This window comes from Haliotis asinina, chromosome 15, assembly GCF_037392515.1.
Source record: "Haliotis asinina isolate JCU_RB_2024 chromosome 15, JCU_Hal_asi_v2, whole genome shotgun sequence".
Classification (NCBI taxonomy): domain Eukaryota; kingdom Metazoa; phylum Mollusca; class Gastropoda; order Lepetellida; family Haliotidae; genus Haliotis; species Haliotis asinina.
In genome coordinates, this window is record NC_090294.1 from 42,240,760 (window position 1) to 42,311,620 (window position 70,861).

At 39.2% G+C, this 70,861-nt stretch overlaps 3 protein-coding genes across 3 annotated transcripts in view; all 3 read left to right on the plus strand.

Annotated features, from left to right (window-relative positions):
- The window catches only part of LOC137265026 (uncharacterized), a 3,459-nt gene extending 1,272 nt beyond the window's left edge, over window positions 1–2,187 (plus strand). The window contains exons 3-4 of the mRNA XM_067800353.1: window positions 713–1,100; window positions 1,770–2,187. Coding sequence (XP_067656454.1) covers window positions 713–1,100; window positions 1,770–2,187 — 806 coding nt within the window. The remainder of the gene's footprint in view (window positions 1–712; window positions 1,101–1,769) is intronic.
- Window positions 2,188–30,486: 28,299 nt separating this feature from the next.
- On the plus strand, window positions 30,487–35,212 carry LOC137265027 (C-type lectin lectoxin-Lio3-like). Its single transcript, XM_067800354.1, has 3 exons — window positions 30,487–30,734; window positions 33,773–33,969; window positions 35,004–35,212. Exons 1-3 carry the CDS (start codon window positions 30,487–30,489, stop codon window positions 35,210–35,212), a joined length of 654 nt encoding a protein of 217 aa, XP_067656455.1.
- Window positions 35,213–49,753: 14,541 nt separating this feature from the next.
- LOC137265846 (uncharacterized) lies at window positions 49,754–59,563 on the plus strand. The gene is made up of 5 exons (XM_067801307.1): window positions 49,754–50,023; window positions 52,734–52,761; window positions 54,614–54,814; window positions 55,600–55,721; window positions 59,085–59,563. The coding sequence occupies exons 1-5, from the start codon at window positions 49,832–49,834 to the stop codon at window positions 59,211–59,213; spliced, it is 672 nt and encodes a 223-aa protein (XP_067657408.1). The 5' UTR covers window positions 49,754–49,831; the 3' UTR covers window positions 59,214–59,563.
- Window positions 59,564–70,861: the final 11,298 nt, after the last annotated feature.

Below are 70,861 nucleotides of genomic sequence, written 5' to 3' on the forward strand. Positions count from 1 at the left end.
AAGTTGACTTCAGAAGCAAGCCTTCTAATCCACTTTTCTGCAAGCCGCGTTTTAAGAGAACTCTCAATACACTGCAAAGGACACAGTGCAGTGGTCATTCAGACAGCCTGTGCTGATTTCATGCTTGGTTGTTAATATAAACCTCTATATTACCCGAGTGTGAGGTTTCAATACAGATTCTTGTACCATTGTCAAGCAGGATTTTAAACATCCACATTGATACTGAGATCGTGACCAGCGTTCATGGTTCGTTTAAGGAACGTTGTAACTGATATGTTTATCAGCTGAAGTACATGTACACTATGTAACTACAGTGGGTTCCGATGATCGTGGTGTACAGTCAGGCAGGTTAATTTCATGCTTACTTACTCCTTTGCCACGCTCTGTGCACGCAGGCCAAACGGTAAACAAGATTTCTCCAAAACCATGCTGCTTTTGAGAACTAAAGAAGACCTTTCAGACAATAACGTTCAACCGATAACAGTGTGCAAGTAAATTTGTACATCTCTATTCGAGGATCATCCAACTGTTTCCATCACTGTCATCTTTTATGCAATTTGTTTTCACCTTTAACATCTATTTATAACATAAAAATATGTTTCAAGGAATAATTAAAAATTTATATTCTCTCCTATCATTGCTAACAGATGCAATTTGTGTCCATGTATATACATTCAATGTATCATAATAAATGTAACTGGTATTTTGGCAGAATTCAGCGATCGTCGCTTCTCCGGTTACTTTACGGATGATGATCTGTATGATATATCTGGCATAGCCCTGAGTTTATCTTTCGATGATCTTCTATACGCCGCTAACGACAAGTCCTCTTCCTCTAACCTCAACGACTTTTATGTGGTCAACGTCACCACCGGTGAAGTTCTTAACACGATAGAAGTAACAGGTGCCACAAACCATGACTGGGAAGACATGGCAGTTGCTCCCTGTAGTAGTGCAGGGTCCAAGCCATACTGCATCTACATTGGTGATATTGGTGAGGGTAAAGACGGACGTACTGCCAACAACATCTACAAGATTGCTGAGCCAGACGACCCCTTGACCGTCAAGTCTGTAGATCCTCAGGAAATCATTTCCTTCACGTAAGTAACCTTTCATAATTTGTCATAGTGATATGGCAACGTCAGTTGACTTGAGCGTTGCAAAGACATGTCTGGGTTCGATTCTAAATATGGTTAAACTAGATAAGCAAATTTATTGCGTCCTACACAAAGATACTGCTGAAATATTGCAAAAGGTTGCTAAAGCTATGCTCGCTCATGCACTCACTACGGCATTGAAACCAGTACTAGTTATGATACTGTTTCAAGGTACGGAATATCCAACATTCTTTGGCAATAGTACACCAAAGTCAAAATGAATGGGTGGAAATATTGCGGGGCGGTGTCCTTGTGGGTCGTTCTAGTGTTTTCTTTTCCTGGTCTTCTTTTCAACGTTTCCTCACTGGTGCTTGGGAGCGAGTGAGTTATAAGTTAAAATCACATCGACAGTATTTCAGCATATCGTGAATAAATCAAGTTATAGATTTATGATAAATATGAATGACACTAGACAACTGGACCATCACAGATATAGATATAGAACTAGTATGAAGATCGAAAACCGTTAGAACACAACAAATTATAACCGGACAATATTTTGCGAACAACTGAAGGAAGATCACCATACCAGAGACCATGGTGAGTTAAGTACATTGCTTCCTCTATGGACTCAAGCTGGAAAATGACTGATAACCAGTGTTATTGTTCCAGTGGCGTCTCTGACGACATGGAAACGCTGATGGTGAGTCCAGAGAACGACATATACGTCATACCTGAAGGCGATGATGAAGTTAAGCTCTACAAGATTGAAGAAGGCAAGGCCAACTACAAATGCGAGGTTACTGTCGAATCAAAGTACTCGGGTCCAACAAGTGGCGATATTTCATCTTGCGGTACGATGATACTACTGAAAGCTAATGAATACGTCTACTTGTTCTCCGTGTCCAACGGAGATTATGAAGCTGCATTATGTAACCCGACTCCGACGGTCCATCGTCTTCAATACACCCAAGAGAGGGAAAACCAGGCCATCGCGTTCAACAAAGGTGGACTGGCGTATTACACAGTTCAAGAGGAGGAGTTTTCACCTATTTGGAGATATGACAGACTCAGGGAGGACGAGGTCTGATTTCTACAACAATGAAAGCATAATGAGGCCAATAAATTGTAACCTTAATGCGACCAATAAAGTGTAACTGCAGTGAGATTGTCGTCGACTTTTTACCATGAAAAAGATCAAGTTCTCAGTGCTGGAAACTTTTCCTGACAAACATCCTCCATCTCTGTTTCTGCTTCGTCCACCAATTCTATCTATATTTACGTCTACTTTACCTCTACGTCAGCCTATACTAAAGAATGGTCGAGTGGGTTATTTAAAGTTCTTTTCCATGTAGAAGGTCAGAATCATTTCTCTCTAGGCACAATACCTGAAGCTTCCTTTCTGGTGTCTCCGATCTAATATTGCTCAAGGCCAATATCTCTCCTATCATTACATACATTTCTGTTTCTAATTATAACTGATTTCCAACCTTATCATTACCCATAGTTCTAACTCTAACTATATTTTTACCAATCTTTACAAGTAATCTACTTTCAGCTGACTGTCCTGCTTACGTTCTTCCCTCGCATTGACATCTGTAGTAATTCTACTTATCCCGACACTTCTGTCTACTTCTGCAACTCCTTCTTTATTCTCCTCAACCATCAGTCTATTCTAAAAGTTTCTCCTACTTGCATTTACATGGAAACAATCTAAGGGCAGCCTGGCATTTGGCAATGAGATTTGAAACACCTGTATCCCAAGCCCATGTCATTACAGAGATCGGAACATGAGCTCTCTTGCAGGGGTTACTCATTTTCGATATTCATGTTGCTAATCTCAGCCTCTCTCACTTAGTTGATATATGTCGTATCCAAGTGCGCAGATTGATGTCAGTCACTAGAATGTCTGGTCCAGGCTGAATTATTTACAGCCCGCCGTCATATAGCGGAATACTGTTGAGTAAGGCGTTAAGTAACAAATAAACGAACACATTCCATATTCCACAATAATCAAAGCACTTTAGAGAAATAACCATCGGATTCATGGACGTGTTATCTACGAGACTGTGGGGTTGCGAGATATGGGGTTGCGAGATATCATAGACGGTTGCAACTGTAAACCATTGCCTACAAATAACTGTTATGGTCCCAACATGGCTTTTTGTGACGAGATCGTCGATAAAAACCACCACTGGGCTTGACAACCCGGTCAAATGCTCGCATGCCCTTGCCCAGATGATGTTTGTCACCGCCATACAATATCTCTTGGTTTCAAGAATCCATTTCAGTGGGTTTCAATTCATTCACATACAGACTGGCGCTTCGCAAAGTTCACACGTATTTGAATGAATCATCTTTTTTCGAAAATATTCTTTCTGAAGGCTAAACTCACACAAGAGGCGCAGGCTTGTGATGTCCTTCTGAGGTATATTCTACCATTCTCATTTTAATGATTCTGGTGAAATGGGTCAGTCCACTTTCTGTACTAACTGGTCTTCAGGGCGTTCTCTTCGATCTCTGCCATAAGGTGTTCGGTCGCGTTTTTGTCAGTGTTACCTGGTCAGGTCAGTAGAGTGTGGTTATAGACATCTCGAACAATGATCGGCACAAGCTGCTGACGTCTTCAGCTGTCACTCACCACATACCGTGAAAAGTCGCAAAAGTAACTCAACCTCGTGACGTTGCCAACGTGAGGAAAACGCCTGCGTTCTAATTATGTCCTACGTTCCCGATTGGAGATCCAGATGAGATTTGGTCTTCTGCAGTCAGTGCTTATGGGAAGTAGCCTCTAGGTGTCCGTGGTCAGGCTCCTTGTCATCGTATCTAAATTGTGCAGATAGATGCTCATGATGTCAATCACCAGATTATTATACAACAACAAACAGGATACAAAATGCTCAGTGACTTGATGCGACATGACTAGCTTTGTTTTGATAAGCATGGGCAAATACATACTAAGCAATTCCATGACCTAAAGCTCGCCAATCTCGAAGCATGGGCTCCGTAATACATGCTTGGTATGTGTATTCACTTTGTTGTTAGTTTCGTCATATCAGCGTATATCTTAGCCAATTTGAAACTGAACGACAATGGGAGGTAATATACTGTGGAAAACGTCGCCATTCAGGTAAAATAACCTTGTTTGCAGTTGTTGTCGCCAACATGTGACAAAACATTGAAATTCAATTCATTTGTTTCTATATTCTTGTTTATGTTAATACCCCATATTTCCATATTTCAGAAACGAACTGCAAACTTGGTTTAATTTTTCTATATAAACAGTTTCAATGATGCATGGATCGGTAATTCTTTATATTTTCATATGGATTTCCTTATGACATGTAGGGTTCATTCAGCTTGCATAGATAATGTTCCACAGGCCCGGGAAATATATTTCTACAGGAGAATATACAGTCTAAATATTTGTAATATGATACCACCTCCAATTTTGGGCCATTAAGGGACCATTTTTAACTATTATAGATTTTACCCCATATTTAAAATACATTACTTGAGTTTTACTGATTTTAACCTGAAGGTCTCATTTTAAACAATATTCATTTAGAGTAAATACATATCTTGTATTGTAAGTGAAGAACAGAATTGGTAAGAATAACGACATCATCTGCAATTAGCAATTGTGCAAGATCTCTGATATATTCGTTAATAAATAGGTCTCCGATATCACTTGATAACGTTTACTTAACCAGTTCTTCAACATACAACAGGACAAGTACAAGTGATAGCATGCAAGCTTGCCTCATCCCGGCATATGTGTAAAATATATTACTTATTTAAAATGTATTGGTTACACATTGGTGCAAAACTTACGTTAGAGACGTTTGAGTTTGCAATGGATTTCTGACTGCAGTAGGACATAGTACTCTTACCTAGTGTGACCCCTAATTTCCCTTACACCCGTCAATTATCAACGCAAAATGATGGATGGTGGAAAACTGGAAAAGAAATCAGGAGTATATTTGAGAACTGTCAAACATGTCCTGCTTGACTGCATTGATTTTTTTCATCACAGGGGCCTTTTCAGAAGGTAATTTTTTTTTATTTGAAAAAAATAGAATTATTAGAGACATATTGAACAGTATGTTTTGTACATTAGTATATTTCATTTTATAAATGGTGGTATTAATTAGCAGCTCTGATTGTTAGTGGCTGTATCCTCGAAGGATGTTGACGTATCGTAAAATTATTGTTCTCCTGAGAGAGTACGTTTGTCCAAAACATTCATAATGAAATAAGCTCAACCATGCTTTTCAAAACGTAGAATGTTTGATAATTTACGCTATGGATAAGTTCCCCTACTATCAACAGCGGCTGAGGGGATGGCGTAAATCCACCTATAGTCTCTTTACAGTGAAAACGTACTGACGAACAAACAAGTCACTCGAATAAAATGAAATTATGATTTTTACGAATCGTGATATTTCAACCTTGCCAATTTTATTCAACTTAGGGTGAAAGTTGTTTAACAAACGGTCATAGTTGAAAATCGCTGTTATTGGTTTGTATTACAAGGGAGTTTGCACATTAAATGAAACACCGAGAACAAGTTGGGTTGGTGTAAGTTAACGCTCATCACATACCGCATGTGCATGTGTTTCACTGAAACTGTTTCACTGTATTCACGTTTCTAAATATTTCTATACTGGTGAATAACAATTACAATCTTCTCCAAGACTATGTCTCCTTAAAGGCACTATGTCAAACCGCATTTTTGTAAAAATATTGAGTGAGCCATTCAAAAGTCACTTTGGCAATATTTCAGCCATATCGTGACTAAAACAATATATAGATTAACAATAATGAAAGATTGATTATATAATCCTGTCAGCAAAGGACAGTAAAATGACTAGAATATCACAGATATACAAGTAAAACTAGTAATGAATTCTAAAATATTTAGCGGTAGGGATAGCACAATATAAAAATAGGCTATAGATCGCCAACAACGGAAGGTAGATCACCACAATAGGAACCAAGGGGACTTACAGCACCTTTGCTACCTGCATGGACTCTAGCTGGATTTACACCATCCCTTCAGCTGATGGCGTTTGTAGGAAATGAAAATAACAAGAATACTACATTTAAAAATCCTGGTATGTTTTCACTGACTTTGAACGATTTGGGACTTACGTACCCTCTCAGGAGGACAATAATTTTACAATACTACAACCCCCTTTGCGGGTACAGCCACTAACAGCTCAACTTCCTTGTCTAAACTACCAAACATTAAAATACATCTGTCTACAGAACATATTATTCAGAATTCAAATAATAAATCAATTTCCTTTAAAAATAATTAAATGAGAACTGTGTTAAAAAGATCTTTAACTGTTTTAACAGTAAAATATTTCTCCCTTGTGATGGAGAATTCAACACAGTCAAGCAGTATATGTTTGACCGTGACTCATCACAAGGGATACAGAACGGAGGATCTTCACCTTTTAACAAGTATTTGTAAGTGTATCTGGTATGGCCAATGCGACATCGTTGCATGGTGACCTCTTCAGATCTGGACTGACAAACCAAGTAGGTGTAACCAATGTAGAGTTTTATTTCATGTAATTTATTGATACCTACTTGAGTGTCCCTCCTCTTCTGCATCAGATCACGGATGTAAGTTCCAATGCTAGCTTTGTAATCCGAGTAAGGAACAGGAAGTGTTGTCACAGATTTGCTGAGTGCTGCCTTGGCAGCAAGATCGGCCATTGTGTTACCAGAAATGCCTACGTGGCTGGGTAACCAACAAAAGACGATGTCGTATTGGTCAGTAGCAAGAACATTATATAGTTCAATAATTTCTATTAAAAGTGGATGTTTACACGATAAGTTTTTAATAGCCTGAAGGCAAGAAAGAGAGTTTGAATAAATTATATACTGTTTATGTTTAGGGTGTCTTTCAATATGTTCAAGAGCCGTTAATATGGCATTTGCTTCAACTGTGAAAATAGAGCCATTGTCTGGTATTCTAGACGATATTGTTGTAGAACCAATGACAGTGACACAGATCACAGCGCCACCGTTCGTGGACCCGTCTGTGAACAAGGATTTGTAATTGCTATATTTACTTTTTAACTGATTATATCCTTGTTTGTATTGTAATTCATTTGTTTCGGATTTCTTAAACATTGTCAGGGTGAGGTCAACCTTTGGCCTAACAAGTTGCCCAGGAGGAGAAGAAAGAAGACGGGAAGGAGCTATATTTTGTAGCTTAATGCCAGCAGCAGAAAGGAAAGGTTTAATTCGTATTCCAAGAGGCGGAGTAAGAGAAGGTTTTTTTCCCATACAAATCCTCGTAGAGAGGATTAAAAACGCAGTTGTATGCAGGGTTGGGTTCATTAGAAAACAGTTTTGTAACATACTGCAAAGAGAGCTTAATACGCCGATGGTTCAAAGAAGGCTCATCGGCTTCAACATAAAGACTGTCAACGGGAGAAGTTCGAAAGGATCCAAGACAATGTCTTAGACCGTGGTGATGGATAGAATCTAAAAGTTTCAGGTTGCTTTTGCAGGCTCCACCATATGCAACGGAGCCTTAATCAAGTTTGGATTGTAAAAGAGCTAGGTATAGTTGGAGGAGGGTTTTCTGGTCTGCACTGCACTTTGTATTAGATACAACCTTCAGCAAATCTATGGCCTTCAGGCATTTATTTCTTAAATATTTAATATGTGGTCGAAATGTTAAATGTTCACAAAAAATATACCCAAGAATTTTGCTTCTTTAACAACTGTAATAGGTGTGTTATCTAGATATAGTTCGGGGTCTTTATGAGGTTTATACTTTCATAAGTAAGGATGCAATTAGTTTTGGATTTTGAAAATTTAAATCCATTTTCCATACACCATTTATCAATCTTATTTAAGCAAAGCTGTAGTTGTCTTTCAATTGTGTGCATGTTTTTCCCACGACAAGAAATATTAAAATCATCCACGAAAAGGGATCCATCAATTGAGTCATTAAAAACCTTTGCTAAACTGTTGACTTTAATGCTAAATAAAGTGACAGACAAAATACTGCCTTGTGGGACACCCTTAACTTGAGTATAAAAATCAGACAAGGTAGAACCCACGCGGACGTGAAATTGCCTGTCAGCTAAACATTAGGATATAAATTGAGGCATACAGCCTTGCAATCCAAAGTCATGAATATATTTTAAAATACCGTGCTTCTAAGTAGTGTCATGAGCCTTTTCTAAATCGAAACAAATCAACACTGCAGCTCCTGTAGCAGTATTATGAGCTTGGATAGAGCTTGGACAGAAAAAAGTTCGTTATAAACTTCCCCGTTGTCCGAATGAAAATTGATGGGTTTCTTCTCCTGTTGTTCTTGGTATTTTTTAAATTTTGGAACAAAATTGGACGAGGAACAATGTTTGGCAAGCGTTTCACCCAGTTTATTTCCGATATCGGATCGGTCAGTTAACAGTTATCAGATGGTGGATGCTTGATTTGGTCCGCTTACCTTTAATTTTCTGGATCCTGTTCCAAACCTTTGACATTGGCGTTCGTGAAGTTATCCTTGACACATAATTTTGCCAAGACTTTACTTTGTTTAAAAATACGCCGGGCTTTAGCATTTAGTATTTTATATTTATTTAAGTCATGGACCATGGGATGGCGACGGAAGTAATGTTCAGCCTTCTTCCGTACCTTCCTAGCAATCAGCTGTAAACTATAGTTTACGTATGTGAGCATTTGGGGAGGATTTTGGAATACAATCTTCAGCTATTTTGAGAAGTTCAGCATAGAAACATTCTATAGGATCTGCAGCATCTGTAAAAGTATCAGGTGTTAGTTTACTAATACAAATTCCAGTCAGTCTTAGTGAAATTCTATCTGGATGATGGAGGAACATCAGATGGACACACAGCTGTTAGAACAGTAGGGAAATGGTCACTTCAGCACAGGTCATCGTGAACTGACCACTCCAATTCACCCAGTAAATTGGAATCCACTATTGTCCACTAAGTCCAGAGAAGAGTAAGTGCCAGTTCCAGGATGAAGATAAGTGTAAGAACTATCATTAACAATACAAAAATCATCAACTCCTCTAAGATTTTACCGTTTGTATTGGTGTTAGTACTACCCCAAAGAGGGTTATGACCATTTAAATCTCCCAGGATGACACAGGGCTTCGGTAGCTGGTCATATAATGCTTGAAGATCAACCTGTTGGAGACACAACGAAGGTGGAATATATACAGAACAAAGAGAAAAAACAATATTCAGGGTTACGCGCACAGCGACAGCCTGGAGAGGGGTATTAAGAGGAACAGGGCTGTGAATGACACCCTGCCTCATCATAACAGAAGATCCTCCAGTAGCTTTATAACCTGGAGGAGAAAAATTATGGTAAGCAGTATAAGATCTCAAGTCAAAATTATCTGTAGTTTTAAGGAAAGATTCCTGTAAGCAAAAGGCTGATGGTTTTAGATCTTGTATTAATAGCTGAAGATCATTAAAATTATTACGAAGTCCTCTACAATTCCATTGAAATAAAGTAGTGGAAGAAGTCATGGTGGTTCAACTGGAGATCGAGTACATGGAGAAGGTCTTCGCTGATCTGATAACGATGGCGTGACCTTCATGTCCAGAGGTTCAAAAGTGTTGTGAACCTCTACAGGAACAGTTAAAGGAAGAGGCACTTCTGTGTGCTTAAGTGCCCTAGTTTCTTTCTTTTAGAGTTGTTTCTGTTGTTTGTTCGTAAGACGTTTAGGTTTCTTTACCGATGCTGGCTGTACTTCAGGGTCTGAAAGAACTTCAGGTACTGGCGATGTAGTGGTGGTTAAAGGTGTCGGAGACATTGCTGGAAGCATATGGTCAGCTTCAGTCTCTGTCTGAGTGGCAGCCCCATTTCTGGGACCAGAAACACTGTACGAAACAGTTTGGTCGTCTGAGACCCAGGTGATTGCAGTTTGACAGCCCTGATCAACCTTTGGACAAGGAGTAGAACTAGCTACTGTGTACGTTTTTGCAGACGACATGTGACTTGTAACTGGTAAAAGTTTCTTTGCTTCATTGAAGGATATATTGTTGGTGTGCTTCAATTTCAAAATTTGTGTTTGTCGTTCATATGCTGGACATGATTTGGAAAATGACATATGGTTACCATTGCAGTTCGCACATTTGATTTCATTTGTGGAGTTGACATTTTCATGTTTCCCACTACAACGGGAGCAAACTGGGGAGCTGTGACATGAGTTAGCTCCATGCCCACACTGTTGACATTTGAAACATCGACGCGGATTTGGAATATACACTTCCACTTCAATGTTAAAATATCCAGCTTTTATTGATTTTGGTAATGACGTGAGACAGAAAGTAAACAGGTATGTATTCGTCCAAATGATATCATCGCCTATTTTCCTAGTGAATCTCATGAGAGAAGTGACACCCTGGGACTTCAGTTCAGAAGCAATTTCGCCTTCTGACATGTCAGCAAGACATTTTGCTCGATCATAAGAGTTTTATGAACTGAAACAGTAATCCCAGTATTCGCAAATTAACAGATTGTTGTCTCTTCGCACATTCAACTAACAGAGAACCTGTCCTTAGACGTTACATTTCTCACTTTACCACATATTCCAGCAATGGCTTTTGATATGGCAAAGGGGTTAAGCTTCAAGGGTTGTCCATCAATTCCGTCCACAACTAAAAAGCTGTAGAATCATCATCAGAAGATGATAAACCATCTGTTTCAACATGTTTTCGCCTTTTAGATTTTGATCGAGAACCAGTTAGATTGGGGGTAGCCATGATGAAGAAAGGATATTCGACAACCCTGCTCCCCACCCACCATGGAGTGTCAACAAGGACGGTGTCGAAGTGGAAAGCGACTCCAAAACACCAGGGTTACAGGGTTCTTATACTCTAGCAGTACAGACACAGGTAGCTAAAATTGTCACAAAAAAGTCAGGCTGGTTCCTCCCATGGCTATTATGTGAAGACACATAGAACCCGGAGATCAGTATTGCCAGATTGGCCCATAAGCCACCGCCTTCTGGCATAGGACTCCAGGCATAGTAACAGTTTTCAAACGTGAGAGTATCACAAAAATATTTCGTGGAAAAGATACAAAGATATACATAATCCACATTTGATGTTGACCATGCACAGGGCATGACATGACCAGCAGATTGGTACAACCGGGCCAGTTTTACCTCCCATCTAGGTGAAGTCAGGGCCAAAGTGGTGTGTTGGGCACCTATTGCCCTCAACCACCAACATCCCTTCCTCCACCGACACAGGGCCGCAACCCACGGCAAATGGGTTGGTGGACCAAATATCCCCCCGGGTCCACAACGGGGGTGAATGGCTCTCAGCGTTACCCAGCACCCACCACGAGGAGGTGGTCGTTCACGGGTGCCTTGTAAAAATACATAATTCATTATCTCAATGATACAACCAATCAACCAATCAACCTTGAGGGAAACTACCACCATTTACCCAACAATGACGCGTTTAGATTACAATAATTGATTAGAAAGTTCAAATGAATCAATGCAATGTTGAATTTTAAAATCCTATACCAGACGAACCCTATACCAGCCGAACATTATTCCAGTTTTGTCCCTTGGAGCGTTCTTTATGAATATCCTACGCACAACGTCCAGTTCGGCAAACACCAACAACACTGCGTGTGACAGTTTCGATGTACGGAGCAATAAGGTTACATTCGGTATGTGGCAAATATTTTTATTTGGAAGCTTTTCTTCTCGAAATTTACCATTTCAGGCAAGTCGTAAGGGATAATAAGTCTTTCATTGCTACGATAGGAAGCTAAACTGAGAGCATATGCCGATAATATATAAAATATGGGCAAACGTATTAAAAGCGTGACATTATGCCTTCAAAGTTATTCATGCCAAAGCGATCACAAGCGCATTGTTGGAGGTGTTTAGTCATGAAACCAGAACTATTGGTTTGTGAATTTTACAGCATCTTTTCTCCATCTGGAACAGTTCTCTGTCCAATCTTTGCAGCTTTCTAATATTCACATAATTATTAAATTAAAGGTTTCCGTCCTTGAAGTCAGTGAAAAGATTAATGTGTTTTCTGAAGACACTTGAGCTGATATGCATTAAGTTTTCATCTGATCAGTAAGTGTCAAATGTCGTTTCCTGTCTCTGAAATGCCTCAAGAGATTTCTTTTCCCATGGAGGCGCATTACATTATGACAATATTAAACTGTATTGTTTATGAACAGTTTATTGTTTATGGACAGTGTAGTTTAAGTTTCGGTCGATACACCTTATGTTCATCAATATCTGAGATGCATTTTTCTGTATTTGAAGTGCCTCGATAGGCTTCTGAGGCGGTATTCTAAAATTTTCAATAGCCTCGAGCTTGCGGGCCAATGGTTTTTTCGCACACGGTTTCAGTCAAACATTTTTCAGACAAAAACCTGTTAACCATACATTATCTATATTGTTTGAATTCAGAAGATTTGACACTATGTGATAATTGTTTACAGTTTTTGACAGACAAATGTTGTATAGCGGATTCATGATATTGATAACGTATTCCTGACGGGCATACACTGAAATGACATGGGAATACTCCAGTTTGCAATGTGTGTCATCAACTCTCCACGGATAACATGCATGCCTTATTAGTGTCATCTTACCTGAGAGAATCACTGGTTCTTGGTTCTGCCTCATAAAGTATGTAGCTCTTGGTGTTATGCTATGCATAGTGTTGCAAATTATCACATAGATTGTGTGCCTCGCGCAAAAACATCTCAATGGATCAAAGTCGATAAACACGAACAACCAATATATAGATGACACTACTTTACGTTCCAAACGGACAATATGCAATAAGAATTGGTCAGTTGTTATTGAAACGTAGATATATGTCGCATGATGTCATATCGGCCATATCGTGAATATAAGGGTTTTGTATATGAAAAGCGTAGACGGGCTGAGCATCGCCAGCAACTGAAGGTTGATCACTATACTGGGAACCATGGGGATAGTAGTTTTGCTGCCTGCATGGGCCCTTGCTGGACCATGTCCGATAACCCGTATCGAACGTTTCACTAAGGCCTTGAATTCCGTGCCCCCGATTTAGCAACTTTATAATATTCCTAAGATCATTTTCGACTGTACCTGCGAGACGTAAACAGACAAAAGGACTGGGACCGGCGGGATATTGCTAGAATGTCAAGGGAGAGACGACTATAGTCTGGCATGAAATGCATATGGACCCGTTTTTTTTAAATAAATCTTCATCCAATGATCCATTCAGTCTCAAACTTTGCAAGTGGATGTTTTGTCAGACAACCTTGTCACATTGTAAATCACCGATTTCATACATTTGAAGAAAGAATCTGTCTATGTCATCGTCAAGAAAATAAACAGCAGAACGCTACAATGACCTGTAACAGCAGCAGTGTTGGGTCAGAAAGGTAAATGCACGTGCAGGCCAAGATAGTTACCTGTTCACTGCAAAGTGATAGACCGTTTGGATCATTCACATTGACTACTTCTAGCTGTCATCATGAAAGCTTATTCAAATGATGCTAAACGTTTAATTAGAAAGGTGTTTATTTTTTTTAAAAAAGAGAGCAAACGTAGCAAACCGATCTATAAGGTGTCGGATTACATGAACTTTTGCTCTGGGCATGAAAAAGAACATCGTGGAAAAAAATGTGAAAAATAAATCAACAACAATTAAAGAAAACCTTGTACGAAAGGGTAGGCATACAAAGTTAGATTCTTTTGACATCAGGATCATCCGAGATCTCATTCGCCGGACCGGTCTAAACTGGATTACGATTCCATTGTCTAAGGTGGAGCCTGTAAACGCAACCTCAAAATACTTGATTCTATCCATCATCAAGGGCTAAGACTTTGTCTCGGATCATTCCGAACTGCCCCTGTTGACAGTCGGTCGTTGAAGCAGATGATCAACGCCGTATTAAATTATCGTTGCAGTATCTCGCTAAACTGTATTCAAATAAGTCCAACCCTGCATATTATTGTGTCTTCAATATCCCGTATGGGGATGTATACAATAAAAAGCCTTCTCTTGTTCCGCCTCTTTGGCTAAGAGTGAAACCTTTTCTCTCAGCTGCTGGCATTGAACTAGAAAATATAGCTCCTTCTCGGTTGTTTTCTTCACCTCCTTGGCAACTGGTGACACCACAAGTTGACCTTACATTAAGTAAATATAAAAAGAAGTAATGAATTACAATATAAACAAGCATACAATCAATTAAAAAGTAACTATTGTACGTATAAATCCTTATTTACAGATGGGTCCAAGGATGGTGGCGCAGTTGCTTGTGCCACTGTCATTGGATCCAGAACAATATCTTCCAGATTACCAGACAGCAGTTCCATTTTTACAGCAGAAGCACATGCCATATTAACAGCCCTAAAATATATTATAAAACACCCTAACTATAAACAGTGTATCATTTATTCAAACTCTCTTTCATGCCTTCAGGCTATTAAAAATGTATTTTCTGAACATCCACTTTTAACTGATATTGCTGAATTGTATAATAATCTTGCTACTGGCCAATACGACATCGTCATTTGTTGGTTACCAAGCCATGTTGGAATCTCTGGTAACACAATGGCTGATCTTGCTGCAAAGGCAGCACTCAACAAATCTGCAACACCTCTTCTAATTCCACATTCTGATTATAAAGCTGTTATTAGATCTTATATCTGTGATCTGATGCAAAAGAATTGGGACACCCAAGTAGGTATCAATAAATTACACCAAATCAAGCCAACAATCGGTTATACTTACTTGGGTTGTCAGTCCAGATTTGAAGAGGTCATTATGCAACGATGTCGTATTGGTCATACTAGGTACACTCATGAGTATTTGTTAAAAGGCGAAGATCCCCCATTTTGTATCCCTTGTGATGAAGGAATCACTGTCAAGCATGTCTTGCTTGACTGTATTGATTTTGTCATCACAAGGGATAAATATTTCAATATCAAATCGATTAAGGATCTTTATAATAAAGTAAATTATCATTTAATAATTGTTTTTTTAAAAGAAATAGACTTGTTGGATAAATTTAATATGAATAATATGTTTTGTATATAGAAAAAAAGTTATTTTATTAATGGTAGTCTCAATTAGCAACTGCGATTGTTAGTGGGTGTGCCTTCAAAGGGGGTAAAAGTATTGTAAAATTACTGTCCCCCTGAGGGGGTACGTAAGTCCCAGAACTTCCAAAGTAAAATTGTCACATACCAAGTTTTTAATCATAGCATTTTTGTTATTTTAAATTTTGGCTAAATTGCCTTAGAATCGCCAGTGGTTGAGGGGATGGTGTAAATCCAGCTGGGATCCATGCAGGTAGCAAGAGTATTGTAAGTCCCCATGGTCCCTAGTAAGGTGATATAACCTCAGTTGATGGTGATTTATAGCCCGTGTTTTATATTGTATTGTCTTCTCTCATTACAGTGTTTTAGTTTTACATGCTAGTTGTATGTTCATACCTGTGATAGTCTAGTACTTTTACTGTCCATTGTCGACAGGTTTTACTCTTCCAGACCTTTTCATTTTATTAAGTGAATTGTTCTCGTCACGATATGGCTGCAATATTGCCGATGTGACGTTAAATATCAACTCACTCACTCACTCACTCACTCATTCGCCGGCTATTTGCTAGAAATGAACACCTGTCCACAAGAAAGTAAAAACACGTCATTGCAGAGGATCACGACATTAATGTGTCTAGGTTTATGCTAAGCAAACTACTGCTCAAATTTGGATACAAGTACAAGAAGGTAGCAAACCAGAAACTTGTAATGTGTGACAGATCTGACATTGTGAAAATAAGGTGTTACTATCTCAGAGAAATTAAGCAGGCAAGAGAGGATCGGTTCGAACCTATATATCTGTATGAGACCTTGGTCAATGCAACCTGCTGCCAGACAATGGCTACCCACAGATGCTAGTGATGGTAGGAAAATACCAACAGGCAAAAGTGAACGTTTAATCGTTCTTCATGCTGGTTCCCACCGTGGATTCCTACCTGGGTGTGATCTGGTATTTAGGTCAAAGAGCACAGATCGTTGGGACTATCATACATATATGAACTCAACGGTTTTCACACAGTATGTTGAGGAACAATTGTTGCCAGCTCTGCCTGACAAAAAGTCTAGTTGTCATGGACAATGCGCCCTATCACAGTGTTCGAGATCCAAACAATAGGTGCCCAACTTCCAATACAAAGAAGTCAGAAATGCAGCAATGGCTAACAAATAACAATATACAATTTTCAATTAAGGCCACTAAACGACAGTTGTACTCTTTGATTAAAGCTAACACACTTCCACCCACATATATATCATTGACAACAATGGTATGCCAACACGGCCATAAAGGCTTGAGATTACCACAGTACCACTGTGATCTCAACCCACTCGAACTTATCTGGGGTGACCTTAAAAGTACAGTGGCCCTGATAATTCAATCATTCAAGTTGACTGATGTCAAGCACATTGTCAACACTGCTATATGTGACATTGACATTGCACGGTGGCATGTATGTGTTGAACATGTCAAGAAGGTGGAGAATGAGCACTGGCTCAAAGATGGCTTGAAGGATCAAGAAGTTAATCCAATTGTCATCCGTATGGACACTGATGACTCCTCTGTGGAAGAATGGAGTGAACTTGATGAATTTTAATTCTGTTATTGTATTTACAGATAATAACAGTATCCGGCCAGATATGCTCAAGGAAATGTAAATTCTTTTTAACAATGACAGCACTAATTCCAGCGACTTATGTAACATGAAACAGTCATTTCACATAACATTATCATGAAAATATAAATATTAACTATCTATAAGCTTAACGCTATTAGAAATGCATTGCTTAATTTGGAATATGAACGACATCAAAACATAACACTTTTTTTGCGTCCGAGGGAACGGGGATTTAAACGTTGTTGAGTTCTAACCATAGATGGTCCGATTACTGATTTAGTGTCAATACACTTTCTGTGTTCTTCAAATGCATTTCCACTTTGGTACTGCATAAACAAAATATTACATTAATATCACAAATTTAAAGATTTTAGTCTAAAGGATAATTCTCACTAACAAGATTTGTGGTTCATGTTGAACAAATCAGAGGAACAAACTCCGCATGATGGTTAACAGTTAGCACTCGCCTTACCCTATTCACGACCTGTGACACCTCCGCATGCCTGTCACGTGCAGAGCTGACCTACATTGACAAACGTTAACCTTTCTGACCCAACATTGCAGTTGTTACATGTCATTGTAGCGCTTTGCTGTTTATTTTGTTGACGATTACGTAGACAGATTCTTTTATACAAATGCATAAAATCGGTGATTTACATTGTGAATTGGCTGTCTGACAAAACATCCACTTGCAAAGTTTGAGATCGATTGGATCATTGGATGAAGATTTATTTACAAAAAACCCGGGTCCATATGCATTTCAAGCCAAACTATAAGTAGGCGCTGAAATCCCTTATGCTGATCCTCTGTGTCTCCCGTATATACAGAATAAAATATGACACACCGGTGGATTTATTTTGTTTTTATTCATTTCATTTTTAAATTCTATGTTTACAAAATGACTGTGATTCATTTTATTTTACTTCATTTTATTTTTAAATTCTTTTTTTTTTTAAAAATGAATGCGATTCATTTAATTTTTAAAACTTTCATTCCATATAATTTTCTAAATTTCATTTCATTTTTTAAATTATATTTTATCTATTTCTTACAAAAATCAACTATAAACTTTTTCAGGTATGAATACAATCATAATGTTTTTTAGGAAGTGGTAAAATGTAACGTATGTTATATTTGGGAAAAGATTTTCTCAGACACAGGAGTATTATGAACAGTATATTTGTCAGGTTACACACTGAATATACATGTCACAATATATACATAATGATCTAAAAACTCACAAACTTTGTTAGGCACTCAACCATATGTAAATAAAAAGTGACTAAAGATAGGATTTCTTCGGGTTTGTACATGATCAGATTAACTTTGAGGATGAACAACTTCTTCATCTTAACAATGGCGACGTGTGTTATATATATATATCCCCGTTCCCTCGGACGCAAATATATATATGTGTGTGTGTGTGTGTGTGTGTGTGTGTGTATATATATATTGTTATATAGTGTTAAGATGAAGAAGTTGTTCATCCTTAAAGTTAATCTGTTTATGTACAATACGTTACGTATGATGATCTATTAAAACGAAGCTTTTATCAAATATTTGTCATTTAAATACCAATATGATTTAAATTTCAATATGATGCATGCATGCAGTGGGTGGGTGAGTGACTGAGTTTAGCATAACCGCACTTAGCAATATTCCATCTATTTGGCGGCGGTCTACAAATAATGGAGTCAGGACCAGACAATCCAGTGGTATCACGGCTGACAGATTTTATCCTGCCAGGTAGTTCGTTACCATAGGTGATCTTTGAGTGAGTGGAACAAGGCAGGTTGATTGGTTGTTTTACGTCGCACTCAGCAATATTCCAGCCATATGGCGGCAGTCTCTTAATGTTCGAGTACGGACCAAACAAACCAGTGATCAACATCATGAGCAACGATGTACGCAATTGGATTTGATGACATGTGTCAAGCAAGTCAGCGAACCTGACCTCCTGATTCCTTTAGTCGCCTCTTACGACAGGCATTGGTTACTGAAGGCCAATATTCTAACCCGGGAATGGGCCTCAGGGTGTCCCCGTGTGAAGAATCGGAAATTGTAAAATTAATATGATATAGTCAAAAATAGTCTAATATCCTACCCGATGCCGCGCCATAATTGATAGAAATTATGGCTAGAAAGCCGATGAGAAACCACCAAGTAATCTCGTTCATGACAGATGTCTTCGTTCGAGAGACCTTCCAGCACCACCATCTACCAACCCATGTCATGGGCGTAATGGCCCAAGAGAAATCGATGGCAAGCGCTTGCATACACAAACTGCAGCCAATAATTTGAACACATAGCTTTCCTTGATCATCGATTTTCTATGCGTGTAACATATTTGATGTACTGAAACCTAAAGTCGTCAACATGATTAAGTTTCCTGATCTTCGTACACATAGTAGAGCGTATTTACAATAACATGTAACATATGTCTCCAGCAGACAAGCTACGTGTGTTGTATGCATCACTAACATTGACCAGAAACATTAATTGGGCAAAATGCATCACGAATGAATATTTGTTGAGGGAAAGCATTTTGTTGAACAGTCTTTGTCCATGAACGCCAGCCATGAGATAGTATGTTCAGTCAAATGTATCTGGTATGTTCACAGAACAGTAATACATACTTCCATGTTTAATTGGGTGTAGATTAATGAACGCTAATGAACTTCGATTCTTGTGATTCTATTGTGCTACGGTGTTAGCAGGTATTCTGGGTGTTAAAAAAAAGAACGTCAGTTGCACGTTAGGCAACTTGTAAAGAGACCGCATCAAGGAAGACGTAAATATGCTATATATCGGGAGTCTGTCCTAGCATGTTGCTAGGTAAAGCGTTAGAGAGGTTGCCTAGGACCACAATTATTTTCCTTCTTTGCTATCTACAGTGACATGCCAATCCACCATAATTAATACCATTCATAGGTTGTTCTGTTGAATGCTGACCACCCTGCCTCTTGTCGCTTAACCAGCAAAATATCACCCTGGGTTGATCAGCGAGATTTTGTTGTATCCAGTGTCAACAATGGTCACCGGAAGTTTCGAGCCGGTAGACGTTAAAAAGCCTTGAACTTGGAATCACATCACGAAAGTCTTGAGTCAACATCATGTGCAGACTGGGGGCCAAAAAAATCGGCAATAAAGTGCAATGTCTGACCTTTCATTTAAGCTATCTCAAGTCATCCAGGAAACAATATTAATAGCATAGACAGAACAGCCCATTGTCTGAGGTCCGGTTAAAATACAACTCACTAAAAAAACAAACGAGTATCACAGTCTTGCTGCCAACACTGGTCGCATTACGAATGCCTAAAATCAAGTCGAGTCCGCAATAGTATATACCCAGAATAAATGGTCTAGATGATAGAGAGATACAAGCATTTGTTTTCAAAGCAATAGCGTCTAGAGGTGCATCGATATCACCTTTGTCTTTATTTTAAGTGGAGATGTTACATGTATAGAATGTATTTTAATTGAAAACCAGCAAGTCAAGATTAATTTCATGTCTTTGTGAGTGACTTTTGGTCATATTCCAACAATATCAAGGTGGGGAATATTTGAAGTGGGACTGCATATTGTACCAACGTGGGAAATCAAATCCGGGTCTTCAGCGTGACGCGCAAACGCTTTAATCACTTCGCTACACCAACCTCCCTTCACTGCCAGAATGATCTTAACTGAATGAAATTAGAGACTATCTTTGGATAACTTATTATGGACTTTCTTTAAATGATTTTTTTCCTCCTGAAAACATCTTCAAGTTGGAGGTGAAATGATTCCCAGAAGTAGATCGTAGTACAAATCTTACTAGGCACATCTTAACAAAACGAAATGAAAATAAAAATAATTTGGTGACTTCTTGTGCATCATTTATTCACTCTGTATTAGAGGAGTTACACAGGGCGAAGTTACATTCATTTCACCATATACATGAGCCCTTTTGTCTCTGAGTGCCCAAAGTTTCCAGAGATGAATCCTCTCGGAGTAATATGTGTCCATCCATATATGGATATTTGTATTTTTAGTATTTATTTTTTATCAGTGTGTAAATGAATAAATAGATCATTTTTAATAATTTCAAAATTTACATTTATCTCCCACTATTTTGTCCAGTATACTAATTATCACTACTCAACCACATATCCTTATAACTCGTGAAGATGGGGGGGTAGAATAGATTTTCAGCACCCAATGCTTCCACAAAAGGCGAATGTGCTTGTCGTAAGAGGCGATTAAGGGAATCGGGTCGTCAGGTTAACTTGGTTGGCACATATCATCGGTTGCCAAATGCGCAGATCGACGCTCATGCTGCTCATCACTGGATTGTCCGATCCAGACTCGATTATTTACAAAATGCCGCCATATAGCTAAAATATTTCTGACAGCGCCGTAAAAATAAACTCACTCACTACGTCTCCTTATAACAACAGTCGATCAAGATTAGTATGACCAGTGAGTCAGGTTCATCATAAGCGTATGGAGCTGCATTTTCTAATCCCTTTAAGTCTACATTGTGTTTGTATGCCATATGGATCAGAGGCGAATTGAGATGTAGGCGAAAACCGGACATATGCTACATACATGATAACAATATAAGAAATTTGAGTAATAATTTGAATGTATAGACCAATTACATATTCTTAGAAATGCCTCCGTTAGCGCGCTCGACATGACCAGCGATGATAAACAATACCGAAGAGACAATGTATCACTGTTCAAAGTTACAATACCCAAGATAATGTGACTGCCTCGTTGAAACAAGGATTTATGCCCTACGTTTCCATCGAGTTTTCACACCTGTTAACTGGTTGTCTATCGGGCTGTCCCTCAGTGGTCAATGCTATTAACAATTACGTAATCCAGGGCGTGACCTCTCGGGGAATACACGCAAATATTGTCAGGCAGTGACCCGCATGGACAATACACATCTTTTAGGTCGTTTTGAGCGTTTTGTTGTTTCAGTTCAACACCAGATGATGATGTTTTGTTGACTGCACGAAGACATACAGAGAACTTTGTAATGGAACATACATTGGGCCCGCACAGTTAAGTTTCATATCTAGAATGTTTTATCCTAATCAGTACTTGAAATGTTCTCTCATGTAATCGATTTTTTTTTCTAAACGATACATCGTTTGACAGTTTATCTGTGTATATTGTGGTATGGCACATATTTGATATACCGAAACACGAATGTTCACATGACTGAAATAAGTAAGATACAAAACAAAAAGAATTATATGCATGAAGCGGAGGCTGGGTGGTTTACGATACTTATGCTTGACAATTCAACAGTTGCAAGTGGATGAATACGGACCTCTTTTAAAGAAAAAGTAATTCATAAGCCTTTTTATCCTTTTGCTGTGCGTAAAACTACCCATGCAAGTTTTGTTTGGGCACAGTTTGGTTGTTGTGTCCCAGGAAATCAAATGGAAGTCAAGCGTTATCAATATTTTTTTGACAAATATGCGACCAGGGTGTCATTGTGCAATGAGATCTTGGCGCTAAGGTAACAGTAACTCCTATACCTTAACATAGTCTACCATACCTTTGAACTACGGCACATGGGTTATTGAGCACACTCCGCCCCTCTTCTCTATTTTATCAATAACGACGTTTCGGTATTCGACTTTCCCAGAAGTCGTTGTCATTTAGAGTTACTGCCCTTGCATTTAGTACTTCAAATTATGAAGATAGCGCTTCCGGTGAGTAAATTGCCGTTACGTAACATTACTGAGATGGGGAAGCAATACTGCTGCATATGCTAAAATCACCGGGGTAAACAACTTGTTTCCCGGACGATAACCCTCCATTATGCCCCACAACTAAGGAGTTAAGACAACCATGGCTTCGCCGATTACGACTTGAGAGAAAAGAGATTTCTTTCCGTAAACACACATGGGTGTGCTCTGATCATTTTGAGGGACTGGCGGGACCTTAATCAGTGATCACCATACCATCACCGTAAACATTTATTTGAACAGGTAGATGGAACTGATACGGTTTTGACAACTGTCAAAGAGGAAAATGGTGTAGTCAACATGGGTGGTGGTGAGGACAACCAAACAACCATTCAGCAAAATAAAAGGTTTGTTGATGTAACCACCATTATTTTGCTTTATTATGACTTATCACTGTAAACTTCTAAACAAAATTATTTTTATTTTCAGTGTGATCTGTTTAAAGTGGGTTAAAAATAACATATGTTGTTAAACATATGCCCATATTTACCATGTATAATCTTCCATCTACTTGACCAACAGGTCCTTTGACAAGCTTTTCTGTGTTCTTGCATGACTACTGTGGGCCTATACCAGAGAACACTATTTCATCACAAAGAAAATGCATCTTGCCAGACTGCAGCCATACAGAAGTGTTCTTCTTCCACTGAGTCACATGAAGGTTTCCTTCCAGCCATCTCTAGTTAGGAGAAGCCATCGGCACCACAGCAGATCAGTGCCTGTACACAGACTTCAAGCAGACTTGTGAGCAAAGTGCTCAGGTGTTGCTACCATCACTGACATTTGCAGATGTGAAGACTGATTCTAAGCTAGTTAATTTTGACACAGGATTGGGAGATGGAAATACATTTTCATGAATTGTTTGACTCTTATGAGAGGGATTATCCATCAAAGTTCGGAAGACCAAAGTCATTCTCACTAACCGATCAGGTTTTAATGGTATTGATGAGACTTCGACTTGGGCATTTAGTTGCAAATATAGTTAACCGTTTCCATATTTCCAGAACAACCTGTGAACGGACAGTTACCAGATGGATTGATCACATGTACAAAATCTGTCATTTCTAATTTCCTGGCCAAACCTAGACATTATTGATGTTACTGCGCCTGAAGGATTCAAGGACATATACCCTCAAACACGGGTTGTAATAGATTGCACAGATATATTTATTGAGAAGTCTTATTCAGTAGCAAGACAATCACAGATGTATATACGTGTAGTCATTATTAAAGCCATATTATATACTCCAGACGATGTAGTCAGTTTTGTGTCAGATTTATGGTCTGGAGCTATGAGTGATAGACAGATTACTATAGAACCTGGTATATTAGACTTGTGTGAGTGAGATGCAGTAATGGCTGATAAAGGATTTCTAATGTCCAGGGAACAACTTATATTGTACCCCCATGACAAGGATGCTGATACAATTGATGTACATGTGCTTGATGGAAATTCTTGATTATTTGCAAGATCAGGTATTCACCATGAAAAATTAGATTATCATTGATAGTGTGATCAGTATAGTTTGAGAGATATTAATTTTCATTTCCAAGAAATGAAATGCTTGTTTTTTATGTGGAAGTGGGTTAATCTCGAGGTGAAAGTGTTTGCTTGTTACTCCGAAGACCTAGGTTTGGGTCCCCACATCAGTACATAATGTGAAGCACGTTTCTGGTCTTCCCTGCTCTGATTTAACAGGAATATTGCTAAAAGCACCGGTAAAACTAAACCTACTCACTTTTATTAATGGTGGGATAACTGAACTTTCATAACTATAATCTGTTTCATCTCCAACAAACTCATGTAACAGTAACTTCTGATAATCTGTAATTATATTAGTGTACATATGACACATGGTGTTATTGACTTAAATGTTTCATTTATGGACAAATTGAGACAGAATAATGTACAACTGGTGCACATTATGACAATGTTCATCATTCATTAATGTACAACCAAAGAAATAAATTCATATATCAATACATACAACAACTTTTCTAATCTTTTTGCAACTATAGATTTGAAATAATGAAAGTTTTCTATGTCGCTTTACCGTAATCACTGGAATGACTGTAATCTGCCCTTTGACTAAAACTCATTTTGCCTCTGTTGTTGTGTGTTCGACTAACGGTATGTAGTTCTGCATAATGTGAAATTTTGAAATTTCTTTGGAATAATTGCAGAATAGGAAAGTTGTTAGATAATGATAACTATTATAACACCACCATCTGAGAATATTTCCAAATGCACGTAGACATGCAACATCAGTAATAAGTCACTGGGTGTAATACTTGTGAAAACACTTAGTAGCCGACGGTGCAGTCGTCTGGAGAAGAGTTGTGGCACAATAGCTGTCACATTTAAACTATTTCATCCCACTTCAATTTTTCAAATGCAATTCTCTGAATTGTAATACCCTTCAGCGTCCAAACTACAAAGTCACACCATTTTCTCTCTGCAATAGCCATTTGACCTTGAACTTGAGTCCGTTTGTGATGCAGCCTCTTGAGGTGTAAGATTCCTAAGTGCCAAGGGAATTTGATCTCAAGTACTCTAAATGATGAACGGCACTTTCCACAGTCATCACAAGACACCAGGCCATCAGGACTAGCTCCCAAATAGGCATACTGTGGATTTACAATGAGTCCACACTGTGTTACCCTGACATTAGGATCGTCTTTAGTCATCCTGAAAGCATATAGTTGTCGGGCAGTGGGAAGTGCCCCATCTCGGATGCACTGATGAAAAGTCTTTACCGTCACCCAGAATGTGGTGGACAAGTCTATCTGTTTCAGTAGTGTATTCCCGTAGACAAATGCTGCCAGAATCAGAACGTGTTATCCTCTATGGCCTTGCTTTTTTCCAATTCTCCTGCTTCTGTTGTGCCTCAGTAATGCTCTCAATAATTGTTGACTCTTCTTCAGTAACTTCATAGTTTCAGCATAATTTTCAAACACTTTCTGACAACTCTGAGATGAAAGATCAACATTACCCCCAAAGTTATATAAAGTCCAGTGGTGGTGCATGCAACTGTGGACATCGTACATCAACCATTTGCCCTTGCTCCTCATCATTGACAACTCCTGTCGTGACAACAAATCCACATTTCTTTGTATTTTCATTACATGTCAATTTTTGCCTAAATCGCTCCACATTTATGGTTGTTTGGGGCATACCTGTATACTGGACACATATCACAGGGTTTGTCATCATTTGACCGACATTGCTTTTGCGAGGACCCCAATCTGAGTAAACTGCAGTAGAAAAGTGTAAAGAGTAGTACTGAGAGTAAGTTTATACTTAGACTGGCGAGGACTCTTCCCTTGATCCATAGAGAGTCTGACTATCTGTGTATTGTTATTTGTTTTTTATCGTTTTCATTGTAAGAAAGAGAAAACGCAAGAAATGCTAGCGCTTATCATTAACGTTGTTCTATATGATTTTACGTCATTGCACCACGCAGCACAGAAGCTTGGTGTTTCGTATAAACACATCACATTCCTGCATTGTATCTGGTTTGAATTTAAGTGTATATCAGTGGTAATTAATATGCTATTTTTGTAAGTCAGTTATCCAATGGGTTTCATATCTCCGTCAGGCATCCCTTCCCACACATGAATTATAATTATATTTTTACAAATCATTTATGCAATAGGCCTTAATTTCTTTATCATCCTTCGATTTTTTATAGAAGCAAATCATCTGTTAAAAATGCTGTATAAATTGACGAAATCTTTACTAGCATAAACTCTCTCAGCTGATGCGTAGGAAAATGTGTAGGAAAGGATATATATTTTTCTGTTGTGAGTGTTATATAGGGCTACTTCGTAGTCCATTTGATTTAAGGTTAAATTTGAATATCGAAACTGTTTTTGTCTCAGCGAATACAGCAATATCTCTTGTGATATTACACGATAATGTTCGGAATTTGAACTTATTTCATAAGCATACCCGAATGCTAATGTTATACTCAGATAGGTTCATATAAGGAATACAATGGTGCAATAATATTTCTATGCTAAGTCATTGTGCTGTTCCATAATACACTTTTGATATATAATACATGTGTTCCGCCTTAAAGAACTATCCATGCATTTTACGTACTCGAAACGCAGTTCGTCTGATTAATGAGTATAATTATGTTCATCTATAATTTAGACACAGCTTGATGTTTTTCACGACATATTTCCTGCCATACAGTATGTTTGGATAAGAAGATCGATTTTGTTCAGTAGTGTTGGTCCGGATGCCTATAGTGCAGTTAAAGGCTGATATACCAGCACGTGGTGCTTACTAACATATTAACTTTCTATTGGCATTGAATGAATTTTTCAGATGAAAAGGTAACGGTATTTATTTCACGTCTATGCTGTTTCATTGGGTCATGTGTAGTCATACGTTACCAGTTTTGACAGACGTGGCTAATAATTAATAACTGACATTGATAACATGTTCATGACTTGGCTATAGAGTCATGACAATTTAAGGAGTGAAAAATGAGCGATTGGTCTCGAGGGAATTCAAAGATTCATTAAGACTGCAGCCGTCTAAACGTTGCTCACGTGGGTAATATTTGTGAATCTTCTACCCACGGACAACTTGCTTCTACTGTTAATATTATTATCATATTGTACCTATAGCTGTGCTATAGCTTCTCACTAAAATGTCTTTTCTGATGTCGGAATGGAAGTAAGTCCCACACAGGGCTGGGATCACATGCCCTTGAAATATGTCTGCAATCGACTGGAAGTTTGTGTTCCAATACAAAACGTTCGAGGGCTACGACATCCGCATACCTATGATAAACTATAGCATTGGACTCAGCCACTGACTGGATCACACTCTCTTCGTCAGAGAAATTTCGACTTCACTTGTGGTGGAGGCGACATTTTTGCGTTTTCCTTTTTGATAACATATCTGCATCTTCGTCCAGTGTAACTCATGTAATATAGAGCGTGAATAAATGATGCATAAAGAACTCAAACTATTGTATTTTCATTTCGTTTTGTTAAGATATGCCTAGTAAGATTTGTGCTACGATCTACTTCTGGGAATCATTTCACCTTCAGCTTGAAGGTGTTTTCAGGAACAAAGAACATCATTTAAAGAAAGTCAATAATTAGTTATCCAAAGATAGTCTCTAATGTTATTCAGTTAACATCATTCCGGTAGGGAAACCAAACATTCTGCCAGAAAGTTCTGCACAAAAAAATCTGCCCTAAATATCTGCATAAATGCATTTTCGGATTTTTCGGATGCAATTTGTGACCTTATTAACCCGTGAACACATTGGCACATGAACGTTTTTGGGTTCGTCTCCTCGAGATCTTCCAGTGATATAAAATATGTCTTTGTAGCTTGATTCCTTCCATGTGTCAAGTTAGGACTCGCCATTCCTACGTTGTTCCATCCGGCCTTCATTATTGTTAAATGGATACAAATATCATTAACACGCCCGCATGTCATCAACGAGTGGTGCAATATTTCATATCAAAAGACACTGGGATGAGATTCCATCTACCATCATGCTTAATTTGTCATACGAGAGAAAATTATAAACGAAACGTATGAATACATTCAAGTGTGCAAGACCTAGAGTGATGGAAGCGAGAAACGATTCACACCATTATAAGAAAACGTACTAACAAATAGTGCTAACATCTATTGCTTGTAAAATATGTAATGCATGCGTTTCACCATTTCTTGGTAATATTTCAACTAAACCGTTATGTCATAAAAACAAATCATAAACCAAATTAACTAAGTTGCGATGACCTTCTCTGTTTACAGCAAAGGGATATGAAAGTAGTCTGAATAACACTGACCAATCAGCAAACAGCTCAAAACTTTCTAAATCGATATCTCCTATGGGATATCGCTTAGTCTTCTACAAGGGATATCTATTGGGGAAGCCAGCACTGGATGTTCAATACTGATCCAGTGATCATAACATGTGGACGTAATATTACTTCATCTTCCAGGCTCATTCACCCTGTATTGACATATATACATACAGCCCGATACTATCGAACAGTGGGTCATGTATAGCTGCACATGTACCATGACAAAAAACACAAGAACATGATGTTGTTGTATTATCGTATTAGCCATTGTTGTGGCCATGGTATGATCCAAATTATACTGAAGGAAAACCATATGGGATTACATGAATGCATGAGGGTTCCTTTTATTAGTAGTATTTTCTGTAATTTGTATTGTTATTGATTAAGTGATAGTTATTGTTGGGTCACAATGTTTAGAGTTTTGAGTGATAGTTATTATCGGTCACATTTTCTATCATCGGAAATAGTGTTTTAGCGTCACGCCTTTAAGGTAGTGCTTAAGAGTTACCTCCCTTTTGTTGTGTTTTGACTGTTACCGATCGCGAAGGTTCCATACTTCGCTGAAATGCTCAAGAATCAGTGACTATGTATTTATAAGGCTGATTGTTGTGTTGACAAGGACTCACACATGGACTGGAGTTGCGTCTTCATTCGGCCCACCTACATCTGCCTGCCTCTTCCTCAACGTTGACCTACTTAATAAATACATCCAAGATCGTTCGCTGTGAAAGATTTAGTTGAACTGTCTCTCACTGAAAACCAAGACTTTGATGAGGTCATATTATATTTGTGACCCAATACTTCAGATTTGACTCAGTTGCATTATACTAGAAACCTCCATCTTTGTATCTTGTTCTTTCGTCATTAAGTTGTTTTTTTTAACAAAAGCTATGCGATAAAAAGCTTGTTAAGAAACCTGGGTGAAACTAAAAGAACACTTGCCCTATGCCTTATTTTTCCCTAAGTATATATTGGGGTGACATGGAAAATGGCAGTTGGAACATCATTCGGAATGGACATGTAATCCAAATGCCAATTCAAGTTTTCCGACTGCCCATTCTTCTTGTTGCCTTAGCTTTGATACCTTCAAATCTCTTGACTGATACTGCATACGTACCCGGCTTGGCTGCAAGTGCCACAGCCCCTCGAACACACTTGGTAACGAAAAGAGAGTGAGAGAGACTCGGTGACGTTGTAGCTGGTTCGCCTAGGCAGAGTTTACTCGCCGATTCGCTGTTTGGGCTGCGAGTGAAAGGTGATGATGAGCCTAACCATCCTGTTGACGTGCCAAGTTCACCCATTTTCTGCATAAATGCTAAAACGATAAAACGAAATTTTTACTCAATCAGACATTCATACTGAACGTTATTTATAATGTGCTAATGTTAATAAATATAGAATTGCTTTGGCTCGTTTCTGTTGCTCATCTCATGATTTAGTAGTTGAAAAAGGTAGGTGTTAGAGGTGACGAATATAATGTTCTTCTATGCCCAGTATATAGCACTGCACGTAAAATATATAAAAACAACTCTTGTTTGTCCATCCATCAATTGATACATTTTCGTATTTATTGAAGTATTCAAATGAAATCTTAATCAAAAACGTTTGCGGTTTTCATGTATCAAGTCATGTTGATAAGAAACCTGTATATATGAAATGTACTATAGGCTCTTTTGCTTCCTCGATACTGAAACAAAGATCGGCTGACTGCACACATCAGGCGTTACCCAAGACTTAACGACAACCCTAGTTATAACGAATGGAAATATGCAATGGTATCTGATTACAAGTGATGTTAAAACAATCACGTTTACAAACAATCAACAGTTTTGATCTACTTCAACTTTTGGTGGAAAGATCTGAATGTTAATACTGGTTCAAACAACGAGCGGGTTCACAAGCCACACAACAATGCGTTGACATAAATCACAAACTAATGGCAATTGAAAGGCGTTCATATCACGCCTAAACTCATTGTTTACATTCGAAATCGGTAATACCGGCCGAAGTATGCCCATGGGAACGTTACTTCCCGACCATTACAGGAATTCAGGTTGACGTGTTGGTATACGGAGCGCATCCACTACATGAAGATGTACAGACTGCTTTTCTTTCTCCTCTTCGCCTGGTCTGTATCTTGTCAAGAGCCGGATTACACAGCAAGCGAAGAGCAGCTGGCGATTCCTGGGAATGACGACGACGACGGCGATATGACTTTGGTGGAATTTCCTGAGGATTTCGGGGCCGCAAATAACGAGAATCTTGAGGAACGACTGCATAAGTTAGAGAATCTAGTATCGAAACTGCAGAAGACGTGCTCCACTAGTTGTCAGAACATTCATGACGAGAATCGCCCCACAGGTAACTGATACCTCTCAATCATCGCGGTTTGAACAATATCATCATGTCTTAATTCATACAATGCATTAGGAATTTGAAAAACAGATGTATACTGAACAGCAAAAGAAACGTAGTCTCGAAAAATTGAAATCTCAGAAACGTAAGCGTTTACGTTATGTCAAAGTTGCCTATCTTTTTGTAGAGGTATATATGCATAGTAGAAATTAAATAAATAATTGCCTTATTCAGTCGGCTAATGAATGCAGTTTACGTTTGGATCCAGTTTTTGAAATTCAGTTCAACGTTTCTTATTTCATTTCAGCCGATTTAAGAAGTGGCATTGTTATTTGCTTATTCCACTGTCTGTGTGGAACATCTGTCTAAAATCTGCACGTAACGTTCTCATCCCTAACATTAGCACATTATGTAGTTTGCCGTTTTACTGTGTGTAATATTTTTGTACTGAAGGGATGACACATACCGGCTCGGTGTTACATGTTGACACACTTTTTGTGCCAAAATCGCTAAAAACACGAAAACGACATGATTGCAAATCATTTAGACACGGGCCTAGATTTTCGAAGCTATCTTAGCGCTAAAATAGTCGTAAGTTAATGTTAGTGTATGGCACTTACTTCTATCTGAGAGCTAAGAGAACTTCGAAAATGTAGGTCCTGCAGTGAAACGTTCGAGGCTGCCGTGAAACTTTCGAAAAACATTTTAGTGGCTTTCAGTGCCCGTCGATTATTTGTAATACCCGGTACAGTTCCCTGTTTTCACTTATGCCATTATGCCACCTAGTAAGGAGCGGTGCGGTAGCCTTGTGGTTAAGGTGTATTTTAATGATTGGTAGTTTAAATTAGCAACTTAGATTGTTAGTGGCTGTACCCTCAAAGGGGGTTGAAGTATTGTAAAATTATTGTCCTCCTGAGAGGGTACGTAAGTCCAATACTCTCATAGTCAATTTAAATCTACTACTAGTTTTTAATCGTAGAATATTTGTTGTTTTAAGTAATGGCTAAATTTCAGGATAATCGCCAATAGCTGAGGGGATGGTGTAAATCCAGCTAGGGTTCATGCAGGTGGCAGAAATAATGTAAGTCCCCATGGACCTTAGTATGGTGATCTACCTTCAGTTGTTGGCGATCTATAGCCCCGGTTTTATGTTGTATTGTCTTCTTTAACTCCAATGTTTTAACTTTCAATGCTAGTTTTATGTTCTGTGATACTCTAGTGTTTTTACTGTCCTTCGCTGACAGGTTTTACTTTTTCTCTTTTCTCATGTTAACATTACTTATTAACTTATATTGTTCTCGTCACGATATGGCTGCAATATTGCCGATGTGACGTTAAATATTAACTCACTCACTCACTCATTCCGTCATGGGAGTTATGCCAATTTACACTCATCAGAGGGGTACACAAAGTACGCAATCTAGACTACCAGTTGTCCGACTTTCATTTTGTGGAAGTCGCGGTGGCTGAGCGGGTTAGGTGCCTGACTCTGCTGGTGCGGGCTCGAATCCCGGATGGGACTTAACCGAAAAAGTACTATAATTTGTACTTTACTAAGAAAGTGAAATCCCAGATATGACATATGTTGCACACTGGGCGGACACAGATTTGAACACAGTGTTGTCGATTATATATATGTGCTCGGACTAACTGTGTTGTCATCCTAACATTTAGGTGAGAATTTAAGCCTCGAGTATTGTTTTATCAGCCGCTACAAAATGGATATTAACGACTCCAGAATGGATATTAACGACTCCAGTACAACAAGAAGACTAACTATCACTGTGGGATAAAGTTTCCAAATTTTGCTAGTCAGTCGGGCTAGCTACGCCTGAAGGTTATTAGCTCTCAAAGTAAATTCACTAGCCTGAAATTTGAATGTAGAAACTAGGCAAAACTGAGAAAAGTAGATGAGAATAAGATAGCGTAACATCGCTTTCATCATTAAGCTGCTAAAGTGATATATATTTTGATCAGAGCATAATCTTGCATCATTTAAAAGTGTATCATAAATTAACAAGTCAGAGACAGTGATGTATGTGCAATAATGACCCATGGAAAATTCACTAACCGGTCGGGCAGTAACTGTGGAGAATATTTATCAATGTCCTCACTCGATTTTAACTAGGCTCGGGCTAGTAGACTAGTGGCTATTGATACTCACTCACCATTATACAAAAACAACCTTAGCGCTTAGACTACCTTAAGCCAATGTTAAGGCATGGGAGTCACCTTATCGCTGAGATCGCTCTGTAAAACGACACCCCGTACCCAGCTCATTGTATGTATTGTTCATTTTCAGTCTGAGAGCGGGGTGGTTTTCTTTTGTGTCATCCTGAGTAAATACCATTGGCGTCTTGAGGCAATAGTATTTGCAGCTGTGTCGGTGGTGGTACATACTAAACTAAATTTGTCATAATCAGCAATATTTGAAGGGATGGTCTGAAACAAGGAGGGGACAGTGCACATAGCAAAGGCACTTCCCCGTGTGTTGATCTATCTTCAGTTGTTGGTGATCCATAGCCTGTTTTTGACATTGTATTGTTCATTCATGTTGATTATATCTTTTGGAGATAACGTGCTGGTTTTGACTGTCTATCTTGGGCACTCTAGTAGGTTTACTGTCCTTTGACGGCTGTTGTTTTTAATATTCTCAATGCATTTAACCTTAATGAATAAACTGTTCTCGTCACATTGTCACTGAAATATAAACCATGTGACGCATAACACTCTCTCACTCACACACTGTGGTGGTGCAAAGTTCTCAAGCTGCCAGTTGTGGGTCTAATCACGCCAGATCCGCGTTCGGTTCCTTCCATGGCTCCAATGTAGGAGGCCCATTTGTGGTGTCCCCCAACGTAATATTGAGGGAATATTACCAAAAGCGGTGTAAAATTGAACTCATTCCTAGCATGTTGAAGGTCCGTGTCATTGTGTTAAATATTCAAAAGCATTTGAACTGGGATTTGCCACTACATTTATCCTCACCAGAACACCGCCATTCCCCTATTGACTCACTATTCCAGAGGCGGACGGTTGTCCTCAAGACTACATTTGGAACAAAGACCTCAACTTCTGCTACAAGATTCATGATGACGACCGGCTGAAATGGGCTACTGCTCAGGCGGTGTGTGCCACTGAGGTACCTGGAGGAAGACTAGTCATCTTCGACAAGGATGAGAAACGCCAGGCTGTTCTCAAAACCCTTATGGGTGGAAAAGGTTATTTTGATTTCACTTCAACATTCTTATAGATACATAACACGATAGATAACAAGCTGGTTTGAGCTTCCAGTCGTCGCCCCTGGTTCGACTGTTTTGAATTCACCATAAATATCAAGGTAGAATTGTGGAACAACTAGATCATCACAGACAGAAATTTAAAGTGCAATTAAGTCTAGACTATGTAACTATACATGGCAATACAATACATAAACAGGCTATAGATTACCTACAGCTGAAGGTATGTCACCATACTACGGACCATGGGGACTTACAGTACATTAAAATTTTGCTTCCAGCCCTAGCTGGGTTTCCATCGAGTAAAAGACATACACACATTACACAAGTCGTTGTATCAGTGCACTGGCTTCCTGTGCAAGCAGGACTTGGGTTCAAAATATTGACCCTTGTCTACAAATGCCATCATCAGTCAGCTCCTCGATATTTGAATGATCACATTCACAAATATGCGACCATCATCTACTGGAAGTAGCAAAGTACAATCTAGAAAATAGACTGAACACAGACTGATATAAACTATATATTATTCTGTCTTTTGATGACAGGATACAGCAGGATAATGATAGGGTGGGTGGGCTAGGCTGGTGGTTTGAGCGTTCGCACCGAAGACCCGAGTTCGAATTTCCACATGGGTACAATTTTAGAAGCCCCTTTCCGGTGTGCCAAGCCGTTATAATGCTGGAATGTTGTAAAGGGGGCAGAAAACAACTTACAGAACTACTTCGTAGGTGCTATCAGCGATAAGCCATTCTTGACAAATCTTAAGCTTACAACTTCCGTACAGGTAAACCCCAAACTACTTCGTATGTACTTTCAGCGATATGTCATTGGTGACCAATAGTACAACTTTGATACAACAGGTAAACCCCAAACTACTTCGTATGTGCTTTCAGCGATATGCCATTGTTGACAAATCTTACAACTTTGATACAACAGGTAAATCCCAGAACTACTTCGTATGTGCTTTCAGCGATATGCCATTGTTGACAAATCTTACAACTTTGATACAACAGGTAAATCCCAGAACTACTTCGTGGGTGCCTTGAGAACGCAGGGGACGTTCAAGTGGACAGATGGCACTGCGATGTCAAACGTCACGTGGTGTGAGGACGAGCCCAATGGCACTGACTGCGGCAGCATGTGGTCACTCGTGGGGTACTGCATCGATGACGTCCCTTGCAGTTGGGATCAGGGATTTGTCTGTGAGAAGTCAATGAAATGAGAAATTATTTCCGTTTATTTTTTTCTCGTCTTATCTAACCGGATTCAACACTGCGCTTAGCATTGACGGCAACATTAAGAAACAAACCTGTGCATAAATGCATCTTTGAAAGTGAGTTGTTTTGCTTTAATCATATTTTTTTCACGAAACGTGAATGAGAATCGGGACAATAACTTCTTCACGCAGGTATTCTATCAACTAAATTCTGTTTGCTTTACTAATGAATAGAAAGGATAGGAAAGGTAAGCGAACAGCAACATCAACAGCAATGTTTACATAAATGTATATGTATTGAACGTGCATGTGTAAATTGTTGAACATTTCGGTGTTATCTTGTTCTGGTTAACTACCATTTAATTTCAAAGTGAGATCAGTTGGTACATTTTCGACAGCACAGCTTACATTCTTGAGTGAGGTTCTTTTTCTAGATTTCCCAAATTACCTTCAAAGAATATATTTTATAAATTTGCCCCTTTACTCACACAGAAACATTCATATAACAAACGTGCAACATTGATTCTGTGTCCATTAAATCATAATCAAACGTTGTTGCATACTTTGTCACTTGTTGATTTCCAAGACGAAACTGAAAGGTAAACCGAGAATCAGCCAGTACAAGACCCGAGTCTAGATTTCCGAAGCTCTCTTAACGCTAAGATAATCGTATGGCAATGTTAATGTATGGCACTTACGACTATCCTAAAGCTAAGAGAGCTCTAAAATGTGGGCCCAGGGACAAAACAGCATGCAGCACAGGCGTGTGATGTATACTCTTCCAAAAAGGGAACTTCATTCTTAATTTACGATTGAAAATTTATTTACGATATATATCGGAGACAGTCAATGTTTATATGATACTGAATGCTTCGAGGGTGCATCACCACTTGCACGTCCTTATTACAATAAATTATAAGATTATTAGTGTTTGACGAGAAATTTACATGCGTGCGATTTTCTCCTACAAACGTACACTACCAACTGTGTAATGCAAAATGATTGTCAAAATTAATGGTCTACAATCATTTATCGACCTTCTTGAAAACCGTCAAACACCCCATGCACGCGTATGGGGGCTACTGCATTGTGCACGTGCACCCCGTGTCTTGTGTTAAGGGGTGGGGATCTAAAGAGTGCGTAAAAATTTTATTTTTTTTAAAAGGTTTGTTAACGTTTGTATGTCCAATCCAAATTGAAAGTTCATGTTTCACCTACCTTTTATCAACGGGCATCGTGCCAGGCTAGAATTCCAGCGAGCTTGAGGTGACGGGATCCAGCCAACCTTGGAGTCAGTTTTTGTGTGCACACTTTTTTCAGTATTGTCCTAACCCCACGTGTGCAGTACACTTTCTTGTGCACTTAAAAGAACCCAGAATCCGTTGGTATATGACCAGATGGTGACCACATGAATTATACATTTAAACACGTAGTTGCGAGTACAGCAACGTGCAGTAAACTTGGACAAAGTATTGTGACAATGTGTGCCAGTACACCAAGACGTGAATGGGTACCCCATAAAGATGGGAAAGCCACATTAACTCGATGTGCCTAGTGGCTGCAAGAAATGTATGGCCCCAAGGGATTTGAGATCGATAATTGTGCCGTTTGACACTGAAATTCAATGATCGAGATGAAAACAAACGCGATGTTTACCAGGTGATCTGGATAATGGTAATATCCAGGATTTCGGTCTCTAGAATACTCAAGTTGAAGGTGAGGGGATTATTAACTTACTTGGAAATGTCTCGCTCATATGACGACGTGCTTGCATGTGTTGTGTCCAGCAAAATGGCGGGAGTCTGTAAATAATCGAGTCTGGAGCAGACAATCCAGCGATCAACAGCATGAGCATCGATCCGCGCAAATGGGAAACGATAACATGTGTGAACCAAGTCAAGAAGCCTGACCACCCGATCCCGTTTGTCGCCTCTTACAACAAGCATGGGTTACTGAAGGCCAATATTCAAACCCGGACCTTCACTGGTGTTCTAGCCCAAACTTAAGATTTTTTTCATTGTGTTAAATCACTGAGACACCATGTTGCAGGTACATGTACGCATGAGTACCCGACTCCGACACAATATACCGACTCCGATCCGATCAGTCCTTGTTAAGCCCAATAATGCCAATGCAGGCAGGGACCAACAAGTATATATTTCAACGTCTATTGGTATGACGCGACCGAGTTGCTAGCAACCTATAGCCTGATTTTATACTGTATTCTCCGAATAGTGATATTATTTTTAAACTTTCCACACTAGTTTTAATCTCATTTGTGATATTCTAGTTGTTTCACTGTCCTTCGCTGACAGGTTTTTATACGATACATGTATTTCATTTCAGTATTAAATGTTCTCGTCACGATATGGCTGAGATATTGCCGATGTGACGTTAAATATCAACTCACTCACTCACTATGACGCGACCGAGGATCAACCCTGGACTTTTCGCTCACCGTTCGTTAGTTCTGACCCCTACACCACGGAAGTGGTCTCTGGAATGTTCAAAGAACTTATGATAAAATAGCAAACAAAGAAATCAATATTTTGTTTAAAACAAGAAAGGGAAAATAGCAATAGGGATCATGATGTTGTCTTATATGCTGAACAGCAAAAGAAACCCAGGTTTGGAAAAAATGGCAACTCATAAAGGCATGCGTTCATGTTCATGTCAAAACTTGACAAAAAGCCGTTTCTTTTGCTGATCAGTATATTTGCCTCGAACTGCACGCGTGATCATGACTTAACAAGCATCGTCTGTAACACGCAAAGGCCAGTCAAGTATTAAGTGAAAATAGGGATTTTCATCAGACAACCACTGACACATTAATGCATATCCCGACGCCATTTGAAACATTGCTCTTAATATTCGTATACAAACACAGGAAAGCAGCATTTTGATTTATATCAGTGTAACAGAATTATATATGAAGCTGTTATTGGTAGTGCTGGTATTTGCATACAACCTGCTGTACGATACACCATGATACAAAAATCTTAGACATGGCGATATATTGCCAAAGTACTGTGCACTGAAGTTGCAATACGATACGAGTCCCGATACAAGGGTGGCGATACGATACAAGTCCCGATACAAGGGTGGCGATACGATACGAGTCCCGATACAAGGGTGGCAATACGATACGAGTCCCGATACAAGGGTGGCGATACGATACAAGTCCCGATACAAGGGTGGCGATACGATACGTATCACGATACTAAAATTGTCAATTCTAACACCAACTATAAAACATATAATGTAAAACGATACATCATTTCTAAGTATTTTGTTAAATGCCACTGGCGTTTTTAAATTTTCATTCTGAAAAGAAATAAGTAAGTTTATGCACGAACCTTGTGAACGTTAACAACATGCGAGCGTAATGTCTTACACGGTTCTTCACGCAAGATATCGCGATTCGGCAATATTCAAAGTTAAACATCGATGTATCGTGGCCCATTTGAAGTATCGTATCGGGATATACGACACTCTAAAACTTTGTATCAAATCACTAAAACTTTGAATCGTCGGCGGTACATGGATCAATGCATTTCGATGAATCGTCACTAACTTGTTGGGGCAGATCGTAGGTCAAGGACGAGGTACTCATTTCATGTCCAAGGAACATTCACAAATCTCATTACTGCGCATGTGTGGAACAGCAGATTATCAAGATTAATATTCACAAACAGTCTCAGAAGTCCAATCATTACGAAATGGGACTTACGAAATACGATGCTAAAAAATTAACGATTTCTGACGCCAAACTGGATCAGCGAAAGGATTGAAAACAAAAAAGACATCTAATTCCAGTCAAACAGACTTTTTGACAACAGTCAAAGCAGGTGCAGTGTTACTGGAGGTTGGTGAACGGGAAAATGGTGAACAAAACCGTAACTCATAATGAGAAATAACTGAATATCTTGTACTGAAAATCTCGAAAAAAGTCGATCCTGACCAAATTAAGTTGAGGGTCAGTGAATATGTGAAGTGTAGCTTGGAAGTAAAATGTTTGAGCGAGGACGAATGGGCAAGTGTGTGTGATAGAGTTTGTGAGAAGAGAGCGCGGTGTTGTCTCAGTGTTGTCACAACCCCTAATGTACAGTACACAACACTGCGGACATAAATGAAATAACGAATCCGTTGGTAGATGACCAGATGGTGGCCACATGAATACGAGCAAATGCCTAGCTGCGGGTACATCAAATGCAGAAAACTTTGAAAAGAGTCCAGTGACTGTGTGTCCCAGCCCAGCCAGCTGTGAATGGGTACCTCGTAAGGATGGGAAAGCCATATTAACTCGGTGCGCCAATGATCGCAGATGAAATGGATATCGGTGCTATATTAACATATTAGCATATCAATAACATTTTTTTCGTATATTTGTTTGGTTTTGATTGAAGAATTCATTTGAGCTATGAATAAAGAATATGGTATGATGCTATAACTGATTAGCACTGAGATTCTTGGATAGTGGAGACGGAGGAAAGATATTATATCCGATATGAGACATGAATCATAAATCACAAAACCACATCACAAAATAATGTTTGAAGGCACTCTGTCAAATACCATATTCATTTGTTCACGGCGCTTATTTTCAGTCAAGGTGTAAGATAACTGATTCAATCCTGAAATTCTTAAATACTGACAATGCTTTCACGTCCGACACATTCATCATGTTCTTGTGTTTGGTACACTGTTTGGGTAATCCTTTCTTGATGCAAAACTGCAAATAAAACATATAATTCCAAATAAATGCTCTATGTTCTAAAGCGTGATTGTCTATAACTGTATTATTAACATGTCGTGACTGAAAGTGAGAGTATGTCCTTGCCTGCTTGTTCTTTCTTTGTGGCATCGTATTTTATCAAAAAGTACTAAATTCCACTTCCAATATGACTACTAAGAATGCCACAGTGAAAAAATGAAATAAAAATTAACTGGTTTCAGTGGACGGTTTCAAATGACTGGAAACAAAATATTTAAAGGTCCAGATCAGTAGACGCCTGCTCCTCACGAAAATATTGTTATAGTTTCATGGTAGAGACATTTTTACGAACCAGCCAGCGAATATAAGATCTGCACACGTACCTTGAAATCGAACCAACCAGCAAATATAAGATCTGCACACGTACCTTGAAGTCGAACCACCTTAGCAGTATTGGACAGGCATACGTACCTTGAAATCAAAGCAGCTTAGTAAGGATTGGACACGCATAAGTACAATATAATCGCACCAACTTAGCAAACATTGGGCACGCACACGTACCTTGAAATCAAAACAGCTCAGCAAATTTTAGACACGCATACGTACCTTGAAACCGCCCTTCATGATATGTGTGTCCAGAAGTAACGGGACAGAGGTGTCCGTGTTCCAAGTCTTTTCTTTCGTCATATTTTCCATTGACCCTTCACGGAAAGAATAGTCTAGTTTCGTCTTCGAAACCTGTCCATCTATGCGAAACAGAAATATCTGCTCGGCATTTTCTAGACTTGACGGTTTCGCATTGCCGAGAATAATGGTAAATCTGTAAATCAGAAATAACTTTCACATTTTCATGAAAGGCTCTGCACAAACAGTTACAGATTGCCATTAAGTCTGTATACATTACATACTTCTATTGCTACCCATGTCGTTGGCAGTCCTGACCAGACGTCACGAAGGCCCATCCGTCTTACATCCAAATGCCATAAATAAAAGCGGAAACACCATAATAATGAGAAATATCTGTCCATTCACAACTGTATCCATGAACATCGGTGTTGAAACTGGTCTTCTGTAGCCTATTCTTGTCAACAACTAACGACTAGGACGAGCCTGCGCGAGCTCGATAATTTCGTTGACACATGTGACGAAAGTAGTGCTCAGGACGCTTATGGATTGTCTGCAGGGCCGTAGTTGCATCCAGACTTTTGTTTTACAGATTACTAGTTATGCATCGAATCATTGACATATCACTGTTTTATTGTTGATAGTGCCACCTCTCCCCTCCCCCCACCCCATACACCTATCAGGTAATACGTAAAGTTAACTACGGCCCAGATCTGGTCCAGACTCGAAGATTTTAAGACCACTTTCATAATATAGGCACCCCGTCAACCGCTCAGTATGACAAGCATAGGCGAAGAACGCCAAAAGGTGAGCGTAATCAAATCAGATCTCCCTCGAACATAACATCGAACACGTGGTACCAAGGTACTGGTCATGGATGCATGGAATTTGGAAAGTCCTTCATGTATTACTAAATTAACTTTCATCTGAAAGCTGTAGTGCTCACTGTTTCTGTCAGAAGGATATAGCTTTGTTACATTTACAAATGTGCACATCATATTGATCGAAGAAATGATTCAGCTTGCAATGTTTCACAGAATAAACATGTTTTTAAAAATATGTCATACAATTGTTCATGATGTTGATATTTAAGGGTGTACAGAGACTTTGAATGGTGACACTGTGCCCGCCTAATGTCTTTGGAATAAAACGAACACAATCTTAAAACATACAGTTGTATGTAGCATGAATGTCATCTTCAACTGCTTTACAATGCTTACATAATGCAACATTATCAATGACAGTGCCAATACCTTATCTGAATAACTGAATATAGAGTATATTACATCTTGATCTAAACATTGTAAAAATACGTTCACTGTCATTACTTATATTAGACAGGAGGTATTTTTCACAACAAGGATTTAAGGGAAGTTAGTGAGTTACCGCCAAGAAGAGATGAATGGCAATCTGGGTGGAAAAACCATTCATTCTTTCAATAAATGTACACAGAAATATCTTCGGATAGTAAAACCTTTTGCCGGGATATAGAAACGTAAATGCAATTAGATTTCTTACCAGTTCATCGTCGAATCAATCAATTTAAATCGCACACACATCTCTCAGTTTATGCCAGAGACAGAATGCATTTAATGGTATGTGCAAATCTATAAAGGGTAATGAGGGTAAAGTTTTGATGATATCAGAAATTATTAAAGAAATGTGCTTTGAATTTCCCCAAATGCAATGACTGAAATTTAGGCTGTCATTTAGGATTATATTAGAATGAACGGGAAGATGCATGCCGTTAAGGGCTTGGTGCACTCGATGTGCATGAGGTGCTTACAAACACGTGTTATGAGGATTACAACAATTTTATGCCTCCCTAACGTCAAAGGTGTTGGCGGACGACCAAAAATGAGTTTATTTGAAACTTGGTCTACTAAACATTACGTCACAAACGTCGGTGGTGTGTGCATTTTGTACATGTGATCAGGAGGGTATGGAACCTACGCCAGGTGAAACATACAGCGACGCAGTGACATACAGTTGATCGACAGCGTGACGCCACTCAAAGTGACACGATCTGACGAACACGTTATAAGTGGTAACTCATGTCCATATTCAACACAGACCTCGAACTGAAAACTTGGGAGATTCGAGAAGTTTCGTAGAATTGTGCAAGTTTTTTGCTTCAATTCGTGACGCTCTACGATTCAGTTACGATACAAGTATGATAGTTACGAATATTCGTGCGATTTGGCTACAATTCGTGGCAGACAACGAAGGTATGAAAAAGCCTACACCCTTTTGTTCAACGTAGGGTAGGTGTAGCATTAGCCCTGTAACTGGAACAGCAGCTGTTTGCCAGAAGAGGACTCCTTAGATGAAGCAGGAGAAGTACACCCGAGTGACAGTAGTAGTGGTGGTGGTGCGCGCGTGTGTGTGTATGTGTGTCTGTCTGTTTTCAATCTACCCGTTCTTCCCCTCTCTCTTGCCATCATGCTGATTCCTGGATTTCGTGTTACAATCGTCAGCACTGGAGTCAGTTTGAAACTCTGTCCATGCCCAATTTGCTGCTAGTCGTAGCTGATTCGAATACCGTTTTTACTTACTCCGTACCTTCCTGGGGTATATCTGTGTGATTTGTGACCGATTGGTGGTGATTTGCAGCCGATTCATTTTCAGATCATGAATGGACGAAACCACACATGAGTTGAAAATACCTACGACTGCCTGCGAACCGATTACGACTCAGTTTTGATGCCTATGAATGCACTACGAATTTGTTACGAATTACATACGAGTTTTTAGGTTTGGTGTTCGTTGCCAAACTTTTGAAACGTTCCAAGCTTTAACCACTAATTCCAGTTACTCAAGAATTACAAGAACTGACACCAGGGAATGTACATGACGACTCCATACCTGCCCTGAGTTGTGAATCCCGTCAATGATAGTGAAGAATTTTCTTTCATGCCCCATGGAATATCGGCTGTAAACACGCCCTTTGGCTGAAATTGAAAAACATGGCCTCAACACGCTGAAAAAAAAGATTGTATATCTACCTAACGGAAACAAGCAGGGTCATTTTAACATGGTCTGTTTTGAAAACCTTTTGAATAATGAATGATCTGGTGTATCAAGGACTGAAGGGATGGTGTCAGTCTAGCTTGGGTTCATCAGAAGGGAAATCTATTGTAAGTCCAAATGGCCTCTCGAATGGTGCCTGGCCATCTGTATATCCTAATTTCATGTCGTATTATCGATTAATAATGTCTTCTCGTAACTGCCATTAACTATTTTACACCGTACCTGTGATATTCTAGTTATTTTCTGTCAGTGGAGGACAGGCATGTTATTCATACATTTGGGATTTATATTAACTATCACGTCACGTTCTCGTTGATTCATCAGTTGTTTATGGTCTTTGTCACATTTACCACATATTCTGACGTTATACTACCTGAGACGTCAATCTCAGGAGCTGTTTGTACATTGAATGTTATGCAAACCTACAGGATTCAGATTCTTGGTTCTTAAATGGAGAGTAAATCAAAGGGAGTCAGTAAAAAGTGAAGTTTTCCTGAACTATCCAGTTTCACACTTCACAAGGACTACTCTTACATATGTAAGCTGCCTTTCTTAAAGTCAATGGGGGAGGGTTTTATGCCGCATGTAGCAATATCCTACAGTACCACACAGGGATCATCAGTAATGGGCCTCATTAACTCTACCCAAGCCGTGAATCAAACAAGCGGCTTCGGACTGGCGAACCTCAAAGCCCAAGGGAGATTTTTGGTTGACTGTAAAATAATTGTGTTTAGAGCGTCACCTGCAATTATATTTTATTCAGGTATTTCACTCCTGATACTTGTCTTAGCTACGATACGTAAGGCCGTGGCAACCTTTGAGCACACAGTCACAACTGGTCTGGACGAGACAATCCAACGATCAACACCCGGTGTAATGATACATGCCCCTGAGATACGATGACATATGCCAGCCAGGTAAGTGAGCCTAACCACTAGGGAACCCTGGGGCACTCCATCCTATACATTTGCGGGAACTGTACTTACTCTATTTCATAATTAATTTCAAACAATTAAGCAGGTCTCCTCGAATGCCATACATTTCTAGCTTAAAATACCTTTGAGCCACCCTGTCAAGATCAAAAGCTCTTTCAAAATATCAGCGCATTACTAATTTACTGTGGAATCTCCTTGATTAAATCCTGAGTGTAAATTGTTGACAAAAAACGTTGATACTAGGCTAATGCATATTTGATAAAATACATTTCTCAAGTACTTTTGGCACACAGAATGTAGGCTAATGTGAAAAAGTACCACGTCATTATTTGAAACATTCAAAATATTCGAAAGAATTGATATGCTAATTTCAATATCGAAATTGCGGATTGGCGAGGACACGAGTTTTGTGGATACTAGTTTGGGTGCTGTGCGTTCAAGTCCCCCTTTTTATCTCTTATTCCATCTGGACCAGTCTCTTTTGCTATTGTGTCCAATGAAACATAAAATGGCAAACCTCATCTTGGATAGGACCTGTGAAGGTCCGTGCTATTTGCCTTCAGTAACCCATGCATGTCGTGGTTAGACTCGCTGACTTGGTTGCGCAGATCGATGCTCATGCTGTTGATCACTGGATTGTCTGACCAAGACTCAATCACATACAGACCGCCGCTGGAATATTGTTGAGTACGGCGTAAAACTAGACTCACCCACTCACTTTGGTAAGATAAATGTTAATAGTGATAGGAGACAACTGACAATCAAGCAGATCTCCTTTGTGATTTCTTACAACTGACGAATCCGCAACTATTATGAAGAAAAATAAGCTTTTCCTATGGGTCACTGCAGACAAAACGAGTACAGTGACGACTGTCATTAAGTGACCTTAAACCCACGTTGGTCAGTCGTTTCTATGTCTTGATACCAACAGCATTATAAACAGAATTTGAAACTTTAGAGGGCTACACCGGTTTATCGCAGAAATATATTTGTTTCTTGATGATCTGAGATCAGTCAAGTTTTTATATTAATTACGTCTCTTTGCAATTTTGTGTAATCGATAACGTTTTATTTGACTTGCGTCTGACCCCAAAGGGTTCCTAACGTTACTTTATCATTGGCTAACCAATGAGATCCATAGATCTATTAATGTAATTGTTGCAGGTTTGGGGTATATCTTCATCACGAATGTTCTGTACGAATGAGTTGTTAAATACATTGTGATTTTATATTATTGTTATTATTTCATATTACATGTATATTGCTCTAAAGTCCACTGATGAGGTGAATGTTAATAGCGCTGTCAAAGCAGTATAAACCAAACCTGTTAGGCGCTAGAGGGTTATAGTCACATGATTCGTTGTGGGGCAGGACTGAAGTCGTAGAAACTAGAATGAAGCTGTCGGTCACCCATCCAAGCACTGTCCGCGCCCATCGTTGCTTAACTTCACCTGATTGTGACCTGAACTTTATGCACAGAACCACACGCCATGGCTTTTAGTGCTCATATCATCCTTATCACAGTGAGTGAGTGAGTGAGTGAGTGAGTGAGTGAGTACTGGCGTTAACCAGCTTCATATACAAGGCTTAACCTCAGACTTGAGGTTCAAATAATTATTGTGTCAACCGTTATAGATATAAACGAAAACAAACAGAAAAAGTGTGAACCCAAACTTATTCGATGTTTCCTAGTTTGTAGTATTGTATTGTTAGATTGGATTTGCCAGTTCAGCCAGCACCCCTTGAAAAATAGAAATACAAACATTCACACAACACAAAGATAAACTCACCATTATGGGACTTCTCCAGTGTGTCCTCTTACATTTTGGAGCCACAGGCCAATATGCGTGACACTTGATGTCGTTGTTTCCAAATAGTCTGAAATTCCTATTGCACTGGTAATGCGCAGTTCCTTTGACCATCTTACGCTTTGCGTGTTTTACACGTGGCGGGGTTGGACATACAGCTGAAATAATCATTTATAAGACTGTCAAACACAATCAACCAACCTAACAATTATAACTCATATCACTCATTTTCATTTTCACTTTGATATACACATTTTCATATATATTCTATTTGCAATTGTGTGTATCATTATACCGGACTTGAATTGAATTTTCATTTGAAAATAAAAAACAGGTTTTGTAATTTTTATATTTTCGAAAAAGTTTCAGGACACCTTACCAGTCTGGTTGTACCAAGACCAAACTGGCGGTTTCAGTTGAAAATATACAACAGCTTTTGTAATTTGCACTAGTTTTACATTTTAGTTAAGAAAATGTTTTAAAATTCCTTACCAGTCTGACTACCAGGATCGCAATTTCATCCAAATCTATAAATAGTAATAATTAAACTTACCTTTCCACTTAATGGTAGTCAAGGAGTCAGACTCAGAAGAAATACTCTTTCCTTTCAGTATCCACAGTTTACAACGTGCATTGTGTTTACTGTATCCGAAATATAAGCACTCGACTTTGGACGTGCACTTGATGGCACACATCATGCTGCTCATTCTCGTAGCACTGCTGGATTTTCCTTTCCTCTCGGAGTTAGACCTCACCGATTTGTATTTTGTATATTTGACACATACGCTACACTTCAGACAGAAATAAGCAACAACTAACAAGAGTATTTTACACTGCATGTTTGGCACCTTACACGTCCTGTAACAACTTTGCTGAAATAAAATATGCGTTCCAGTTTCATACGTTCTCTACACCTACATGCATTATGCATGGAGTCAGCTTATCTACATGAATATCGTCGAATTCATAATTAAACTACACGTGATTGTGGCACATATTTCTTATATATGTCTTATCTGTTTGAAAAGAATAAGAAAATAATTTGAAAATAGCCATTATCTGAAAGTTTATTTTGAGTTTGAGTTCCAAGTAGTAGTTTAATTGTCAACTGTGAAACTTGAAGTGAGAGTAAAATATAGAATCACAGTGGAAATTGTGAGTGTTATCAATATGACAAAATCAAAACCGTTCAATTACCCTTTGCAAAGGTGTATTTTTCCCTTTGGTTGTTTCATGGGGCATAGTAAAAAGATAAACTAGAAAATTAACAATACTGATAACTACTATGATGTTGTAAGTATGTTAATGTTTTAGCTTTCTCAATTTAAAAAAAACCCGAGTTTGTTTTAGTTTAAGGACACATTCAGCCATATTCCAGCAATTAATGACAAGTGACGCCAGAATAGGTACGGGCTAATTGTTTAATTCATGATATTTGTTCTACCTAAATATTTTAGTTGTACAGGATAGCATTTTAATGATCCTCTCTGCATCGTGATGGTATCGGGTTTTTTCTTCTATCTTTATAGCTGCGACTTCCATTAAAATTGAATTCAGTACGTGTGCTGATTAAAAGCTTTCTATTGCGAGCCGATAAATCTTCCTTTTTCATTCCATTTTAAGTCTGTCCAATGTATGTACGTATGCGCATATGTATGTTCTCTGCCTGTTTTTATCTGTGTAATTATATGTGTGTGGTTTTACGGGCTTGGGTTACCAGGGGTAATATTGTCCATTATCTTCCGCGGAGGCTATTTAAGTGCCGTCATTATGCTATTGTCAATAATGTGATTTATAATTGGCCTTATTATGTTATTATCAATAATGTGACAAATGAAATACAACTTTGTCTGGCACTCTGATCCCGTTTATAAATAATGACCAGACACCCACGCGGACTTCAAATTACCCGTGACTGATTCCATGGTCAATGTGCCCGCCCGGTGAGCGGAAGGGCACGGGTTCGATTCCAGACTGCGCCATACCAAAAGACGTTAAAATGTGGTACTTGTTGGTCTCTGCCTTTTATGGGTAATGGGTGCAACAAGAACTCGGCTCGGAGTCAGTATAATGTATCTACGTGGGGTTTTCAAACTGAACTGCAGCATGGTATCAGAGTGAGCAAACACTAGACCAGCTTAAGTTTGGGATAGTACAATCAGTCCCACATATACCCGCACAACGTCGCCATATGCGACGTTAAATCTCATTTCAGCTCAAACTGCCTGTCCGTTAAAACCTCGGAAATAAATGGCGCAAACAGCCTCTCAATTTACGATGATGTAAATCCTTTCAATGCAATGCCGTACGATGTTTATCAACCGCTAAATATTGACTCTGCATGGTGTTTGTAAATATTAAAGAATGACTCCAAAGTAAATTGGTCAGTAAGAAATCCACATTATTTCCTGTGATTTGAAATATTGTTTTGTATTAATACTTTGGTTATGCAAACGCAACTAATTAATGAAATGGATCGGTAATCTGAAGGATCGGTATGAACACGCCCATGTTTGGCTATGGGTAGAGCTTCATTGTAGGTTTGTACGTGTATAAAACGAATTATCTGATTCGCTTACACTAGTCACGTGGCACTAGGAGTGCATCATGCATTTTACGTAGAGAGATGGAACTTCACGACGTTGGTGGCATTATCCTTCGCTTACCTCATATATGTCACTTTGGATGAGCGCTCTTCTATTAGTTCATTTGTACCCCGCTTACAAACGAGGAACAATACCCCAATGTGTTGTGATGACTCATATCTCGTGAACCACATTACCCACATATTTGAAAAACTTTGGATATGGCTTTGCTAATGATCAGTTCACAATAAAATGGTAACGTTACACATTTTGGACACCGAGAGAATAGTTAGGCTCACTACCTTTCGACATCCCCTCATAAGAATTCATTACGATGGAACTAAATTTGTAGGTGGGGCACACTAAACAGGTGGCATGACATAATGTCAAAGGCGGCATTTAACACCCCAGTGAAACAGGTGACATTGAATATATGCTATAGAACATTCAGACCGCTTCTTACACATTACGGAGCGGTTGGGTAACCTAGTGGTTAAAGCATGAGCTCGTCACCCCGAATACCCGGGTTCATTTCCCACATGGGTGCAATGTCTGAAGCCCATTTCTGGTGTCCAATGCCGTGCTGGAATATTGCAAAAAGCGACAAAAACCGAAACCCACACTCTCTCACACTGCAATCAGTACACATTCAAATTTTTAGTAGCATAATTGGCCTTGAACTTCTCTGTCCATGACCAGTAAGCCCCGTAAACGATAACACCGGATGATGACTGACCTGTGGTGTAAACCCTCATTAAATACAAACCTTTAACATGACGAAGGTCACTGCCGGTCTCCCATGTGACGTTGCCTTTACACGTGAATAACTAAACTAAACCAATTTCCTAACCAGTCATTGTTGGATATTGCCGTTTTGACAGACACTCCATATCGTGTTCTAAGGAGCTTAGGCCAAACGGAAGAAGAATATGAAGTCATTTGTATCTGTAGTTGTTCTGTTGGTGGTTGCCATGATTGTAGAAAATGAAGGAGACGACAACATCTATCTGCTTGATGTGAAGCTTCCTCCTTTGGTAGACAGGAACGAAGATGGTGAACTCGGGCAAATAAATCGGTACATTTGGCAAAGTTACGGCATCGACGACATCTATCGATTTAAGGTACGTCTACACATCGTTTGTAGCCACTTTGTACCTCCGTTATATAATGTATTTGAATGGCATAAGTGATATGCATAACAATGTAGGGAAGGGGTTCCTCTAATGAAGAAGTGCATTATATTCCAAATGACGTGTTTTTCATGGTACAGGACTTGATATTCATAAACTGATACACACCCATTTAAATGTTATACAGAGAAGACGAATCTTGTTGCCTCCCGATGCAGATCAAAGAAATATCCCCAGCGCCCAAACGCCATTAAAATGTCTAAAATAATAAAATCTGTAAGCACGATTTTGGTAAGTGTTTCAGAAGTCAAAAATGTACGAGTTCAGCACCTGCGACAGTATCGTGAGCTTGGAGCTCATAATCCAAAGAAAATCTTCCCCATTATGCAAATATATATCCTTACTATTGTTTGTGATATTTTTGAATCACTAGAAGAGGTAGAATGTTTGACCAACGGTTCACAAGGTGCATGGCAATATCGGATATAATACATATATTTTCTCATGCATGATATGGGATTAATGATCAACGACTCGGAAAACAATCAATACTTTTTTCACGATTATACAGCTTATCTATATTGCTGATCGTCTTGAAACAAATACGTAGTTCGAAATGCTTCACCTGTCAATTAATCATCGAATTTTAAGATCACATGCGTATTTTGTGTAAAAAATTGTGACAATTTCAGTGCTCGTTTTCAAGAGACATTATATTTTCATCCTAGGTTAGTCTCGTTTGTCATAGGCGTGGGTAGCCAAGTGGTTAGAACGCTCGCACGTTACTCCGATAACCTAGGTACAATACGCCATATAGGTGTAATGTGTGAAGCCCATTTCTGGTGTCCCTTGCCGTGATATTGCTGGAATATTACTAAAAGCGACGTAAGGCGCATTAGCCATTAGACCAAAGCCGATCACATGTGTTAACTCGCGAGTTTGGGGAATCAGCTCGCTTAGCAGCTAGGAGGTGTAACTATACCAACCCACACACAACACGAGAACCTGAGTGAACAAACAAGGAGTTTATTATGCCACAGTCACAGGATGATTTGTGACTGTGGTCGTCCCTGTTTTATACCCTTTCCCAGTTGTCATAGCTAATCGGGTTTACTGATAATATTGCTGATAAGTTGTTGTATCTAAATCCTATTGCCTAATTCGACTACCGATAACGTACCTACTGCGAAGTTAAGTTACTCTATCTGTCACAATTACATGAAGATTTTCATAACGTATTGACCACAACGTCGTTGACAAGCGAAAGACATGATGCATCTGCTGACACATACAAGATATTGGTCTTGGACATTCGATATCAGTGTGACCACGAGTGAAGTACACGATAAATTGGATTAGCCTATCTCTATCTGTTGACACTTACAAGATACTGGTCTTGGACCTTCGTTATCAGTGTGACCCTTGGCAGACTGAAGATATGGCACGTGTAGCATTTCGATATTTCAATAAAATATTTTGTCATAGAATCTTTATAAAATATTGTGCATTTCCACCATGTTAATAATATCCCCCCGTTCGTTTTAAAATTTCACCTCCTAGCTGATAAGCGAGCTGATTCCCCAAACTCGCGAGTTAACACATGGTTGTGTTACCCAAGGCATACATTCATACATTCACGATTTGTTAACCTAAGTTAATGTATTGATTTGTTATTATCTGTGACTGCTGACTGCTGATGTGATTATTTAAATAAAAACACCAAAAGTAAAAGTATATGCACAGGTAAACAGGAATAAATGTTGGAGAAAATCCCTTATATGTCAGTACAAAATACAGCAAAAGTAACCATGAACTGACGGATACAACGGACAGTCTTCTTTGACCAGGCCTCTTACTGAGGGTTTTAGTCGAAATCCGGTTATAACGAAATAACGTTGACTTCGTTGTACCAATAGTTTACTGTATCATGAAACGACCTGCACGTGCTATAATGTAATATCTACTTAATATAGAAGAAGTAATATTTGGTGGTGTCTTTGGCTGTGAGAGTTATAACATCATAGGCCTTTAAAATCCTACCAAACGTTTTATGGTAAACATGTTGGTGCCATCGGTGTGGTGAACATCTCTAAAATGTGTATCTTCAACTTTTTAGGATCTTAACAGAAATAAGGCTTACCCGTGAAGATCCAGGATAGAAGTGATCGTTAGTCGTAAATAAGATTAGATCGGGTGGATACGATTGCTGATGTGGTTAACACGTGTCCCAATTGCTTACATCGATACTCATGCTGTTGATCACTTAATTGATTACTTACGTATTGCAGCCGTGAACAACAAGCAAACAAAACTTACAATAACAAACTTATTATTATCAAAAATAAAACAATATTTTTGTTGTCGCTTCCATCTTTGTTTCTATACATCTGTCGCATCATTTCAGGAACTAATGACCCGTGAAGGTCCCGGGGTAGAATAGGCCTTTAGTAACCCCTGCTTGCCATAAAAGTCGACCATGCTTATCGGGATCGAGTAGTCAGGCACGCTGACTTAGTTGGGACATGTCATCGATTCCCAACTGCGCAGATCGATGCTCACATTGTTGATCACTGGATTGTTTGGTCCAGACTCGATTATTTACAGACCGCCGCCATATAGCTGGAATATTGCTGGGTACGGCGTAAAACTAAACTCACTCACTCAGGAACTAGTTCAAGCTGATTCCAATATATATTTGCAGGTCAGAGGGGAACCCAGGGCAATTGTAGGTAAGGTTATTCAGCAAAACATCTTTACATTACGAATCGTAACAGCATTATTTCTTTCGTTGCTGCTATTACTTGATTGCTTGGTGAACCCTATACCATTGTAAAAATAAAATACAAAATTCGGGTGGAGGCGAGTTTTTTCTGTCGGGGGGTAATGAGAATCAAGAGATTATTATATGGCCTGAAGGGAGAGGAGATTAGGTTATCCATCAAACTCTCGTAAAATGCCGACAGCTGTAACTGCAAACTTGCACCGGAGGTTGGCTTAGAGTTACCGTCCTAACCGATGACACACAAAAGCAGACTTGCCTCAAAGCGTTCATGATGTTACACATTCTAAAACTCGGACTCTAAATGAGTAAGTGGGGGAGTTAGTATTTAACGTTACATATGCACTATTTCAGTCATATCGTGACGAAAACATATTTGACATTGAAATGGCATATATGTATATTGTAAAAACCTGTCATGATCAGACATCTAGAATATCACAGTTAGAATTAAAACTAGCATGGAAAGTCAAAACTGTTTCTACAATACAACATGAAAACAGGCTATAGATCGCCAACAAATGAAGGTAGATCACCATACTAGGGACCATGGGGACTTACAGTAACGTTGCTGCCTGCATGGTCCCAAATTGGATTATATGATATTTTTTTTTCAAAGTTAAAAGGACAAGAATGATACTTTTAAAATCCTACTAAGTTAAATTTGACTTTTAAAGTCGGACTGTAAATTGTTGAATGTCGCCACTAACTCCGACAACTGTTTCGTTCCCAGGTTGAAGTACTTAAACTGCACGGATTAGGATATAGAAAGCTGACAGTTCGTTTTGTCCTTGTGTAAAACGATTTTGTTCGGTCTGAAATGCAAATGCTAAGTGTTATATTAAGATATGCACGAAGGATGCCATTAAAACCTGTGTAATATTCTCATTTAATGTATTTGTCATACCGTTAATATGTGACTTTAAATCCTAACTCACTCACTCACTCACTCATACCGTCAATATTCTATTCTTTCCCAATGAGTATGTGAGGGGTCCTCAGACTGTCGTTTAATTTGCTGGAGAATTTGGAGGCGATTTTCAGGTATATCGTGACCAGAACCAGTATGGCATTCATGAAAGGTTCTCTGCATGACGACCAGCGAAGGTCCGAGATAGAACAGGCCTTAAGCAACCCATACTTGCCATAAAAGGCGATTATGGTTGTAGTAAGAGGCGACTAACGGGATTCAGGGGTCAGACTCCGACTTAGTTGGGACATGTCATCGATTCCCAACTGCGCAGATCGATGCTCACATTGTTGATCACTGGATTGTTTGGTCCAGACTCGATTATTTACAGACCGCCGCCATATAGCTGGAATATTGAAGAGTGCGGCGTAAAACTAAACTCACTCACTTTATGCATGACTGCACTAGAACAAACATGAATTCATTAACCTTTCCTGACCTGTTACGTCCTGCCTATGCATGAGTCATCGTGCCTTACTATGGTCATGTGATGTGGGTGAGCCAATGAATTTCTCTTAACCATGACTCTGGTTAGCCATGCGTATCCTCTGGCAAACGAACCGTCTAATTATGGTGATTTCCCATCAGTTGCTGTGTATTGTCCTTATTGTGAATTGTGTGTATTTTAACATTTAATGCTAGGTTTTAATCTAACTGTGGCACTGTCGTTGTTTTATTGTCCCTTGATGATGTTTTATCTTATATTTTACATTTATTCCTTATCGATGTCATATTTGATTTTCGTCACGATATGGCTGAAGTATTGCCGATGTGACGACAAATATTCACTCACTCACTCGCTCACTCACTCTTCATTGTCATTTCATATCAGTTGCAACCGCTAGGTCCCGCTGTTCATGGAAATGGGTGACAACAGAGTATGTTAGGATTGGGGCGGACTTCTCTGTAACTACATTATACGACGGTGAGAGTTTAGCGGATGATCTTGGGATAACCAATACATTACTAGGACATGGACCCAGCAGCTTTTCGGATTCTAACCTGTACTTCATTGAAGTCACCTTTGCACCTGGTAAGTCCGTTACTGTTTGCCCATGAAGATCCGGGTTAAAAGTGATCTCCAGAATCTCATGCTTGTCACGAAAGGCGACTAAGGGCGACTCAAGCTTGCTAACTTGGTAGTCATGCCTCATGTCAGGAATTTACAGGACGCAAATTCCTGCATCCATTACGCATGAAAATTGACAGTGGACGCAATCAAATTTATTAGTGCATCCACAGGGACGCAGTTTTTTTCACAAATTCCAGTTAAGTAACAACAGTTATCACTAGTTTGCTACTAGCTGGATTCTGGTATCACTTGCAATCTCATTACTGTAACAAGTAATGTACTAATCATGGTACAGAATGTAACAACAATATCATTGATAATGTTTAAGTGTCTGGGACCCTAAGTTTCTAGTCCAGGACCCCGGATTATAAATTATAAGCATGAGTCCCGGGATCCCCCCAAACACAGGACTCAACGTAAATCCCTGCCACATGTTTTTGTTATGTTTTTGTTTATTTTTTTATTTACTTTTGTCGTTAATTTGTGACCTTTGCTATAAGCTGTTACAAAAAAGTAAATGGAAATTGGCATCAGTGCATTAAGCCTAAACTTCCAGTAGTCTTATTTGTTTCAGTCTTAAATAGTCTTATACCGTGTTAGGTATTTTCCCTAGTGTTCTCACTTACTCGCTGACTCAATCACTCTGTAGCAACAATTCCAACATAGCTGGATCAGGCCTACGAAAATAAGTCACATATTTCGATTCTGTTCAGAGATTCCTTTTAACATAAATACGTTCCTTACAGGCAAAACAACACCAACCGCTTTGAACAGCCTGACTGACGAGATCTTACGGCTGAAAGCGGAGTCACTCACTCAGGATGGAGAATTAGCTTTCTACAAAGTCCTCGGGCAAGTTCCAGCACGGGTGAGTTGCAAGGATGGTGATAAGTATCTCTGCCACATGTAACATGTTATTATCCCCGGATCCTGATCATCCCCACATACTGAGATAGCTTCCTGTTGCCTGCACTGAAACTGTTATTATTCTAAATGTTTCTATCACGAAGAACTATACTTAACACCAAAAGAAACGCCACTTTGTTTTTGTCAAGTTTTTAAATAGAAAGACATGAAGGCTTACGTTTATGAGTTTTTTAATTTGCGTTTCTTTTGCGGTTCAGTAGGTGTCCATCTTGTACAATGGAATTGCATGTGAATTTAGGTCATGAAATTGCACAAGTCAAGCAGTTTATCTCTTCATCAGATTCATTGTAGGCATCTACAAAATATTCTGATGGCCATATTGAATGTACCTAAGAGATACATCATGACTCATGGATCATTTAATTTTACTGGTATTTGTTTGAATTACCATTTATCTTTTTTTGTTTTCTTTTCCTTTTTTCGTATATTTTGCTTTTGGGGATTACAACTAGAACATCACATTTTATTTAGAACTAGTTTGAGAGCAAATAAAATAGTGAAGTGTTAAGTGCCAACACAATATTTAAAACGGGCGGTAGATCGCCAGCAACTGAAGGTAGATCAACATACCAGGGACCATTAGGACATAGGGACGTTAAGTGATATACCATGTGAGATAATAGCTACAATAATGCCACAATGTCTTGCCAAATCACAAACCTTGAGTTTTATACTACTGAAAACAGAGTGGTAATGGACCAGTGTGTATGCTAAATCTGTTTAAACCGACAGCACAAAAATTCTGTAATTTACCGTTTGAACAGTCCACCTAAAACAGATACAGTAACTAAATTTAGTTATTAAACACCGTTACCGTCTGTCGAACGCTATATAATAGTAATGACCTCAGTATATTTCCAAACTGAGTGTTAAAAATCAATACTGAAGCATAGCAGCTTGCCAGTGGCACTGAATATTTCAGTATTCTCTGTTCTAATAATATATACAGAATCGTTAAATGTATATGGTATGACAGGTCGCTGGAAGTGAAAAACAGCTTTGAAAAAAATTAACAGAAGACGTTTCGAAGTCAAAACAGAACCCCTTACCATAAATACCTTTATCATCAATTGCTTCTTGCATGTCAGTGGTAAGCCATTCAATTAGATTTAAGCTGTTGGTTTATAAAACGTAATACGTGAAGTTACGAAGAAATGCATGTGACAACACCCAAGTCAAAATGACAAGCTGCCTTTCAAATAGCAATACAGTGGTATTTTTAAAACCAGCCGAGTGGGATAGACAGTTTTACATGTCATTTGTGTAGAAAAGCAATAAGAACATTTTGGCATCTTTGTTATAAGTTTATCTGTTTATACAAGATATAAAGGGAAATGTTATAGCTAAAACGAAATTGCGTGCGTTTCATATTTGATTATTACCTGTCACTGTGAAATTGTATCGTCAGGAAATAGTCACGACAATGTGTAACAAATCATTCTCTTTTAAGTGACGTAAATTGCACTTCTTCATTAATCATATAATTACAAATGGACAACACCACACCACAAAAGGTGTAAGTCTTAAATACTTGTTTTTCTAAACTGACAAATAATTATTGAAAACACCAACTTATGGTTAACGTGATCCCGAATATTACACAGAAGCCCTTGGTCCAGTTTCGCAAAACTCTCTTAAGCCAGAGATCTCGTAACATTTCTCGTAGCATTTGCACCTCCTATGTTACAGTATGCCAGGTACAAATGCTACTAGAAAAGTTACGACATCTTAGGCTTACGAGCGTTTTGTGAAACAGGCGCCTGATCCAAAATACCACCGTCACGTAAAATTACCTGTCAATAACAATAATGGACATTAGTGGTACCGTCAGAAACAAGGCACAAAGTAGAACTTTTCAAGAAGTGTGTGGCATGAACTCATAAAACTGCATCACAAAGAGTTCTAGAATACCGCTCATAATTTATGATTTGGGGTTGGGGGGATGATGCTGTATTTATGGAGAAGCAAGTAAACACACCCCACCCCTAACCCCCGGGTTCGTGTGGTCTACAGTCATGACCATCTAGTTCCCCTCTTAAAAACACCACACACACGCACTCTTCAGTGTTAGTTTGTACGCTCTGCTGCGTTTACCCGCTGTTGCTGGAACTTCTTCTGGTATATAGGGAATGTACTCGCCAGCTTTCTTTGGCAGCGTGTATATGCTTGGATGCTTGTTCCATTGATGCGATGAACGCAACATCGTCCTTATTATATAAAAATACAATCCATATCTTTGAACCACACTTTACGTAAGTACTATGCATTTAGTCTGTGAATAGCCCCGGGTTGAAGGTATACGATACCACGACTGAAATCATTTTCTCACTACCCTAAAAAACCAAAGAAAGTAGTAGTAATAAATATGGTTGCTCCATAAGACAAATATATTGTTCTTATCATCAGATATTTTAGGTGTGGCACTCAGCCATGATTCAGATATATGGCGGCGACGTGTTAACAATCGTGTCTAAACCAGGCAAACCCGATGCCAAAAGCATGAACATCAGTCTATACAAATAAGATACATGTGTCAACCATAATAAGGCTGACCACCCGATCCTGTTACTAGCCTTATACAGCATGCATGGGTTGCTGAAAACCAATTCTAATGAGGATGTTAATGGAGCCATTAGTGATTAGACGTGTAGTTGTATTCAAAAAGAGATATATGAGGCGACTGACATGACTTATTTTGACACAGTGCTAATAATCCTGGTCATACGAAGGGCTACCAGTAGCCCGTCAGTCACATCCAAGCACACATGCTCCTACTGAAACGGCAAAAATGGACAAGCTTGAGTGCAGAGCAATCATAAAGTTTTAGGTACCCAAGGTCCACTCGGCAAAGCCCACTGAAGAGCGATTGGCAGCAGTACGAAAGTACTTGAGTACTCAGCACTCATAGTGTCGTAGTGCTCTTAATTGTTACATGTGCTTAGCTGTCATGTGCGACAATAGCGACTTGTGCATATTACGTTTATGTGATACCGTTACGTTTCTTATACACAGAGAAGAGAAATATATTAGGCTCGAAGCTTTTTGACAGTCCCTTGTATGTTCGGTGCTCTTTCTTCAGCCGAGGTATTTATAAACTGAATATTTATAAACTGACAGCCATTGTGTACAACAACCTGCTTTGGCATTTCGAATCAATCATGATTAATCTAATTCTGTAGATAAAAAATATTTTTCGCACTTACGTTTATGTTTAGAAGCACTTACAAGTAGGTTAACCAACGACATCGATCTTCAATGAATTCATATTACATTGCTGAAATGAATGCTGGTGTTTTTGTTTCAGATTCTGATTTTTGCGAACCTCCTGCCATCCAAGGCAGATTCTCTCTATACCACTTTCAACTGTACCCATAGTTGCAGCATGAAAGTGACTGCGATTCAGAGCCTTAGAGACTATGTTGGAAACTGCTGAAAGGAACGCCACCCCCTGTAACAAATCGCACTTATCAATTTAACTTCCAGACACTTAACTTAAGTTTTCTTAAATTGCCCACCAAGGACAGTGGAATTTTCAGAACATTTTCGCATTTCTCAAATTAAGTTTGGCACACTTCTCAGTTTTGCTCTGGTAAACCTCTTGTGAACAGTAGATTTTCAGAGCAGATTTTCTGAATTATGATTACTTCCTTATGTTCGAATTCCTTTGCATGATCCAAACCCTAGAGTGAATGAGTTTAGATATCAAGTTTATTTGACAATAATTCAGCGCTATCGTGACTAAATCAATTTCTGAATTCATCATGTATACATGTAAATTATAAACACCAGTCAACTTACCAAACCCATAAAAATATTGGAGAGAACATGTCTCTAGACGTTGAGGAGTCGGGTGGTCAAGACTTGGAAAAACGGCTGATGACTGTCATCGTATCTAGTTGCGAAGATCGATTGCTTCCGACGCCAACTTGATTGTGAAGACCACACTCGGTTAGTTACTGACCTCCCGTCCTGTTACTTTGATATTGTGTACAACAGTATTGTAAAAGAGACAACCGTATTGTTAAAAAAGTGAGTTTGTTTTTATGTCGCACATAGCATTCCTGCAATATCATAGCGGAGGACACCAGAAATGGGTTTCACACACTGCGCTCAAGAGGGTGCTCAACACACTACTTCGGCCCTTACTTCACCTAGACGGGTGGTAGAATCGGCCCGATTCTATCAATCGGCTGGTCACGCCAAGCCCTGTGTATGGACTTGTATGTCATTACACACATTTAATTTGCAAATGTTTTACTTTTGGACTTGGTACATTTGTTTATATCAAATGTTCACGATTTTTCAAACTGATGTTTTGAACTTTGCCTAGAGTCTTATGCCCAGAAGGCGGTGGCTCATGGGCCAATCTGGTGGATTTGTTATTTATAACTCTTCTGCTGGAGTATATCATCCGAGTATCCTTGGTGCTGCAAGTTGGAGACCCACTTGTTATTAGCATTGTCCTTGTGATACTCCGTGGTGGGTGGGGAGCTCGGATGATGAACCTTAAAGCACTAGCTATGGCTTACGAAACCCCTGTCACCAAGAAAAAACGTCCTCTTGACACAGAACCTGATATTAATGAACTAAGACCCTCCACATCTATTGACCATTGGCCACGTTTCATAGTACTTGAGACCGTTGACAAGACACCCTTGAAGCTGAACCCTTTTGCCATTTCAAAAGGCATACAAGGCATAGCAGGAGATGTTAAAAACGTTAGACGTTTGCGTTCACTGTCTCTTCTTATTGAATGCAGTAAGAGACAACAAGCAACTAATCTCCTGTCAACTAAATCTTTTGTCGGAATTCCCGTATCAGTCTCTGCCCACCGAACACTTAACACCAGCAAAGGCATAGTGAGAGACCGAGACTGCCTTTTTGCTGATAAGCTGGAGATTGATATTGCCTCAGAAATGAAGGAACAAGGTGTGCTATATGTAAAACGTTTCACTACCCGGAAAAACAATGAGATCCAACAAACAAACACCTATTTGTTTTCTTTCTCTGCTCCGACTGTTCCAAAATCGATAAAGGCTGGTTACTGTCATATCAAAGTGGAAACGTACTTTCCGAATCCACTGTTTCAAGTGCCAAAAGTATGGGCATGTCGTAAATATGTGCACATTGTCTGTTGTGTGCGCTCACTGTGGTGAGAAAACACACACAACAGAAGATTGTGACAGTGATTTTAAAAAATGCACCAACTGCTCAGGTGACCATTCATCTTCATCGAAACAGTGTCCAATCTGGAGAGAGCAAATGGAAATAAACAGAATAAAGTATACCCTAAACATCTCTTTTTCTGAAGCAAAAAAACTGGTGAAGAGATCTGACCTTACAGAAAGTTATGCTACAGTAGCAAACGCATCATCTGTGCGCAGCTCTAAAATAACAAAGTCATCTACAAGCTGCCAAACTACCTTGACTTGGGTCAACAGTGACTCTCCACAACTTCTATACCCAGCTATGCCATCACAGACTGAAGAATCACTTCCTGGAACATCAAAGTCTTCTTCGGATCATAAATCATCTTCGCAGTCACGCACTGAGTCTCAATCTACAACTGATAGACAACAAACTGCTAAAGGTAAATCTAAGCCTAAGCCTGAAGTTTCAAAACAACAAAGTGGCAGAGCTCCCAAGGGGTCACAAAATAAAGTTCAATTGTTTAATAAATACGGGTCTCTTGAAGACATGGACGTTTCTGAAAACGTCCATTCTAGGGCACATTGCTTGTCGCCCTCCAAAAGAGTGCGGGGTAGATCCCCAATAAATCCCCCCAAAAGATAGTTTATTCCAATAATATTGTACAGTGGAACTGCAGAGGATTGAGGACTAATTTACATGAATTACAGCTATTAGTCCAAGATTTTACACCTTCAGCGATATGTCTCCAAGAGACATACTTAAAACAAACAGATACATTTGACCTTCGTCATTTTAATGCATATCATTCTTTTTCACCCCCGGGTGATAGAGCTACTGGCGGGTCATCCGTTTTAGTCAGACAAAACGTTATTCAAAGCCCCGTTTCACTTAATACTAATATGCAGGCTCTTGCAGTGAGAATTTCTTTACATGTAGCGTTTACGCTATGCTCTCTCTACATTTCGCCGTCTTCGATGTTTGCCAAAACTGATCTTCAAGCTCTATATGACCAACTCCCGAAGCCCTCTATTATAATGGGAGATTTAAATGGGCACAACCCACTCTGGGGTAGTGTAACTACAAACACTAAAGGGAAATTGTTGGAGGACTTTTGTTCTGTCAATGATTTATGTATTTATAATGATGGCTCCAGCACATATTTACACCCTGGGTCAGGGACCTATTCTGCTCTTGACTTGTCACTGACAAATTCAGAACTACTAAATGAATTCGAATGGTCAGTCCACGATGACCTCTGTGGAAGTGACCATTTTCCTACTATACTAAACTCTGTAACTCCATCTGATGTTCCTCCATCATCAAGGCGGAATTTTAAAAAGGCTAACTGGGCTTTATATGAAACACTGTCTGCGGAGAAACTTAAATCTGAACTATTTATTGACGTTCCAGATGCTATTAAATGTTTTTCTGATGAATTGAACTCTATAGCTGGTGAGAGTATACCAAAGTCCTCTGCAGTTCCACACATAAGAAAACCATGGTTCAACGATGAGTGCAAACAAGCTAGGAAGGCAAGGAAAAAGGCAGAACATTATTTCCGTCGCCATCCCATGGTGCATAATTTAAATAAATTTAAAATTTTTAATGCTAAAGCGCGGCGTACATTTAAACAGAACAAACGCCAATCTTGGCAAAATTATGTATCCAAAATAAATTCTCGGACACCCATGTCCAAGGTATGGAACATGGTCCAGAAAATTAAAGGTAAAGGTACTAAATCTACTGTCCATCATCTTAAACATGGAGATCAATTATTTACTGATAAATTAGATATTGCGAATAAACTGGGAGAAACTCTCGCTAAACACTCTTCCTCTTCGAATTATACACCTAAATTTCAGCAATGTCAAAAACAACAAGAAAAGAAAACTATTAATTTCAATTCTGATAATGGGGAAGATTATAGTGAAACGTTTTCTATTCATGAACTCTATACTGCTCTTGATCAAGCTCATGACACTGCTACAGGAGCTGATAACATCCATTATCAGCTCCTGAAGCACTTACCAGAATCCTGTTTAGAGACGCTCTTGTCAATATTTGATGATATTTGGACTTCCGGGAAATTTCCTTCTTCATGGCGTGATGCTATAGTAGTACCAATACCTAAACCTGGACGTGATCATACTGATCCATCCAATTATCGTCCGATTTCATTAACTAGCTGTGTTTGCAAGACCATGGAACGCATGATAAATAATCGACTAGTTTGGTACTTGGAAACAAATAACCTTATCACAGATATACAATGTGGTTTCCGTAAAAACAGAAGTACTGTCGATCACTTAGTGCGTTTAGAATCATTTGTGAAAAACGCGCTGATTAATAAACAACATGCTGTGTCTCTCTTTTTTGATCTGGAGAAGGCATATGACACAACCTGGAAATATAGCATTCTGAGAGATTTACATGATTTCGGTTTGCGAGGTCGTTTGCCTGAATTCATAGGCAAATTTTCAAATAACAGACAATTTTAAGTCCGCGTGGGTTCTACCCTGTCTGATCATTACAATCAGGATCAGGGTGTTCCACAAGGCAGTATTTTGTCAGTCACACTTTTTAGTGTGATAAAGATAAACAGTTTATCAAAAGTTTTAAACGATTCAATTGATGGATCGTTATTTGTGGATGATTTTAATATTTCTTGTCGTGGTAAAAATATGCATACCATTGAACGACAACTACAGTTGTGTTTAAACAAGATTAATAAATGGTGTCTTGAAAACGGCTTTAAATTTTCTAAATCGAAAACTAAATGTATGCATTTTTGTCGTAAATATAAACCACATAAAGACCCTGAATTATCTCTAGATGGCACACCAGTTAAAGTTGTGAAGGAAGCTAAGTTCTTGGGTCTCATTTTTGACTCACACTTAACGTTTTTACCGCATATTAAATCACTTAAAACTAAATGCCTGAAAGCACTTGACTTGTTGAAAGTGGTTTCAAATTCTAAATGGGGAGGGGATCAAGCTACCCTTCTCCATCTATATCGATCTCTCGTGCGTTCTAAACTTGATTATGGCTCGATTGTCTATGGTGGAGCCTGCAAAAGCAACTTAAAACTATTAGATTCAGTACATCATCAAGGTCTAAGACTTTGTCTTGGCTCCTTTAGAACTTCACCTGTTGACAGCCTGTATGTCGAGGCTGATGAACCATCTCTTGGGCAGCGACGTATAAAATTAGCTTTACAGTATGTAACAAAACTATATTCAAATGAGTCAAACCCTGCATATAACTGTGTTTTCAATCCCCTGTATGAGGATTTATACAATAAGAAATCTTCTCTTGTTCCGCCTCTTGGTTTAAGAATAAAACCACTTATTTCTGCTGCCAACATTGAGCTGGAAAACATAGCTCCTTCCCGTCTTCTTTCTTCTCCTCCTTGGCAGATGGTTAGGCCACAAGTTGACCTAACATTAACGACATTTAAAAAATCAGAAACTAATGAATTACAGTATAAACAAGAATATAATCAAATGAAACATAAAAATAGCAATTATAAATCCTTATTTACAGATGGGTCCAAGGACGGTGGCGCTGTGGCTTGTGCTACTGTCATTGGATTCAGAACAATATCGTCTAGATTACCAGATAAGAGTTCCATTTTTACTGCAGAAGCTAACGCCATATTAACAGCTCTTAAATATATTCAAAGACACCCTAAACGTAAACAGTATATAATATATTCCGACTCTCTTTCTTGTCTTCAGGCTATTAAAAATATCTCTTGCAAACATCCACTTTTAATTGAAATTATTGAATTGTTTGATAAGCTTGCCACTGGCCAATACGACATCGTCTTTTGTTGGTTACCCAGCCACGTAGGCATTTCTGGTAACGCAATGGCCGATCTTGCTGCCAAGGCAGCACTCAACAAATCTGTGACACCACTTCTTATTCCATACTCTGATTATAAAGCTAGCATTACAACTTACATCCGTGATCTGATGCAGAAGAAGTGGGACACCCAAGTAGTGAGTGAGTTTAGTTTTACGCCGCACTCAGCAATATTCCAGCTATATGGCGGCGGTCTGTAAATAATCGAGTCTGGACCAGACAATCCAGTGATCAACAACATGAGCATCGATCTGCGCAATTGGGAACCGATGACATGTGTCAACCAAGTCAGCGAGTCTGACCACCCGATCCCGTTAGTCGCCTCTTACGACAAGCTGAGTCGCCTTTTATAGCAAGCATGGGTTGCTGAAGGCCTATTCTACCCCGGGACCTTCACGGGTCGACACCCAAGTAGGTATAAATAAATTACATCAAATAAAACCGTATATTGGTTACACCTACTTGGGTTGTCAGTCCAGATTTGAAGAGGTAATTTTAAGACGATGTCGTATTGGCCATACTAGATATACTCATGTGCACCTGTTAAAAGGTGAGGATCCTCCGTTTTGTATCCCTTGTGATGAAAGAGTCACGGTCAAGCATATTCTGCTTGACTGTGTTGAATTCTCCATCACAAGGGATAAATATTTTACAGTTAAAACAATGAAGGATCTTTTTACCAGCGTTAATTCATATTTAATTATAGGTTTTTTTAAAAGAAATTGATTTTTTGATGGAATTTTGAATGTTATGTTGTGTAAATAGATGTATTTTAATGATTGGTAGTTTGGATTAGTAACTTGAATTGTTGGTGGCTGTACCCTCAAAGGGGGTTGAAGTATTGTAAAATTATTGTCCTCCTGAGAGGGTACGCAAGTCCACAACCATTCACAGTAAACTTAAGTCTACCAGGATTTTAATCGTAGTATTCATGTGATTTTAATTTCGGCTAACTTTTCATACAATCGCCAGCAGCTGAAGGGATGGTGTAAATCCAACTAGGGACAATGTAGGTAGCAAAGGTATTGTAAGTCCCCATGGTTCCTAGTGTGGTGATCTACCTTCTGTTGTTGGCGATCTATAGTCTGTTTTTATACTGTATTGTCTAAATAGTGCTATTAGTTTTAACTTTCCATGCTAGTTTTAATTGAAATTGTGATATTCTAGTTGTTTTACTTCGTCGACAGGTTTTTATGATGTATATATGCTCTTTTTTGCATTGTTGAATGTTCTCGTCACGATATGGCTGAGATATTGCCGATGTGACGTTAAATATTAACTCACTCACTCAAGAGGGAAATCATGAGATCCACGACAATAGGCCATTGGACGTACTGACGTTGGACAGTGTGCTTGAGGGTCATTGCTAATGACCCTCATTTGCAGCAGTCGAACGATAGAACGTCTGAGACAGCAATACAACGCCACCGACAGCAATGATTACCGTCCACATAGTGGTCGATCCTGTGTAACAACATGTCGCCATGACCGTCATATCGTCCATCAACACTCCTCGTTAGCTGCTCAAAACACAAATGACCGAGTGCCTCTCAAGCCGCCAATTTATGCTTGGATGACATGTCACACGTGCATCTCGATTTCAGTGTTGTGTTAGTGCGAACTCTTCCCTTTCCACAAGACCCGTGAAGGTCCCGGGGTAGAGTAGGCCTTCAGCAACCCATGCTTGCTATAAAAGGCGACTCAGCTTGTCGTAAGAGGCGACTAACGGGATCGGGTGGTCAGGCTCGCTGACTTGGTTGATACATGTCATCGGTTCCCAATTACGCAGATCGATGCTCATGTTGTTGATCACTGGATTGTCTGGTCCAGACTCGATTATTTACAGACCGCCGCCATATAGCTGGGATATTGCTGAGTGCGGCGTAAAACTAAACTCACTCCCTTTCCACAAACTACAACATTTCTAACGCAAATCTCAGACACTACTTTACAAAACAACCAGTACGGCCACAATTGATGTCTCCTCAAACTTGACTTCCGGTGTATATTCTAAAAAATAGGCTCCAGTGTTCCATTGCTACTTAAAAGTCAGTTCCAGTATCACGACGTTTCTTATGCCGTTCAGTATACATGCTTATAGAGATCATAATATGAAAGCAACGCCATAAACAACGGTTTTAAATATTTTTAAACACCATGATGCAGAGAGTGTAAAATCATGGACTAAACGCTGCAGGCCATTGAAGATAGCAACTATCCTTCTACGCTAGCAGTGGCCAACGTTATTGGGATAACCTATCTTTCAGGGGGTTAATTTTGGATCTACCCCTCACTGTTTTGATGAGCGACATGAATGGACGCATTTCTGACATATCCATGTCCGTATTTTGAACAGTCAAATTATGTTTTCTTACTCTTTTTCGCTCTAGTGGAAAACCCACATGGCACTATGTGTGAAGCCCACTTCTGGTGTCCGCCGTCCGGGGGCCCGCAAAAGGCGGTGTAAAACCATACTCACACACTCACTCATACTAGTGGATAAAAACATTTGCACGTGATGGCAAAGACCTGGATGGCCACATGTGTACAATGTGAGAAGCTCATTTGTGATGTGCCTTCGTCGTAATATTGCTAGTATATTGCTAAACCCATACGACTGTGCTACTGAGCTATGGCCTTTTAAAAAGGTAGATATACAGTGGAAGGTGCCAGCATGTAGAGCTGGTGATAAACGTATAAGCCACTGATGGGACTGAGATTTTATGCCGGTGTTGACAACTTGCCGGATTGGACCGATGCCAGTTTCGACAGCTGTAGATGCACTTAGCAGCAATAAGAACCAAAAGGCAGCTTAATATATATGCTATATCAAATATATGCTTTTCTGTCCCCAGTATCACTATATTTGCTGAAACTGAATCAGTACAATTCATCTGTGACGGCATGATGTTATATTTGGTTACGTACATAAACTTAGATGCGATTATGCCAGTCATTACAGGAATACACTCATGTCCGATGTCGCTAATACAAAAATAATGTCATTCCCTGTGAATATTTGGAATGCCCACAGTATCAGTCACTTGATAATGTCGTAAGGATTCGCTAAGTTACGGGTTCTCTTCACGTGGGGTACATGTAACGCCATGTGCAAGTTCGCTCACAATAAACATTGCACATTGGCTGCAAATACGTGAAAGACCATGCCAGGCTGCCCATAATACGGTCATACCATTGCCCACAAATGTTCAAAGCGGTCACTTGATTATGTGGTCACTATTTACAGGTTCTCAACGCATCAATGCTGGATGGAATGTAGATAGCCTGTTGGCTTGAATCTAGCTTGTTGACTATGTATAAATACTAAGCACACGAATATTCCCAGAAGCTGACAAAATCTATATACAAAGACTACCTTTCAGTCATTCAATGTCAAACTAAAACTCTATGATATTAACCTCTTTATAGCAAAACGTACAAATTGTTACTAACAGCAGTCAAGAAAGACGTCTGGGTTCTGAACTAGAATCGCCTGCTGTGAGCACAATGGAGTATCATAAGGAGAACAGCAAGTGCATCTTCAACTTGCGGCACCAAGGATGCTCTGATGATATCCTCCCGCAGTAAAACAAAAACATTTTCCACTAGATTCGCCCATGAACAAAAACGTGGATGAAATATTGCATTTGACAAATTTCGAGCTATGAAACATTTCGCCAACACTGGAAAATACTTTTTTTTCTTTTATTTACACCTTATGCAACCTCCTAAAGTATATGCACACGGCTTGGCCTGACCAGTTGATATGAAAGAACTGGGCCGCTCTACCACTCGTCTATGTAATGTAAACACCAAAACGGTGTGTTGTGGCTAGGAAACGCCCTCACAATGACACAAAACACCGTTGTCCAATCAAGGTGCCTGCAGCAATTGGGCCTGAAGAGGAACCGGAAATACACGTGGAAAGATCCAGAAGCCTTACTCAGCACTGATCACCAGACTGTTGTTCTTCACATGTGCCTTACGCCTCGTATATAAATGAGTTGAATATAACAGTAATTTATTTTTTAAAGAAAAATATCATAAGATGACGATCAAGCTGAAACTTATACATAAAGAAAATAATAAACTGGTGCAATGTCAACACAGCCTCAGCAGTCTGATTCATGGTTTTAACCATATGGCATATGTGTTTTTCTTCACAATGAAAAAACAAATATTTGAGACAGCGATCAAGCAACGAAACACAGAAAAATGCCATCAGAATTTAAACAGAAAATGTTTGCTCGGTTGACTGTTCAACATTGTGGTCGTGAAAGACTTGGCGTAACAAAAAGTACAGAAATATAAACTATTGTGTCACCTTATATATTTGCTTTAAACGTTATGCCATAGACGGCTCCGTATATACACCTGGTTGTAATCATGCGTATCGTCACATATTTCATCAACAGTAAATACGGGACGGGTAAAGCCATGTGCAAGGTCGCTCACAAAAAACGTGGTTCATTGATCGCGAATACATGTAACGCCATGTGCAAGGTCTCTCACAAAAAACGTGTTTCATTGACCGCAAATACACGTAACGCCATGTGCAAGGTCGCTAACAAAAAACGTGCTTCATTGACCGCAAATACATGCAACGTCATCTGCAAGGTCGCTCACAATAGGCACACGTGAACAGCCACCTCATGGTGGTGGGTGCTGGGTAACGCTAAGAGCTGTTCAAACCCCCGTGTGGATCCGGTCCATAGCACCCCATTACTGATCGCAAGAATCGACCGAATTAGTCTACCTGTTTCCTTAGGGTTGCGTGCCGTGTCGGTCTGAACTAAGATCCTGTTGCTCAACACACCACTTTGGCCCTTACTTCACCTAGACGGGTGGTAGAATCGGCCCGATTCTGTTAATCGACTGGTCACACCAAGTCGTGTATATGGATTTGTACGTCAATGCACAAATTAAATTTGAAAATGTTTTACTTTTGGACTTGCCACATTTGTTCATATCAAATGTCCATGATTTGCAATATGATGTTTGCCCAGAGTCTTATGCCCAGAAGGCGGTGGCTCATGGGGCAGTCTGGTGGATTAGCTATCAATAACTCTTCTGCTGGAGTATATCCGAGTATCTTTGGTGCTGCAAGCTGGAGACCCACTTGTTTTTAGCATTGTCCTTGTGATACTCCGTGGTGGGTAAGGAGCTCGGATGATAAACCTTAAAACACTAACCATGGTTTACGAAATCCCTATCACCAAGAAAAAAACGTCCTCTTGACACGGATCCTGATGTTAATGAACAAAGACCGTCCACATCTATTGACCACGTTTTATAGTACTTGAGACTGTTGACAAGACTCCTTTGAAGCTGAACCCTTTTGCAGTTTCAAAAGGCATACAAGGCATAGCAGGAGATGTTAAAAACGTTAGACGTTTGCGTACAGGTTCTCTTCTTATTGAATGCAGTAAAAAAGGATGCAGACACAAAAGGCAAATAACCTCCTGTCATCTTTTGTCGGCATTCCCGTATCAGCCCCTGTCCACCGAACGCTTGACACCAGTAAAGGCATAGTGAGAGACCGAGACCGCTTTTTGCTGATATGCTGGAAATTTATACCGCCTCAGAGATGAAGGAACAAGGTGTGTTATATGTAAAACGTTTCACTACCCGGAAACACAATGAGATCCAACAAACAAACACCTATTTGTTTTCTTTCTCTACCCCGACTGTTCCTAAATCGATAAAGGCTGGTTACTGTCATATGAAAGTGGAAACGTACATTCCGAATCCACTGTTTCAAGTGCCAAAAGTATGGGCACGGCGTAAATACGTGCACATTGTCTGTTGTGTGTGACACACACAACAGAAGATTGTGACAGTAGTTATATGAAATGTACCAACTGTTCAGGAGACCATTCCTCTTTTTCAAAAGAGTGTCCAATATGGAAGCAGCAGATGGAGGTAAGCAAATTGCAATTCGCCCAAAATATCAGTCTACTGAAGCAAAGCAGCTTTCCCAGAGATCTGAATTAACAGAAACATGTGCTTAAAAAACTAAGACATCACCTGAGGCGACACACAAAGCAATCAGATCAACTTCAGGCT

Bases quoted from the DNA above. Each gene is read 5' to 3' on its own strand.
- LOC137265027 (XM_067800354.1), top strand. From the start codon at position 30,487: ATGTACAGACTGCTTTTCTTTCTCCTCTTCGCCTGGTCTGTATCTTGT. The intron at 30,735-33,772 runs TGACGAGAATCG...ACTCACTATTCC, and splicing joins ACTAGTTGTCAGAACATTCA to AGAGGCGGACGGTTGTCCTC. The intron at 33,970-35,003 runs GTTATTTTGATT...TTGATACAACAG, and splicing joins AACCCTTATGGGTGGAAAAG to GTAAATCCCAGAACTACTTC.
- LOC137265846 (XM_067801307.1), top strand. From the start codon at position 49,832: ATGAAGTCATTTGTATCTGTAGTTGTTCTGTTGGTGGTTGCCATGATT. The intron at 50,024-52,733 runs GTACGTCTACAC...ATATATTTGCAG, and splicing joins ACGACATCTATCGATTTAAG to GTCAGAGGGGAACCCAGGGC. The intron at 52,762-54,613 runs GTAAGGTTATTC...ATTTCATATCAG, and splicing joins GGAACCCAGGGCAATTGTAG to TTGCAACCGCTAGGTCCCGC.